The 72,089-nt window shown below is 37.2% G+C and overlaps 3 protein-coding genes across 3 annotated transcripts in view; 1 reads left to right on the forward strand and 2 right to left on the reverse strand.

Moving 5' to 3' along the window:
* Positions 1 to 316, forward strand: part of LOC140137130 (zinc finger MYM-type protein 1-like) — an 8,721-nt gene extending 8,405 nt beyond the window's left edge. The window contains exon 2 of the mRNA XM_072158786.1: positions 1 to 316. This exon is cut by the window's left edge and continues 1,791 nt beyond it. Within this exon, the coding sequence (XP_072014887.1) occupies positions 1 to 316 (316 nt within the window).
* Positions 317 to 26,443: 26,127 nt separating this feature from the next.
* LOC140137131 (uncharacterized) lies at positions 26,444 to 32,266 on the reverse strand. The gene is made up of 2 exons (XM_072158787.1): positions 32,053 to 32,266; positions 26,444 to 27,433 (listed from the first exon to the last, which is right to left on the reverse strand). The coding sequence occupies exons 1-2, from the start codon at positions 32,182 to 32,184 to the stop codon at positions 26,444 to 26,446; spliced, it is 1,122 nt and encodes a 373-aa protein (XP_072014888.1). The 5' UTR covers positions 32,185 to 32,266.
* Positions 32,267 to 32,277: 11 nt separating this feature from the next.
* LOC140137132 (kelch-like protein 26) lies at positions 32,278 to 45,734 on the reverse strand. The gene is made up of 3 exons (XM_072158788.1): positions 45,689 to 45,734; positions 32,629 to 33,258; positions 32,278 to 32,316 (listed from the first exon to the last, which is right to left on the reverse strand). The coding sequence occupies exons 2-3, from the start codon at positions 33,247 to 33,249 to the stop codon at positions 32,278 to 32,280; spliced, it is 660 nt and encodes a 219-aa protein (XP_072014889.1). The 5' UTR covers positions 33,250 to 33,258; positions 45,689 to 45,734.
* Between the last annotated feature and the right edge of the window lie 26,355 nt (positions 45,735 to 72,089).

Raw genomic sequence — 72,089 nt, forward strand, 5'->3', positions numbered from 1 at the left:
GGACCTGTACCAATTTATTTTGGAAAATGATTTGAACGTGCAAGTTTTCCCAGAGGTATCACGCTTGCTGGAAATCTCGCTGACTACTCCACTCGTCTCAGTGGAGTCGGAGCGATGTTTCTCCACCTTAAATCGGATACAAACATTCCTTCGGAACACTATGACCAACCAGAGGTTGAATGCCCTAGCTTTCCTGTCAATTCAGAAGGATATGATTCGGCAAGAAATCCCAACATTCAATCAAAAAGTGATTTATAAGTTTGCCACTTCCAAAACACGTCGTGCAGACTTTTGTACAAAACCTTTGCCAGATTAGAAGATCATGCATGAAGATACGGACCTCAACTGATGTTTTCCTTGTAGGCCTATATACTTGGTAAGTCATTAAAGATTTTAAAGTGTCTAATCACGATTATAATGATGTTAGTAACCTATATGTTCAATGTTTTACAAACACAATATTATATCAGAATCATGGTACTGGTCATAACGAAGAATAGGAAAAAAAAGAAATTAATAATGCATTAATTAAACCTAACCACTTTTGCCTCATCCGATTAAGCGTCCGGTGCCCTGTGAGAATAAAAATTAAAAAGCACGCCACCACTAAAACGCCACCACGAAATGGGAATAGCTATTAAAAAAAATGGGGAAAAGCTTACAGTCGCGATGTGCACACACGTGGATTACATGATCTCCAGAAGCTACCAGATTTTAACATTTCACTCAATTAAATGCCTTACATTGAAATTGCTTTAATTCCCGATGATGTATAAAACAAACGTTTTCAATATTTGACAGGTAGGGTAGTCATATGATATCATACTCATTCAGTAATAAAAACTTTCAATGGTGTAATTTGGATTATTTCGAATGCGGATTTTCATTGAAAATTTGCCTTAAAAGTATGCACCAAATTGCGCCATTTACACTTCGGTTTTCAAAATTTTTCAACTTCGGAGGGGGGCACATCCCCCCTCAGACACCCCCCTGCGTCGCACAAGTGCTCAGAGTTTTATGGAATGATAAGCGTAGAACAGCTACGAACAGAACTTAGCATATTGTACAAGAGGGATGACTTCCAAAATGCAAAGACCAGCTTGGACCTGTACCAATTTATTTTGGAAAATGATTTGAACGTGCAAGTTTTCCCAGAGGTATCACGCTTGCTGGAAATCTCGCTGACTACTCCACTCGTCTCAGTGGAGTCGGAGCGATGTTTCTCCACCTTAAATCGGATAAAAACATTCCTTCGGAACACTATGACCAACCAGAGGTTGAATGCCCTAGCTTTCCTGTCAATCCAGAAGGATATGATTCGGCAAGAAATCCCAACATTCAATCAAAAAGTGATTGATAAGTTTGCCACTTCCAAAACACGTCGTGCAGACTTTTTGTACAAAACCTTTGCCAGATTAGAAGATCATGCATGAAGATACGGACCTCAACTGATGTTTTCCTTGTAGGCCTATATACTTGGTAAGTCATTAAAGATTATTAAAGTGTCTAATCACGATTATAATGATGTTAGTAACCTATATGTTCAATGTTTTACAAACACAATATTATATCAGAATCATGGTACTGGTCATAACGAAGAATAGGAAAAAAAAGAAATTAATAATGCATTAATTAAACCTAACCACTTTTGCCTCATCCGATTAAGCGTCCGGTGCCCTGTGAGAATAAAAATTAAAAAGCACGCCACCACTAAAACGCCACCACGAAATGGGAATAGCTATTAAAAAAAATGGGGAAAAGCTTACAGTCGCGATGTGCACACACGTGGATTACATGATCTCCAGAAGCTACCAGATTTTAACATTTCACTCAATTAAATGCCTTACATTGAAATTGCTTTAATTCCCGATGATGTATAAAACAAACGTTTTCAATATTTGACAGGTAGGGTAGTCATATGATATCATACTCATTCAGTAATAAAAACTTTCAATGGTGTAATTTGGATATTTCGAATGCGGATTTTCATTGAAAATTTGCCTTAAAAGTATGCACCAAATTGCGCCATTTACACTTCGGTTTTCAAAATTTTTCAACTTCGGAGGGGGGCACATCCCCCCTCAGACACCCCCCTGCGTCGCACAAGTGCTCCGGGCGGCGCTTCGCGCCGATTAGCACCTAAGAAAAAAAAGGAACACGAGCCGCCACTGAGTTTATTAGAGAACAAGCATCACTTCCAAGTCTTTTTGTGGTACTCTAGGGGGTTGATCCCTCAGAATCTCACATTTGAAAAAAAAAAAAAAAAAAAAAAAGGGCCTCATCGTTTCCTCGAGCACTGTTGGAGAAGACCGAAAACTACTGACAATGCTAATTTTACATTGGAAAAAAAAAAAAAAAAAAAAACACCTCCCTCCCTCATCAATTCATGAAAATCCTCTGGACGAGAACCAAAACATTAATTTTATACGGCCTAATATAAACGTGGATTGCCTGGCGATCGGAGTGTTATCGTCAGAGCACCTCGGACTAGCCACTGAGCTGAGAGGGTCAATTTTTTTAAAGCTTACCTTACCACCCGGCCTTACCATTGACATTGTATAAATTTGCAATAATGCATGTGTCAGTGACACATGACAAATATAACTTGAATTTACGCGTTCATGTTCAGGTTGTGCGAGTGCACAGTAACGGAAAGACGAAGAAAAAGAATGCAAAACCTTACCTCTTTACGGCGGAAAATTGGAAATTGCGAACGTGACAAAAAATTGACAAATTTGAAGAGAGCCCGTGACCAGCGTTTCGGGGCACACCACCAATTCAGCTTCCCATTGAAATACACGTGAAACACGCCTTTTCTTTGCGCAATTTTGACCTTTTCGGCAACAAATTGCCTATAAAAATGCTACCAATCGATTGCAATGCGATAAAAATTTAATGTATGTTTCAATGTACCGGACGTCTTCTGATTAAATTTCGAGATATGGGTGTTAAACAGCACCTCACCATTTTCGACCCGTTCCCGAATCTAAAAATTCAATTATTGTTAGTAACTCGCATTGATTTGGTGGTGTGCGCCCTTACTGCCGCTAGTCACCCAAGTAGTCCAGTCGTATGAAATGAGTAGGGAAATGATGCATGTATTTTTTTAAAGAAGTGTGAAATTTGGCACAGATATGGGGCCACGCAGGGGACCACGTGAAATAATTTATTTAAATATGAGACGAAATATTTGCATTTAAAACGCCTTTTTGAGATTTGCCCTTTTCCCCAAAAACAATTATACCACGTCAAAGTTTTGGACTGAAAATGGGGGTTAAAATATATTTGTCCTCTGAAGAGGGGGATTTGAATCGTTCAATATATTAGTGAGCCCTCCCCAGTAAACACACGGAAATGTTTAAATGTCGGGTTAGGCCTATATAAAGGGTATTAAGGTTGGTCTGAACCCTGGAATTATGGAAACTTCCGGGCCTCATAACTTCTAAATTGTTGGTCTAAAGTAGGCCCTATATATTAAAAAGTATACATATTTAGAATGGCAAAGACTTGATAAGTTCATCTGTGAGGTCAAATTTTGGCCAAAATGGCACTTTTGGCCCAAAATCCCCAAAATAACGGTTTTGGCCCACTTTTTTTGTGCACCGTAACAAAAAAATTCTTGGGCCAAATTTTTTTTTATTAATTTTTAAAAACTAGATCAAAATATCTAGGAACCGTTTTTTCATTTTTTTTAATTTTGACCAATTTCACCAAAAATATTTGAAATTTGCATTTTTTGACCATTTTTGGCGCAAATTTCTCAAAGTTAGTCGAAATTCAAAAAAATGAAAAAACGGGTATAAGATCATGCTATCTTCAGAGGACAGCTTCTAAGACCTTGTTATATTCAGAAGACAGCTAAGACCTTGCTATCTTTAGAAGACAGCTTCTAAGACCTTGTTATCTTCAGAAGACAGCTTCTAAGACCTTGCTATCTTCAGAAGACAGCTTCTAAGACCTTGTTATCTTCAGAAGACAGCTACTAAAACCTTTCTATCTTTAGAAGACAGCTTCTAAGACCTTGTTATATTCTGAAGACAGCTTCCAAGACCTTGCTATCTTTAGAAGACATCTTCTTACTATCTCCAGAAAATAGCTTCTAAGACCTTGAACTATCTCAGAGGACAGCTTCAAAGACATTTCTATCTTCAGAAAACAGCTTCTAAGACCGTTCTATCTTCAGAAGACAGCTTCTAAGACCTTGTTATATTCAGAAGGCAGCTTCTAAGACATTGCTATCTTCAGAAGACAGCTTCTGAGACCTTGCTATCTTCAGAAGACAGCATCTAAGACCTTGCTATCTTCAGAAGACAGCTTCTAAGACCTTGCTATCTTCAGAAGACAGCTTCTAAGACCTTGTTATCTTCAGAAGACAGCTTCTAAGACCTTGCTATCTTCAAAAGACAGCTTCTAAGACCTTGCTATTTTCAGAAGAGATCTTCTAAGACCTTGTTATTCAGAAGACAGCTTGTAAGAAATTTCTATCTTTAGAAGACAGCTTCTAAGACCTTGTTATATTCAGAAGACAGCTTCTAAGACCTTGTTATCTTCAGAAGACAGCTTCTAAGACCATGCTATCTTCAGAAGATAGCTTCTAAAACCTTGTTATATTCAAAAGACAGCTTCTGAAAACCTTTCTATCTTCAGAAGACAGCTTCTAAGACAGATTCTAAGACCTTGCTTTTTCAGGAAACAGCTTCTAAGACCTTGTTATTTTCAGAAGACCATGCTATCTTTAGAAGATAGCTTCTAAGACCTTGTAATATTCATAAAACAGCTTCTAAAACCTTTCTATCTTCAGAAGACAGCTTCTTAGACCTCTTTATCTTCAGAAGACAGCTTCTAAGATATTGCTATCTTCAGAAGACAGCTACTAAAACCTTTCTATCTTTAGAAGACAGCTTCTAAGACCTTGTTTATTCTGAAGACAGCTTCCAAGACCTTGCTATCTTTAGAAGACATCTTCTTACTATCTCCAGAAAATAGCTTCTAAGACCTTGAACTATCTCAGAGGACAGCTTCAAAGACATTTCTATCTTCAGAAAACAGCTTCTAAGACCGTTCTATCTTCAGAAGACAGCTTCTAAGACCTTGTTATATTCAGAAGGCAGCTTCTAAGACATTGCTATCTTCAGAAGACAGCTTCTGAGACCTTGCTATCTTCAGAAGACAGCATCTAAGACCTTGCTATCTTCAGAAGACAGCTTCTAAGACCTTGCTATCTTCAGAAGACAGCTTCTAAGACCTTGTTATCTTCAGAAGACAGCTTCTAAGACCTTGCTATCTTCAAAAGACAGCTTCTAAGACCTTGCTATTTTCAGAAGAGATCTTCTAAGACCTTGTTATTCAGAAGACAGCTTGTAAGAAATTTCTATCTTTAGAAGACAGCTTCTAAGACCTTGTTATATTCAGAAGACAGCTTCTAAGACCTTGTTATCTTCAGAAGACAGCTTCTAAGACCATGCTATCTTCAGAAGATAGCTTCTAAAACCTTGTTATATTCAAAAGACAGCTTCTGAAAACCTTTCTATCTTCAGAAGACAGCTTCTAAGACAGATTCTAAGACCTTGCTTTTTTCAGGAAACAGCTTCTAAGACCTTGTTATTTTCAGAAGACCATGCTATCTTTAGAAGATAGCTTCTAAGACCTTGTAATATTCATAAAACAGCTTCTAAAACCTTTCTATCTTCAGAAGACAGCTTCTTAGACCTCTTTATCTTCAGAAGACAGCTTCTAAGATATTGCTATCTTCAGAAGACAGCTACTAAAACCTTTCTATCTTTAGAAGACAGCTTCTAAGACCTTGTTTATTCTGAAGACAGCTTCCAAGACCTTGCTATCTTTAGAAGACATCTTCTTACTATCTCCAGAAAATAGCTTCTAAGACCTTGATATCTTCAGGAGACAGCCTTTAAGACCTTGCTATCTTTAGAAAATAGCTGCTAAGACAATGCATATTATCTTCAGAAAACAGCTTTTAAGACCTTGTTATCTTCAGAAGACAGCTTCTAAAACCTTGATATCTTCAGCAGATAGATAGCTTCTAAGACCTTGATAGCTTCAGAAGAAAGAAAGCTTTTAACATCTTGCTATCTACCTTGATAGCTTCAGAAGACAGCTTTCAACATCTTGCTATCTTCAGAAGACAGCTTGCTATAGATTCTAAGACAATGAATATTATCTTCAGAAGACCATGAAGACGGATCTAAGAGCCTGTATTTTCTAATCTTCTAATAGCTATCTTCAAAATTAAAAGACAGCTGCTAAGACCATAGTATCTTCAGAAGATAGATTTTAAGATGATTTTGATATCTGCAATGATATTTTATGACTTCATCAGTAGATTGTTTTTAAGACTTTGCTAACGACGGGTAACCTTTACAATAGCTTTAAGACTTCTATGTTCTAGTTTAAGACTGCTATCTGAAGAAGGTTTTATAATTTGGCTAATAGAGTTTATGATGTCATGGTTATTTGTGCTCAATTGTCGTCAGCCTTCCTTGTGTTACCGGGACGTAACTGCAATTTCGGTGCCCGGAAAATTTGAATATCGTGTGGTGAGATGGCTGTTTTTATTTGTTGTCAGTGGTAATTAAATTGCAATACATTTTATATATAGCACAAGCTTGTTTTCATATTCAGAAGAACTGGCTTAGCAAAATACCTCCAAATTCTGATCAGTACATACTTTTCTGTTCCAGTATAGATAGTGGAGTTGCATGCCCGGGGTTGTGTGTTTAAGGTGGCACGCAGGATCACTAAAATTGGGACATTTTAGAGATTGTTTTGTACAAGAGATTGTTTTGTGTAATGATGATAAAAGTCCCGGGGATAAAAGTATACATTTTTCGAAAAGAAATGATGCAAGGAATCCAACTAGCATGGCAGATTTCTCCAAAATTCAGCAGTTTTGTAGAAAAGTGCCAACATTAATTAATTTTTTTTCTTCTTCATTTTAAGGGATCTAAAATGAGCGTTTATTGCGTTTCGACAGTATTTTTGTGGGACATGAGAGCACCTCAGACCTATCGAATTGCATTCTGAATACGAAGCATGTCTTTCTGATATCAAATAATTTTCATTTTTGAAAATCACAATATAATACAAATTTTATGACAAATTATAAAAATTTGATATTTTTCAAATTTTTGATATATAACAGTCCTCGAAGTAAATTATATAAATCTAATGACATATTCTTAAAGTGTATGTAGTAGGGAGGAAAAGCCGATGGTCAATTGAAAATTTTGACCTTTCATATGGATTTTTTTCCCAAAAAGACCTAATTTTTTTTGGTGTTTTGGGAAAAAAAATCCATATCGTCACTACGAAAGGTCAAAATTTTCAATTGATCGTCGGCTTTTCATCCCACCTACATACACTTTAAGTATAAATCATCAGATTTATAAAGTTTACTTCAAGTACTGTTAAATATCAAAAATATCAATTTTAATGATTTGCCATAAAATGTGTATAAAATTGCGAAAATCAAAATTATTTGATATCAGAATGACATTCTTTGTATTCAGAATGCAATTCGATATGTCTGATGTGCTCTAATGTCCCACAATAAAATGCAATTTTTTTTCCTTCTTGACCCATATTTTTAAAACGAAGAAAAAATTCACAAATTTCAGAAACTACTTTCTAGTTTTGTGTCTTTAGAACACATATACGCAATTTTCGTCAATTTTGATATTTAGGGCAAGTTCTAATGGTGGACCTAAAAATATTGGTATGGAAAATCAAATGCTTTGGTCAGATTCACTGCATCATGTCCTTTCTGAAAAGGTATACTTTTATGTATTCATTATCATTACTTATAGAGATACAATACAAACCAATGTCTAAACCAAATTTCAGTGATCCTGCCTGTCCCCTTAACTCTTTGTATTCTCTACAAATGTATTCCATTGCAAAATTGCTGTGCTTTCAAAATGGGCTGTTCCAGTTGAATTTGAAAATAGATTTCAAATAGAGTCACCCATTCAGGTAATCAAATTTAAAATTCACACTCCCTGTATGGAAGATTTTAAAGGTTCATATGGGGTTTATGGATATCGACTGGAATACCATAATTACTGTGATTTCAAAATAATGTTTCACAATTAATTCAATTAGACTACACCAGGCACCAGGAACCTTACTGTTCAACAACCTGATAATTTTGGATTCTGAAATATACATTGGACTTTGCTTTCTCATTTGACACCCTATTCGTGAAAATCAAGCAAGAATTTACCAAGATATGCGCCTCCACACACTGCTCAATCATTAAAGCACACAATGTAACAGGCACAGTTGAATCGTTAAAATTGCAACTTTTGATTTTGGGGTTTGAGGGTTTAGACCCGGGGGAGGTTCTCAACTTTGGTTTTGGTAGGGACGTGCCGCTGAGATTTTGGAAGTGGACCCATAAATATACCAATTTTTCAAGAAATTTGGACCCATTGATATACCAAAAGTCAAAATTTTCGGCCGAATTTAACCAAAATTGTCTTAGTTTTCATAAATTTTCCCAAAATTTTGGGAAAATTTTGGCTATATTAAGGAAAAATTGGGCTGTTTTCCGAAAAAATTGAGAACATTTTGAAAAAAGGACCCATTCATATACCAAAATAGGCTTTGAAAAAGGGGTCATTGATATACCAGAAGGCCGAAAATGCTACCCATGTTTGCGGCACGTCCCCGTATGGTCATTTGTACTGAGTACCCCCCCGGGGTTTAGAGGTGCATATCTTGGTCAATTCTTGCTTGATTTTAACGAACAGAATGAGAAAGCAAAGTCCAGTTAACAAAATGTATATTTCAGAATAATCCAAAATTATCAGGTTGTTGAACAGTAAGGATAACTATAGTATAACTGACAAATTTCGTTTTGTGCCTGGTATAGACTACATAATGTTTTCATAATAATTTGTGTTTGTTTTCTGCCACCAGTAATTTATTATGTATAATAAACAGCACGAGTCTTATGACGAATAAAGTGTATGATTTAACTTCTTTTAATCATTATATACCTGAAGTGTTTCAACCAAATAGAAGCAGCAAAGTTACTTCCTACATCAAGATGAAGAGTGTTATATCGAGGGCTTAGAGCCAGAACCACCTATGTCCATTTGTTTTCTCATTTACATGTTACTCATTTAGGCAACAATTGGACGAAGTTACTTATACCCTCCACAATAAATGCAAGTGACTTTGGGGTATATGCATGGTCACTTGAACAGTTAGTTAGACACAAGTGATCATGCATATACCCCAAAGTCACTTACATTTTCTTATGGAGGGCAGAATTGACCGTCCATTTGTTACCGGAATGAGTAATGAGTAACATGTAATTGAGAAAACAAATGGACATACGTGGTTCTGGCTCCACCTGTCATGCCTGTAATAGCTGCCAGGTGTCATGTCACCCTTTATATGTGTACAAATAGAATGCATGAAGAAATTGTCAGATGTCTATAGATGTCTATAGAGCAGCTATTGCAGGTAGGACATTCTTGCATTAACCCAGTGATATGTCAAAATGGTTCTGTTTCATGTGACACTCCAATTTAACTTTTTACAACATGTCTATAAAGCAGCTATTGCATATAGGCATTCTTACATTAACCCATTGATATGTCAAAATGGTTCAGTTTCATGTGACACTCCAAGATGGATTTATGTGTACAAACAGATACATGAACAAATTGTCAGATGTCTATAGACCACTTTACATCATTGTTTATCAACAAAGGCGAGGGATTGGTATGTCGATATGCCCGAACGAACCGCTTCACTGTTCAATGGCTTTCTTGTACTATATGAAATGTGGTGGGAGATTTAAAATACACATGCCCTGAGGCTGAGCAGACTACGATGCGCACACACACTGCAGGGCAAAGAACAATGGAAAGTACCATAATGCGTGCGCATACTGCCGGGCAATGACGTCACATGTAAAGTGGTCTATAGAGCAGCTATTGGACATTCTTGCATTAACCCAATGATATGTCAAAATGGTTCAGTTTCATGTGACACTCAACTATTTACAACATGCCGGATTAAATAGTGAACAAGGTCCTACATACAAATTCAACATATCGAGATATAAGCAAAGAATATAGATAGGACCTTGGTGCATAAAACACATAATACATGCAATTCTCGCTATTCGCAATAAGGGCGCCGCCAGCGGTTTGCGATGTAATCGTGATGTATCATGGGAAAAGGTCGACATCCAAGTCCGCGCAATACGAATATTACCATGCTATTACATAGGAACACGTGACAATATTTTTTAGTTTGTCAAAATAAAGGTGTTACACGCGAATCGATACTCAATAATACTTAATAATGTGATTTGAAATGTGCACAATTAATTTTTTCTCTATCGATTTGCGTGTAATACCGTTATATTGACAAACTAAAAAATATTGTCACGTGTTCCTATGTAATAGCATGGTAATAGTCGTATTGCGCGGACTTGGATGTCGACCTTTTCCCATGATACATCACGATTTTCCCATGATACATCACGATTACATCGCAAACCGCTGGCGGCGCCCTTATTGCGAAAAGCGAGAATTGAACGGAGCTTCATAATTACTGACACTGCCATTTTCTTCCTTTTTGTCAACTTATTGAAAAAAAAGTATAAAAAAACCTGGCAATTTTCTTGACTTAACAGGTGAGGACATAACATAAGATAAATATCACACACTAGTACTTAATATATGGATTTCTTTCTTACTCTTACCCATTACAAGTATTTTGGCATCATGATAAGTTTACAGCCTTTTTATATTCATTCCTTTCTGTTCCAAATAGAACAGGCCTTCTCAATTGGCAGCGTGTCACATTATTTGTAAAGGTGTGCTGACAAATGCATAGTAAACTAAATACCAACAAAATTAAAATACATGTAGTAGTGATTATTTATTGGTTTTCTTTGCATTTCTTCTATTTCAGTGTAATCCAAATGTATACAAATCATAACTATGTGGATACTAAATTTCAACTCTTTTCAGATTAAAAACAAGCAACCGCAGCTAATCCAAACCCCAAGAAACTTTAAAGTACCTCAATTTGGGCCGCTCCATCCACCTTAAGAACACAAGAACATGTTTTCTATTTCTACCCAACGATGTAAATTGTATCAGCGGCCCCAGAGGTGGACCTGGACCCCTCCCCATCACACTCTGTTCTCAGTCTCAAGATAGTGTTGCCTCAAAGGTTTGCTAATTTAAACAGTTGTTCCATGTGGAAGTTCTTGTGGGGATACACTTCAGCGCTGATCCTGATGAGACCAGGCTCAAGCAAAATGCTCAGACCAAGCTAAAAAGCCTATGCAGGCGTAAATGGAAAGAGAGAAAAGTAATAGCATTGAAAATAAAAACATGGAAAGAAAGCAAGTCCCACATATCATTTATTGGAAGGGTTTGTGGTGGTGGTTGAGAAGGCCTGAACTAGATTATGAAACATGAGAAACATGATTAGCCTTAATATCTTAAGGGGTACTACACCCCTGCCCAATTTTGTGCCTATTTTTGCATATTTCTCACAAATTATAGCGCATTGGCGACAAGTAACATATGTATATTATAGGGGCAAGGACTACTCCACTGGAAATTTTATTTCAGCAGACAACAGTTGTGGAGTTACAGTCAAAAATGAGGGAAAACCAGTATTTGATCAATAAATCAATAATTACTTGCCTTGAATTGCTGAATTTTCAGTAGAGTAGTTGTAGTCCTTGCCCATATAATAAACATAATCTTACTTGTCACCAATGCGCTATAAATTTTGAGAAAAATGCAAAAATATGCGCAAAATTGGCTAGTGGTGTAGTACCCCCTTAATAACTCAAGTACTTTATCAAATACATGACTAACCAATTTTTGTACACATGAACTATGATCCCTATCCATACCATGTCAGCTAGCTTAGGTGATTAAAAATAGTAAATTAAAAATAATCACACGTGACCCATGGGTGCTACCACATCAGAACCCCCTATTTCTTTTAATCAAATATTTTAATCACCTAAGCAAGGGGAAATTGTAAAGTTTTCTTTTCTTTTTTTTGATAATATGTACTCTAATGCCTCAATGTCATGTCATCACATGCTTATTATCAATTCACAAAGGCAAATTCACAATTCGTCGGGTGCATCACATACTGGTCTATCTTGAATTTTTGAATTTTTTGAGAAAATTGGTATATAGTTCTTTTTTACGGAGCTCTTCAAATACAACAAATTACAGACCTCAATTTTTCCTAGATAATTAGTTATAAAATGTTTAATTTAAACTATCTATGATTTTTACAAAATACGTATTTTCACATACTGAAATAACTAAAAAAAAACACGCATTTCTAGAAAATCGCAATTGAAAATCTTCGTATTAAGTTTACCTTTCTATAATTTAATTAGACTACGGATTTTCATGAAAGTGGTTTTAAATTAAAGCATACACTTAGCAGATTTATTTAAGTGGAATCTTTAATTATATTTACGTATGTAATATTGCTTAAAACTACACTTAAGTTGTAGTTCTGTATGTGAAATCGTTAATTTCCCGATATCGTATTGAAAGTGCATTACATACTGGTCTATCTCGAGATAGACCAGTATGTGATGCGTCTAAAGTCACATCATTGTTCGCGAAATCGAGATAGCCCCCAAGATAGACCAGTATGAAACGAATTTTAAATACGATATCGGGAAATTTACTATTTCACATACAGAACTACAACTTTAGTGTAGTTTTAAGCAATACTGCATACATAAATATAATTCAAAATTCCACTTAAATAAATTTGTTAAGTATATGCTTTAATTTAAAACCACTTTCATTAAAATCCATAGTATAATTAAATTATAGAAAGGTTAACTTAATACGAAGATTTTCAATTGCGATTTTCTCGAAATGCGTGTTTTTCGAGATAGACCAGTATGTGATGCGTCCGACGAATTGAGGTATACTTCAGCATTTAATACATGATTGGAAGGTATCAAAACTGAATGGAATGCACAATTTTTGTTAAATTGTTATTTAATATTCTGTAACTTGGAAAGGATCAAATCTTGTTGAATGTGAATGGAATGTACAATTTTTTTTTAAATTCCATTGTTATTCTATTCATTTTTTGGCATATTATTTTGAACTGATACACATGGAATCGGCAGCAAAACATTATGTGTTTGTTCAAACTATTATTATACGATAATCCCTACAGAGCTCCTTTTTACAATGCCGAGGGGTTCTCTGTCATTTGATCTCATTATTTCAGCTTAAAAATAAAATAAAAATCTTTCCTGAGAATGACAGGAATTATTATTTTATCATTTTTATGAAAGAATAAACAAATTAAATTTGACAGATATAATAATAGTTTGCCTTGTGCCATCACCCCAAACACACAAAATGTTCGCAACATTTTCAAATGGGGTGATGTAAAATGTTTCGATAACATTTTAAAACATTCAACTTGTGTAAAACATTGTAACACAGTGTTATTTAAGTATAGACAGAATACTTTCCAATAACATTTTGACAACATTTAAAAATGTTTTGTAAATACAATATGTTTTTTAAAACATTAAAATGATCTTTATAACCCGATCAGGTTTCAAACATTTCTGTCTGTTGGATCTTCATGATTGAAAACATTGGGACTATAATATGAAAATTGGTTATGTCTGCACACAAACAATTATATTTGAAGATGTTGGGAGGTTTGCAATCCCTCTTATATTTCAGCACCAAGATGGCGTTTATCAAATGTAAACTTTACCATTCCCTATTATGCTCACTAATACTCAACCATCTACTGAAATCCACACATGTATCTTCTTGCACCTCCAAATCTAATTGTGTAATAAACCCATGGATGTTAATAAACACTCCTTTACTAATGCAGAAACTTCTTAGACTATTCTCTACTGGTATACACCCTTGGTCTTGCGCCTCCCCTATCCCAACTGCGGGGATATCGCTTCGAAAATCGCACACTAACCGATTCACACGAGGGCGATTTGTGTGCCACATGCTACATTCGTAACAGACTCTGTAACATACCCCACCTTGCACTGTGAGTACTGTTGAGTATGCTTGCCAGTTTAAAGGATAGCAAATTTTGTATACCCTGTGCCATATATTCTTTGCTGGATCATAGAGTTGTATGATCATGTCTCCAAAATATCGGTAGCGATTGTCCATAGGTGTGAGCTGCATACTTTCTTGTGTACCGCAGACAAGAATTCTATCATCGTACACAACCGAGGAATGGCATCGGACAGCTTCTAGCATATGGGCAACAGTGACCCAAATTTTCTTGATTATGTCATAGCATTCAACGTCTAGTAGGATATTACCCTGTCTATCGCAACCACCGATAGCATATAAACATTGATTAAGCGCCACCATTGAAAATGCTTTACGCGCAACCAGCATAGGCCTGAGACTCTCCCATTTATTCAAAGGTAGATCATATTGAAAGAACGAATTAAGGCAGCTAGAGTATTCTTCAAAGCACGCAAGATCACCCTGATTATTTACCGACGTTTCCCTGCTCTCCCCACCAGCAAAGTAGAGCTGGCCGTGTGCTACCATGACGACATAGTCGTAGAGCTGGACGTGAGCAGGAAACGGCAACCTGGCGAAGCGGTTTAGTGCTATCCACGTGCCAGATGGACAACTTCTGTCGTCATAGTACATAGTGATTTTATTGAGGAGCATGTTTGGTCCACCAATGGTCAGAAGTGCCTGGAAATTAGCATAAGAATAGTTGAAATTTAGTATATTTCAAAGTGAATTAATTCATCATGAACCTGGATACAGTGATTTAATTGCCCGTAGTCAACAGCCATAATCCGTAAAATGTAGTGATACCATAATGAAACATCAATTTCCTGAAATGAGATTCCATTCCTAAAACAGAGAGAAACCTGAAAACATTAATTCCTGCAGAGTGTCATTTTACTATCATATAAAGCCATTGGTAACTATTTTCCAGGTTGACGTTAAAACTACCTAGTACCTGGTCCATATACAAAAAATAGGATATGGGGAATTTAAACACACAACTTCTAATAGCAACACAAGGACCAATAAAATTAATATTTACAGTAACAACAAAATTTACAAAATGTTTCATAAAGTACTCAGAAGTACACAAAGGTAATTGTTATTTTTCAGTTTCATGTAACTTATCAATGTGAATAACACATATGTGTAGGTAATACAGGCTGAGTCAAAAAGAAGTAAACTCATGTTTGAGAGGCTGTAACTCGAGATCGGCAAGGAATCTGCTAAAAATAAAAATACCACTGGAAATAGCAAATTCTACACGTCTAAATAAAAACAAGAATTTTTGCAATTGCTGACAGTAAACTAAAGTTATACTCATTTGAATACAACCACCCATTTTTGTAGCTGCACACGGCTGATTGATTTTCATACATTTTAATTTCGACGAATTGGCAAAGTGCTAACAGGATTTATTGTTGAAAAGACAACATTTGCTTTTAATTAATATTCAACAAAGTCCATGACGGTACTATAGTTTGTAGGGATACCAATTCAAGTCTTTACGAACGATCCGGCAGAAGCTTGATTGGGGAATGTTGGGTAAAGGATTGGGCTGATCTTTGGTCTCGCTGTAACGCATGTCTAACTCTAGCAATGTTCACTTGTGATCTAGCAGTTCTTGGTCTGCCTAAATCTTCCGGATGTCTGTTCCTTTTTGTCCCATGCACATTGAGCTTGTTCACATTCTTATATATACTGCTCCCTTACATGAAACCCGGTTAGCTGTAGGAAATTGGAGACGAAAAAGGCGCTGAATTTCAGTGGGACTCTTAGTTTCATGATACTTGTTCGACAGAAACGTGCGCTCCCGTGCGGTAAATTGTGGTGCCATGTTGTCATTTGGCCCGTTTTATTATAGTGTAGTGCAATGAGGTAAAACTGATATTGAAAAGAGCCCTTAAACATGTAGGAATTATTGATCGAAACCACACCTGCCACAGAACTTTATTTTCATTTGAATATCGCGCCTTATCAATACAATAGGTAGGCCCCTACTTGGGAAGTGAAACCGTGTGCAGCTACAAAAATGGGTGGTTGTATTCAAATGAGTATAACTTGAGTTTGCTGTGAGCAATTGCAACAATTGTTTTTTATATTTAGACGTGTAGAATTTACTCTTTCCAGTGGAATTGTCATTTTTAGCAGATACCTTACATATCCTGAGTTACAGCCCCTCAAACATGAGTTGACTTCTTTTGACTCAGCCTGTATACATGAGTGTAACCAACTGCTGATATCTGTTAGGAATGGCTTGAAAATCCACCTGCATTCTGGCAGAACCAGCAATTTAAAACAGTGTTCTATTGGGCTATTGCAGTTGAAATCCATACACCCCATATGGAAGACATGACCTTAATCTTCCACACAGGGAGTGTGAATTTCAAATGGGATTACCAGAATGGTCAACTCCATTTGAAATCTACACCCCTCCCCTGTGCGGGAGATTAAGGACATGTCTTCCATAGGGGGTGTATGTATTTCAACTGAATAGCCCATTGTTCTAAACAATAGACACCAGGTCAAATCCCTGGCTCTGTCAGGACATTGGTGGCTAATCGGCGGTGGGTTTGAAACCCATGCACTAACCTTTGGCAATGTTTTGTTACAAGAACATTATTCTCATCATGTTTTAATAGAACTTTGATATTGTTTTGATGCAACTGGTAAATGTCTCATTTTAAAACGAACCCTAACACTGATCCCTAACCCTAATTAGCATATCATGATATTCCGTCTTAAATGAGACATTTACCATGCAAATATACTCGACTCACATGATTCAATTACATATCAATTCTTTTTATCAGCCTCTGTTTGTCAAACGTAAATGGCACAACACTTCCTTGGCCAGAATATTCAATATTCTCCCACCTGCTAAGATCATACACACCATCATCTCCCTTCACGACATTCACATCCTGTACATACTTGTATTTACTCACAAACAGTTGGCCATTGATACAGAAAGCTTGTAAGCTTGCTGGTCTTATTGCACATTGGTCATCATCCAATGTGGATAATACAATCCCAGGTTGATTGAGGTCAAAGTTCAACTCAATCTTCTGTACCTTGGGTTTCCGTACATACTTCCCATCCGCCGACCAGAACTTGAAGCTTACGTAGAATAGCGTGTCACCTTGTACTGTTAACAATTGCGAGTATGGCTCTACTCCATCTTCAACTGACTCTTTCAAGACACAATACCACTTGTCTTTGCTTGGATCATACACCTGAACAACCAGTGGATCTGTGGCATCTATCAGAGAATAACTGACAACTATTATCCATCCTCTATAACTAACTGCTGATGCATAGCTTATTGGAAACAGCAGTGGTGCACATTCTTTCCAACAATTCTCTGCGATACTGTATCGTTCAACGGCCACAACTGGTTCTCTACCACACGTCCCACCGATGACAAAAATTTCTTTTTCATGACCTATCATTACAAATGACTTGCGCTTGGTTAGCAAATCTGGCAATTCAATCCATTTATTGACATCTACATCATACTTGCAAAAATTGTTCAAACACAGCTCTGTACATCTAAAGGCCAATGGCCAGCTCCCTCGAGATATTGCTGAAAGCTTTGACTCTCCACCAGCTGCATACAATGTCCTGTTTACCTCTGCTAAGCTGAAGTCACTTAAACTACCATGTTCTGGGTAAGGTATGGATGCCATTTTGTCCAGTTTTTCCAGGACCCACCTACAGAGCTGGTATTATCAAAGTATGATGACCCATGTGGTTTGCCTCCAACTTTTAGAAAGGCCTGAAATTAAATAATGCTGTTATTGTTAACAAAAGTGTCATATGATGGTTAAATTTTCAAAATATGATAATATTCTCAATGGTTGTATTTCCAAATATAGTATGTGTGCCAAGGTTCTAAATGCTATTATTGTTAACAAAAGTGTCATATGATGGTTAAATTTCAAAATATGGTATGCATTCTCAATAGGCAGTCGGTGGATGGTTGAAATTTGTATTTGGCCCTCAAATGCAGATCTTTGAAATGAGTTTGGCAAAATGAAAAATGCATTAAAATGAGTACAAACAAATGGTTCTTTAGATACCTCTTGATATTTTGTTTTTATTTTTTCACAATTTGGCTTGCTATGTTGATGCCTGTGGCTTGCATGCTAATTGCTAAGCATTAATCAAAGGTTTCCGTTATAATAAAATAAAGTGGAAAAGGTCTGAAGGAGGGGGATTGCAAAATTGTTCTGCTGACTAGCATCCAGAATGAGTTTACCAAGACAAATGAATGCATGCATAGCGTTTGCAATTTTAATGCTACAATGGGCCAAACGAGGATAATTTTAGTGAAAAACATAAAGTGTAAAGGGAGAGGCACATTGTACATTTTGGTCAATTTTATGCAAGTGTTTTGAGCCACGGGACATCCCCCACACACCATCACCAACACCCCACTTGGTAGGCCACTGGATACACCCATCTACATGAACATAATGTCATTATACAGTGGTGTGAAAAATGAGGAGGTATAATTAGTCATGTGCAATATGTGTACATACATTCATACAACACCCCCTATACATGGTATACATACACCCCTACCTACAAACATCTTTTGTTATAAGAATACAGTGTTTATAATACCCGGGACCATATATCATACGGTCCCTGATAATACATAACTCATAGCTAGTAGCTCAACTCTAAATTTCATAAGGGCTCATATTGAAATACCCTACCACGTTTTCACACAGAAAGAAGGCAGGATTCCACTCGCTAAGCTCGGTCATAAGACGGATGGATTATATGCATCAGTGATACACCCTGCCCAGGATTTTAACAAAAGAAGGCTAACACAGGAAAGCTGCAGGATGGCGCACACCTTCTTGTGTAAGGGAATTTCAATATGAGCCCTAAGAAATATGTAAAAATACCTACAAATCTACCCAGTACTAGTCCATACAGAACCAACGCAATATTTAGCACTAATAATCAACGCCGTCAGGCGTTGGTCCTTATAGATTGGTGCTCTACCCCAGCAGCGCAATCGAATTACCATAAGCAGTGACCTGAACCAACCCAGTTAATGACAACGTAATAACTCCAAATATGGTTGGTAACCCCGCCCATCATTTAACCGCATCTGTTATGTAACTGGGACGAGTACGCTAGTCTTCTCAATCGATTGATTTTGTGATTGCATGGATCAAAACACTTCACACTTTTAAAGTAGCTTGGTTTACCAGTGCAGTGTAGGCCTAAATCGTGATATCATATTGATTTATTTTGTAAAATCAGTGTCATTATATTAGTCTGGTTCTATTTTGGAAATGTGCTTATTTAATCATCAAGCGGCAAGTTGGAACTCTGTGACCCTCAAAAAAGACCCAAAAGACCCTCAAAGACCCTACATACCCATAGTCATATAGGAGGCAAAAATTAAACATGCTCCAAATTCACTAAAAACATGTCAAATTATTTGTCTGGGTCTAAGGATCACAGTGTAACATATTTGCACGTAGGACACAATGAGCGTGTTTATAGTGAGACAATCTTTCCGTTATTTAGTTAAACTACCGCGCAGTCTAGATTTGCAATGGTTAGTAAAACATAAATAAATATAGACTGCGTGGCAGTCCAGCTAAATACCGCATAATCTGGCTCACTATAAACACGCTCATAGTTACCAAGTTTTGAGGCTCGACAGGTCCAAGGTCAATTTGCATGCTAGGGATTCTTAGATTAATCACTCAATCGTTGGTTCATTCAACCAACCAATAAAGTATTCAACAAACAATCAAGGAAACAATCAGAATTATTTAATGAATTGATTGATTAATCAGTTAATTGATATGGTCATCCTATCAATCAATATAATATAATAATATAAATAGAATCACAATGACTTATTAGATTGATATGAATTAATAGTCAGTCAAGCATTAAACTACTCGACAAGCATCAATTGATAATCATTCGTTTGATCAATCGATCAATTATGATTATTAACAAATTACATTGTAGTCTCGTAATTAATGCACCGTATCTTGGTGTTAAAATATCAATCAATTAAGTCATCGAGTCAAGCAACCACTCAATTTATAATCAGTCTCTCAATTGGTAGGTCTTCATGTCTTACACTAGGATCCACAACATGCTCATCTAATGAGGGCACAATTCTTTAACCCCAATACATTTGTATATTCATTGAATGACCTTTGAAAATTTGGGTACAAAAACTCATACTCTGCAACTTGAGGTCAAATTTGCACTATTGAGTATTTAATTGAGGTTATTGAACTTTGTCATTGGGATGAAAATCATGGTATTATACCCCTTAAAGTAAATAAATGAGTGAAACCCAAAGTTTTTATGAAGCGTGTGTCCTCCAATTCTATATTTTTCTTAAACATGTTAAACGAATAGGCCAACTGTCACAATTAATAGAGGTTGTTCATATGACGTATCATACCATAAATATGGTGGACTCCTCAAATCCATTCAACAAAAGCATGATTGCAAATTACCGAGACAGTTCGTCTCACACACATAACAAATGCACTACGATCAAATAGGTTGATGACAACATTTGATTGAATGGACTGCACTGCCCAATGATTACGGTGAAGAACATCGGTTCAAATCCTTTGTTTGTAGCCAATCAATAATTTCAAGCACAACCTTTACAAATATAGTAACGAATCGTGGTTAACCAGGACAATATTAAATGTAGTGATGACAAAAGGAACTGATTGTGTGCTACCTACAGATCAGTGAACTGAGGGTAAAACCGAGTATTATAATAGCATTAACACATATGCAACTGAAGAGGATTAATAATCAATTTTGTTACGCAATACTGGTGTCAATCCCAAGCCAGAAGCTGTGTTCTGGTAGCAGGTAGCAAGCCACACCTACTGATTAGCTATTGATGATATTCAGTCGATCGGATTGGCTGAATATCATTAGTAGCTAATCAGTAGGCGTGGTTAATCAGTTTGACATTTCCCCCGACTTTCCGGGAAGGATTTGTCGAATGTAGAAGGACCCACGCCTGACGGCGTGGACTATCGTACTAAATGGAGCGTGGTCCTCCTTGAAGGACTACCCAGTACAGGAACTTTTAAATTTACAACTACGGGTAAAACTGCTTGAAATAGAGTATACACAGAAGGGTAATGGACTATTCCAGTTGAAATCCATACACCCCCTGAACAGAAGACATGACTTTAATCTTTCATACAGCGAGTATGTATTTCAAATGACCATTTGAAATCTACATTCCTTGTGTGGGAGATTAAAGTCGTGTCTTCATAGGGTGTATGGATTTCAACTGAAATGCCCAATGAACATACATATTTGTATTAGCTGATTTACAATACCCATTCTAACTTTCTTTCATACACAAGAATCGGACAAGAATACAATATTAATACATCAACATTTGGCTACTCTAGACAACATATCTACCTTAGAATATGTAAAAGGTCAATATTTTTCTGGTAAAAAAACACACCTCTAACATAATTACAGATTATATGCATGACAGGAACACATGAAAAGATCTTGAGTAACAATTGCCTAGTTAGGCATGCTACTTCTTGCTTATAAAACTCTTCCCAATTACACAAATTTCATCAAAATGACACATAAAGTTCCCGAGATATATTCAACTTGATGAATGCAATACAATAATGTCATATTTGGCCCAAACTGCCAAAATCAAGATTATTGGTTTGTTTACTAACATGAATAATATAACTTGTGTTTATCATGTATAGATATTTTGTACATGACACACTAACTCCTTACTTATAAGGAGTTGGTCCTTATCATACAAAATTTTGGGAAAATGTAATTTTCATTTTATCAGCCTCTGTTTGTCAAATGTAAATGGCACAACACTTCCATGGCCAAAATAAAGAATTTCCTCCCACCTGCTAAGATCATACACACCATCATCTCCCTTCACGGCATTCACCTGATGCACATAATTGTTTTCACTTACAAACAGTTGGTCATTGACACAGAAAGCTGTTAGGCTTGCTGGTGTTACTGCACATTGGTCATCATCCAATGTTGTGAATACAACCCAGGTGGATTGAGGTCAAAGTTCAACTTAATCTTCTGCACCTTGGATTTCCGTATAAACCTCCTATTGCCCAACCAGAACATTATGAAGCTTACATAGAATAGTGTGTCACCTTGTACTGTTAACAATTGCAAGTGTGGCTTTACTCCATCTTCAAGTGGCTCTGTCAAGATACAGTGCCATATGTCTTTGCTTGGATCATACAACTGGGCAACCAGTTGAACTGTGGCATCTCTCCGAATATAACTGACAACTATTATCCGTCCTTTATAACTAACTGCTGATTCATGGCTTATTTTAAACAGCAGTGGTGCACATTCTTTCCAACAATTCTCTGCGATACTGTATCGTTCAACTGCCACAACTGGTTCCCTACCACACATCCCACCAATAACAAAAATCTCATTTTCATGACCTATCATTACAAACGACTTGCGCTTGGTGAGCATATCTGGCAGTTCAATCCATGTATTCGTATCTGCATCATATTTGCAGAAATTGTTCAAACACAGCTCTGGCCTCCCTCGGGATATTACTGAATGCCCAGAATGTCCACCAGCTGCATACAATGTCCAGTTCACCACTGCTACGCTGAAGTCACTTAAACTGCCATGTTTTGGGTAAGGTATGGATGCCATATTGTCCAGTTTTTTCCAGGACCCACCTGCACAGCCGGTAATATCAAAGTATGATGACTCATCGGGTTTGCCTCCAACTTTTAAAAAGGCCTGAAATTAAATAATGCTGTCATTGGTAACGCAAGTGTCATACGATGGTTGTATTTCAAAATATGGTATGTATGATTTAACCAATGTTCTCAATAGGCGGTTGGCAGACCAATGGTGGTTGGCCCTTGTGATTTGAGCAGCTCTGAAATGTAGTATACATAGCAAAACAATAAGCTGTATTTGGCCCTCAAACACACCCGCCATCAATAATTAACACATTCTATTAAAATTATAATATCTGACCATCCACCACAAATGGGCTACAACGTTGGCAGAGCTTGTTTTTGCACTGAGAAACGGTCCGTTGAACCTCTCAAAATACAATACGAAAATAAAGGATTTCACAACCTTCAAACAAGCAACAGGGACATTATCAATGAAACTTTGAGGAAATGTTACCCGTCTAATATCTCAAAAAATGAAAATGCCGACATTACAGCCTATTTGTGGTGGATGGTCACATATATGATACAAACAAGGTCTCACAAATGAACGCATATATAATTAGTTCACAGAATTGGGTGATGCCTGCAACTGGATTTCTGCATCTTTTAACACGATTATTTGAATAATTGTAACCTTCTCCATGCAGGTGTTCTCTACAGACAACAAATTCCAAATATTCTTTATAAATTCAAACATTTCAGAATTGTATATCAGCAACTTTTTGTTGAAAACTATGGTCAGCATGCAAATTTATAGAGAACTGTGATTTTCTTCATCCTGGGCATGAATTTTTTTCTTGCTTTAAATTATTTCCCTGACCTGAATGTAATGTGGCCCTGACCCGACCCGCACATTTGTTCCCTGGACCCCAAAATATGTGAATGGAACCCCGACCTAGTTTTGGTTAGATCCAGCGGAATTAAGCATTTCGGGATGCTCCACAGGGCACTGCATGTAAAGTATTAAACATGTTCCCTATACCTTGTTCAAATGTTTCCCTTACAGTAAAATTAAAGACAAAACATCTAGAACCATTTTAGTTAAATCCATACAGAATACTATGAATTTTATGAATCCTGATAAACACAACCTTCCCAGCAAATATATTTTAAACATTAGCAAAAGGGGTGTAAAAAGGATACAAAACATTTTAATAACATTCAAAAACATTTCTGAAATCACGATACAATGTTATAAAAGTGTTGAAAAAACACATTTCACAGTAACACTTTGGCAACATTTTAACAAAAGATGTTGTTTTTACATCAAACGTTTTAAAGGGTTTTCATGACCTTTAATATTACCTGACATTGAGTTTTAATAAAAGATTTTGACCCAAACAAAAACCATTTAAAAATGCTTGTTTTGTGTGTTTACTGGGCTATTCCTGGTTTACCCACAAGATGATGTAAGCAAATTATGTACAATATGAAACATACACCCAGATGGTCATTATTAAAAGAAGAAATGGTCCAGGTTAGTGATGTGAAAAATAAGAACAGGAATGAGAAGGTACATGCAGATATATGAAATGATCTGGTCCATGGGGGCCAAAGGCGGCAAATTTGAATACAATAAAATGCATAACTAAATACCCATCAGAAAACCTCAGAACTTGAGAACCAATATGCTAGAACTTTGATATTTTCAGTAAATGGTAGCCTGTTGGTTGTATAAGGTAATAATTATTGTAGTTCAATTGTCAAAAATGCCTCCTTGAGCCTCTTAGAGCAAATCACATCACATATACTTATATACTTATAATTAGTAATGTGCAATCACTATTATACTAATAATTAGTAATGTGCAATACATGTACATACACAATTTTACACATGCATAGATCTTCATATCTACAATATTCATAGATATCTGCTCCTAGCTACTCTAAATATTATATGATAGCCTACTACAAATCTCAGTTGGACTTTCTTAAAATAGACATACATTCACAGGCAAAACTGCTTGAAAGGGGTGTAATGAACAAAATAAGTCATATTAGCTGATTTGCAATATCAATTCGGACATTCTTTCATACACAAGAATACAATATGAAATACATCAAAACTTGGCTACTCTAGACAAAATATCTACCTTACAATAACATGCAAATCAATACTTTCTGGTGAAAAGGCACACCTTTAACATAATCAGCTATTTATGAATGACAGGAACATGGGAAAAGATCCAGTGTTACAATTGTCTAGTTTGTTAGGCAACAAAATATCTACCTTTAACATAATTACAGATTATATGACAAATTATATGAATGACACAAATATGTGAAACAATCTAGAGAAACAATGGCCTATTCCAGTTGAATCCATACACCCTATGGAAGACATGACCTTAATCTTTTACACAGGGAGTGTGAATTTCAAATGATGACTCCATTTGAAAATCTACACCCTCTGTGTGGAGATTATTTAAGGTCATTTCTTCCAAAGAGGTTGCATGCATTTCAACTGATAGCCCAATTCTTTCGCTTGTTGAGTTATACTTCCCATGGGCCACTTCTTGCAATTTGAAAGGCTTCAATTATATGTAATCCTTTTCAAACTTACACTAACCTCATCACACTGGCACATACAATTCTTGATATATTCAACCTGCTCAAAGCAATCAAATACATCGGACCTGTAATGTGTGTTTTTTCCATCAGTTTTTTTTAAATTATCAATTACAGCCTGCCATGTCACAGATTTGCTATGTCAAATGTTCCTATGGAAATAAAGGTACGTTATTCAAAAAAGAAATAAGTTTTGCTTTGTCGAATCTAACCCAAATCCTAACCTAACCCTATTTCATATTCAACATTACAAACCTTCTTTCATATCCAATATGCCTAACCATATTTTCGTCTAGCATGCTGTTGGGCATAGCACCAATGCTGGATGTACTTTGTTTAATGCATGACTGGCACAAGCATATGTACTGTGTATCTACATGAGCATAAGATGAAACTTTATTAAAACAAATCATTTTTGCCAACTATATAAAAGCAGAACAAAGTATAATGTCACTGGTTGATTGAGATACAGGGTGTTATACCACACCTTATTGGATCCTCAGAACACTTATCTATTTGAAGCCTACTATCAATGTCAACACCGGGTGTTAACCAGCAGTCACAACAGCTGAATGAAGTAAACTTGCAGGAGTCACAACAATTTCTGAGTAAGTAGTCAGATATTGCTTATTTGAAAACAAAAACATTATTGGTCACTAATTCATGTACCCAGTACCCTATCACACTTGGGTACCCATAGGCTATTATGTGAACTCCTAACACAACTAAAGTTAGTCCTATAAATTGAAGTGCACATTATTAAAGGCTGCACCACAGCTATTTAACCAAATGTATCTAAAATACAACCTATTGTACAAGACCAAAAGGTGATTGTGCAAGAATAGTAGAGCTTTCAGAATTTAAAATTCATATTAAACCTTATGAGCCAAATTGGAGGTATGTGTAGCAGTTTTACTTAGCTTGTAGCTATGTACTAGCAATAAAAAATGGCTAAACATATACCCTCTGAATGGGATCTAAAATGAAAGCTAAAGTCTTAATGCAAGAGGTAGTATGTAATCTACTGGAACCCAGCCAAGTTTTAATGTCAATGTACTATTGTTGAAAGCTGCTGCTTCTTGAATGTAAAGAGAACCGTGCTTCCTCGCTGTCCAAGAGCAAGATTGAACCAGTCACCAACGCTGTAATAATTTTCACCTGACGAATCTTTCTTGGACTCCAATCTCTTGGCATGTTGGTACTTTGAAACATATATGTCTCCATCTTGTGTCATATACTGTGCACTGAAGGCCTTGACGAAAATGCCGGGATAAAAAGAAACAACATCTATATCAACACTTGCTTTCTCATCATCACAGTCAAAGTTTAAGCATTTGATTTCTTGCACGTGTGGTCTCCTGATGAGTTCTTCCATATCCTTCTCAAAGCTCACCACATACAATTTGTCCTCCAATACTATCAGCACTGGTGAGAAATCCTCAATGCCTTCCTCATAAGGTCTGATGCTCACGATGTCCCATTCTGGTGTCTTCACCTTCAATGCAAGCACTATCAATGTCTTCCGCTGCATTAAATTTGCCATGGTACCACATAGTACAATTCGGCCCTTGAAGCTAACTGCTGACATATGTGCTAAATCAAGTCCATAACCTCCAAATCGCTCCCACTTCTTGTCTCTCAGGCTATACCTCTCCACTCCATAATAAGCTCCATCTTTTTGGAATCCTCCCAGAGCATAAATATACCCTTGGTGGGCTACCATGGGAAAGAAAGCTCGCTTACTTTTCATGGGTGGAAGTCGTTTCCACTTGTTAGCACTGCTATCATACACACAGAAGTTACCCAATGGTGTGTTATCCTCAACCATTCCACCTGCCGCATATAGCTTACCATCCACTACCACTAGACTGCAGCCTTTAAACTCTTCAACTTCACGCCGCGGGTAAGGTAGAGGGGCCATTTTATCCAGCAACCTCCAAACACCTTGCTTGCACTTACATCCTGGCTTGTCACAGCATCCTGGATCAAAGTATGTTGCTCCTCGACCCTCGGGTTTCCATTCGATCTTAAGAAATGCCTGAAATTGAACAATATTTGCATCTAATAAAAGCGCCCTGTGGGGTTGGGTTATGTAACAAGTAGACTATCGAAGTAGTGGCAGTGCCATGGTACCATAATAATAATAATATGAAATTGGTTAATTTTTTTTCCAACCCTGATTTTTAGCTATAAATGTATTTGTAATGTTTTCACCAACTTAAATGGAATCAGCAAAATTTGTTGCTTTTACGGACAAAAATCCTTCCTGACAGTTATTACTAATATTATTTCAACATTTTGGGTTAAGAATAACAAAATTAAAGTTTGACAGAAACTGTATTATAGAGTTAGTATTTGTTAGGTTTAATAGTAATAGTAACAATTAATGAGGTTTAAAAAGATAAACAATAAACATAAAAGGGGTCATGTTTGAAAAAGGATGTAATTATTACTGCCAAGTGATTGTTCTCCTCTTTTAATTGCCTCCGACACACAAAATTGAATACAGTACTCATCAAAATAATAAATCAAATCATGTCTACATGGTAAGTAATAGTTTCCATTTTTTCTGTACATCAATTTTTAAAGCAATTCTACTGACCATAATCGATTCCAAACAATCTTTAGTTTTGGGGTCATTGCCCTGATTTATAGGGAACAGTCTCAAACAAACTAGTGATCTAAATCCTACTCGCACAATATATCCTGCATAGAAAGTAAGAAGCAGTGCCATAGTCAGGGGTGTGAGAAGTCTTTCCCCTTCCCCCTGATGCTGACCACCCCGATATCAAAGGTTTTTAAATCTTTTTCATACTTTTCAGCACATTTTTGTCAAATTTTGAACCCCTCCTTGAATGTGGTCTTGCCCTGGTGTGAAGTTTCTGAGCCCCTCAATCTACTGATAATTATACATACAAAACACAAGATATTTCAACTCCATTTAAAATTTGCAATTATCTATATGGTCCTGTGTCACAACCTGGAGTACCTTTGTGCTACATTGTAAAATAATGAAATGTTTCAAACATTTTACCTACACATCTCATTTGAAGTGGTTGATCCTCCTGAGCATTTTGACACCTTTTGTTATGGAAATCGGTTAAAAAATGAGAGAGTGTGGGCAAAAACAATCACAAAGTAGGTGGGATTTAACCCCACCTCTTTTTTCCACATTTACCATCATTCTGAGTAAGTATTAGTCTTTTAAATGACCTTCTGTATTTATTTACTTGGTTTAGATGTTGGGGAGTTCATTTGGACATTTTTGTACTAGATTCAAATTTTTAATGGGGTTTAGATCAAATTTACGATACGAATCCCTCTTCCTAATCCTCAACCACCCTTGGCACATTTCATGCCAAACATCATAAGAAAATAATTAAACATTATTTTAATACAGGATAAAAACATGAGTAATATAGAATAAATTAGCCTCAATTTAAGACCTAATTTAATCTTCTAAATGAAGGAATACTCAAGCGACACTGTATTGAAGTCCAAGCTTCACATCAAAATGTAACAACACTTCACCTTTTTGGGTACTCCAGTATGACACAGGATCATATACATATCAAGGTCATTCAAAAAGTCCTGCCTCCATCCCATCTTGTACATGTACTGTAATGGTAAAACCTTGTTAAGGTAACCCTCTTTGTGCAACTCTAAACCTTTACTTAGTCTTGTACATGGATAGCACATTCACTTTTGTAACTGGTAACCCAGACCTTTAAATATTGTATGTCACCTTGGAAAAATTTGTATTGCATAAAATGTGGGTAACACCAAATTATGTACAAATGTTCATCACATAATTCAATCACACAATCAGAGAGAGTCCCACTTCTGTGTTTATGGGTAATCTTTTTTCATCAAGTGTGGAAGATATCAAGTTTCAATCATCATGATCATGTACCGGTACTTTAATGATTAAACCATGGACGTACTATTATTTAGTACGTCCATGATTAAACTATATATGTTGTAATTTTAAGTCACAGACTAATCAATCAATTGAAGCCAACCTAGATAAAACATATTTCTAAACTATATCTTCTAGTTCACAACAGTTCAATATTATGTTTGAGACATCACAAACAATGGACCTTAAGGGTTGTGTGTTACATGTGCAAAAATGTGCAGAATATCTCTGATAATCAGCGTTTGGTGCCATTCTTCCTTTATAATGCATGCTGGCCCTATTGCACTCAAAGTGCTTACAATGGACTATTCCAGTTGACATCCATACAATGTACACCCTTATTGAAGACATGACCTTAATCTTTACAAAGTGAGTGCGAATCAATGGGCGATTCCATTGGAAATCAACAACCCATGTGGAAGATTAAGGTCATGTCTTACATAGGGGGTGTATAGATTTCAACTGGAAATTAGTCCAATCTGGTGGAGCAATGTCAATCACAAATCACAATAATTTTGAGATTCAATGTACTATAGTTGACAGACGCTGCTTATCGAAGGCAAAAAGAACTGTGCTTCCTTGGGCACCCATTCCCTTTCCAAGCTCGTAACAGTTTTCACCAGATTCCAATGGTTCCAATCTCTTAATGTATTGATATTTACTGTAAATAACATCATCATCCAAAATCACTTCTGGTGAAATGGCAGTGTAAATGTCATCTAGCTCTGCCAATTCTACAAATGGTTTCTCATCCTCACAATCAAAATTCAGGAATTTGATTTCCTTGATATTTGGTCTCCTAACAATTTTCTCCAGATCTTTCACATGGTTCATTACTAAATACAATTTGTCATTTAGTACCATAAGCAAGGGAGAGGTGTAATCAATTCCATTCTCGTATAAATTGTGGACATTGATCACATCCCATTTTCTTGTCTTCTCATTCAATACAAGCGTAAACAAAGGCGTGAACGGACCGTATTTTGACGATGAACCACACATTACAATTCGGCCCTTAAAGCTAACTGCCGATACACGTTCTAAACCATATCTAAAACCTGCCAACGATACATGTTCTAAACCAAATCTAAAACTACCAAATTCTTCCCACTTCTTTTCTATGAGACTGTACCTCTCCACTCCAGAAAAAACTCCATATTGATGAAATCCTCCAATAGCATAAATATACCCTTTATGGCCGACCATTGGCAACAAGCCTTGCTTATACATGTATTTCATAGTGAAAGTTGATTCCATTTGTTGGCATTGCTGTCGTACACACAGAAGTTACCTAGCGGTTTCGTATCTTCAACAATTCCAGCAGCTGCATAAAGCTGACCATCTACTACCGCTAAACTACAGCAGGAAACGTCATCAGCCTCATGTTGGGGATAGGGTAAAGGCGCCATCTTATCCAGCTCCTTCCAGCAGCCTGACTCACAACATCCCAGATCAAGGTATGATGCTCGTTGACCTTCAGGATTCCATTCAATCTTAAGGAATGCCTGAAATTACACATACTTACATCTATTATAAAAAAGGTATGGTGTTATCATTAAAAACATCAAATAATGATAATAAAAATCACACAAGGCAGCCTTTTGAGATATAACAACAGTATGTGATGCAGACGACGATTTGACATTTGAAAATGTAGCCCAGTATCATATTGACATTTGACAGACAACATTACAAATTAGGAACTAAACAACCAATTCTACATCAAATTACTGTCTACATTGTGATTAAAATAGAGTCACTGTTGGCAAGATTGGAGAAAAAATAGCGGGAAAACGTATCCAAAATCTACAAGCACATATGTACAGAATATACTAATACAATATCACCTTTCTTGGCTGAAATCATGGGGGTAAAATGGCTGAGATTCTGTTTGAACGTAACCAACAATTCCTTTTATTGAGGGGAGAATAGTTACAACTATGTTAGTATAAGTATTCAAGTTGATTAGTTAACAGCTTTTTAGTACAGCAGGAAAAAAATAAAACATGAAATATGCCAAAGCTTTGTTAGTACATGGTATGAAAAGTGAATGAAATTTTAGTTTCAACAATTAACAAATAAATAAAAAATAAACACCAACTGATTAGTATGTGAAGACAACAGCATAAAAATGACCAAAATAGACAGACAGGCATACCCTGTAGAACCAAGAGATATGACATGTAATTTTACACACACACTTTTGTTCAAATATTTTGATTATTAGTATATTTTTTGCATTTTATACATTAAGGTTCCACTAAAGAGTGATTCAATTACTTGTAGCCTTTTCGAGATGTGGTTATAAGGCTAATAGTGTCTCGAAAAGGCTAATAGTTTCAATCTTTCACAGTATTAATTAATGGTGCAACTGAATTTGAAACCTTCCACAGGAATATAGATTTACATGAAATAGCTCATTTCATTACCGAAACAGGTAAGATTAGAAACTTTGAACCCATGGGCATTACTGCCATACAGAGCACCTGATTGGTTCATTACATGATATAATCATCTGAGTAACCAATCAAAATAGAGCTTTTACATAAATCTTCTCAATTTTAAGTTTAATCCCCTTCAGCCCTACTGAGCATTCTTTAACATATCTCTGATTGGCTCAATACATGATATAACCCACTTTATAACCAAGCAAAACAGTTCTTAGACTAGAGGCTGATAATTTGGCTGGTAGTGCACATGGAATCAATTTAAAGAAGAAAACTATGAGTAAAACTTACACTTATTGTGTTTCTAGTGGCGAACCACTTTGGATATCTATGGCTAAGTGGCTCTGCTGCTGATGTCTCTCCAGTAGTCTTCAGCTCCATGACTTCCAACACTACCTCCTTGCACTCCTCAATCCTGCCCATCTCTGAGTCCACCAGTTCCTGGAGGTCATCTAGTGGGATGAGCCCAAGACGGACTTTCTGCAGGAGGTTTGCTGCATTCGTGTTGCGGATTTCCTAATTGAACTGCAGCCAAGCTATGACTGCTTGGAGTATCTGGAATGATAAACAAATGGACAAATATCAGTGGGATCTGTCAAATTTTCCTGAAGATTTTGTAAGCTGTAGAAATTGTGAAAAATAAAGCGCACACTGAGGAATATGCTACAGCAGGAGTTAAGGGGTAACACCTCCCCCCTTGAAATACTGTGCTTTTCAGAAGACTGGTGGGTTGGTGTTCAGGTGGGTATATTGGATGGGTGGAGAGATAGGTAGGTATAGGTCGGTAGGTAGATAGGTTGAATACAATGCTAATATTTCCCAGTAAATTGCCAATCATAGTTTTAATCAATTAGTTAGTCTACTCACCTGTTTCTCTGTTGTTGTATCTGTTTCTATCTCCTCATCCCCCAAACATTCCAGCAGAAAATCCACACTGGAATGTTCCAGAAAACTCTGTGACTCGGCGCATTTGTTGAAGCTACGCACTAGATGGCGTCGGAAAGACTCCGATAACTCTGCAAGACTTCCGTGATTGCTCGCAACTGACCAGATCTCAAAGCAGTCATCGATGGTGATACTGTCTTTAACTTCACTCAGATAATTAGCACAGACTTCTACAGCCTGTGAGAAATGCATATAGCAAGCCATGTTTAGGACACCTGCTACTGTGGTGGGAGACAGAGTGAAGTAGCCGGTGTATGCAAACTCTAACAGTTGAGAGAAACTTCCTCCAGTTCCTGGAACAGTCACTTCATTGCTGGTGCTTTCTTGAAACCCTGATGTGAACATGCTCTGGAAATATTCACTTGCGCAACTCAAAATGGCTTTGTGTGCAGGAAATCGCTGGTTGTCAACGATGACTGTGACATCACAAAGACAGGCCTGTTGTCTGAGCTGGTTTAGTGATGATGACAAATGGGAAAGATATGAGGGGTCTCCTAAATGTCCTGGGGTTGTGGTTTCTGTAGCCATATTAGCTGTGGCCATCTTGAAGGCCTGAAAAGAGAACAAAAAAAACAATCCACATAAGTTCAATCAACTTTACACCAAGGGTCAAAATAAATGCAATCGAGCCAATGAATCCTAAAATGGCTCCTGGTTTCTGCCAACCAACCTGAACCAGGAAATATTTTTTTGGCCAAAATACTGGCTACTGGCTGTTGAACTCCATGATATGCACCATTTTGATATTATGATAAAAAAAATCAGGGTTCTGTTTTGGGTTAGGATTAGGGAGCATTATGAGCTTCATTCGAATCTGGCACTTTTGGACCAAGCCATATGCAGTCATTACATATACGTTTACCAAATGCTTTCAGTTTAAAACACTTAGACAGTCAAAACAAATCAATTGGATTTTTAGAGCAGCAGCTGGTACCCTTTTGAAATTAGCAGCTCAACTGGGTGTTGTACCTTCTCCATGCTGTGGACCAATGTGGACTGGCCACACCTGGAACAGACCAAGTGGGTTATGCCAAACATCTTTTGTACATGTAAAATAAAAATCACATTATTGGTTCTTTACCACCAAGGGTGGAAAAAAACAGATTACATAATCTTGTTTCAGTCCATACTAACTGCCTCCTATATCATAATCTCAATACCAGGCTACACTCATTGTCCTGAAGCATATATAGCCCATCACCATACAGTCTATACCGGTACCCAGGAAATAGGAAATAGGAAATGGTACAAACCAAAATGGGGGTTTCTCTGTAATTTGAGGTCAGAATTTGAGCTATTGGTGTTGAATGGAGGCTATATAGCTATGCCATTGGATATTAGACCCTCTTCTTTTAAAAATAATGATTGCTACTTTAAAAGTGAGTCCTGTTATTAGCTTAAAATGAGTGCTGGTCCTGATTAAATTCAGTTTAATGCCTGTTTTAATGTGAGTAACGTTTTAATATTTCAAAAGCAATTAGATAACTATGGATCATTTTCTGCAAGAAAAGTTTTAAAACATTATAGGACCTAGGGTAAAACCCATGGGAATGCTACAAAATATTACTAATGTGTTGGTACGAATTCATCAACTGTCGCAATATTGTCAGAATATAATGACAAGCATGATGTTAATTATAATTGAAGACCATATTAAAAAGTTTGCGTCTGACGTCAGGGCAAAGGTGCAACGTGATTGGTTGCTGACCTGCCCAGTACAGCATTTTGGTCTGGTTGACAGGACGTCATCCCGGGGACGTCATATGCAAACTAGTCGTTTTAAATCGGTCTTAAATTATAGGCCGACAATGTAAATATCTCTCAACCAAATATTCAAGAGAAAACAAAATGAAAACAATGAGTTTGGCAAACTTAAAAAATTGATATCGTCACACACATACATGTTAACAGCAAAGTAATAAAAATTACTTCAATATATGCCAGAAATACAAGTTTATTTCAGAATGAGCAAAATTCAAATAATAATTATGTACAATGTAAATAAAAAGATAGCAGCTAGGGACCATGGAAAAGAAATCAGCCAAAATTTCCCCGGGAAAATTTCATAATCTTAATTTGGCTGTGTGTATATAGTCTTTATACTTATCTGTGGTGCCAAAGCTTTCAACGTCACTTTGTGTTCTTTCAATATGGTCTTGCATGTGTAGCCTTTTATTAGCCACTGATTGATAGGTTAAATATTGATGCGCTCCTGTGTTTAAACTTGATGCTGTGCTCTAAACATGCTTTAAACAGATTAATTGAGTAGAGCAAAGTACACTGATCAATATACCTTTTGTTTGGAGTCAATCGGACACACGGTTTTCAAAATATATCAATTTATATTTTCTTTGTATCTTATTGTTTTTATCAATAATCAATCAAGTTAATGAGCTAAAATGACTGGAGAAGCTCATTTACATATAATTTTTACCAATATTTTGCTAAAAATCCATGCATAAATGTTCAGGGTACTTTTATTTTGCATAATTTTGCCCTGAAACTTGGTCAAAGTGTTTCTAATATGTTCTAATGTATTGTATAGTGAAGCCGCATATTTGCATAATTAATTAGCATTTATGCAAATTAGCTCATTAGTTATGCAAATATGCAAATTAGAGGGCAGCTTCACTATATAATACATTAGAACATATTAGAAACACTTTGACCAAGTTTCAGGGCTAAAGTATGCAAAATAAATAAAAGTACCCTGAACATTTATGCATTGATTTTTAGCAAAATATTGGCAAAATTACATATTAATGAGCCTTTCCAGTCCTTTTAGCTCATGAACTATATTGATTATTGACAAAAACAATAGGATACAAAGAAAATATAAATTGATGTATTTTGGAAACCGTATGTCCGATTTACTCCAAACAAAAAGCATATTGATCAGTGTACTTTACCCTACTCAATTAATCTGTTTAAAACAAGCTCAAAGCATTTTCTAATTTCTAGAAAATGCATCAAATACCACCTTAAAAGGTCTTATTGCATATTGTTGACATTTAAACGGCTTCTCATTTGTGTGGGTGTATCCATGTCTTTTAAGATGACTATTCCGTGCAAGGCTTTTCTAATGTGTGAGTCCTCAAATGTCCTTTTTTGAAGCCTTTATTACTGAATTGACATAGGAAATTAAGGCCTAGCTCCTCTTTTCACTGTGAATTTGTTGATGTCTATTTAAATGACAAACGGTTTTAAAGCCTTTATTGCATATTCTGCATGGCATACATGCTCAGTTAAGATTGTGTTTTCATACTCTCTTTGCATAATTTACATTTGTATGTTTTCTCTTTGGTGTGTTACTTGATGCCGTTTCAGGTCAACTTTCCTGTTGCACATTTGACAATTAAATGGCCTTTCATCATTTATGTTGCTGTATTTATGTCCTTTAAGGGTACTACTCTGTGCAAAGCTTTTATTGCATATTAGACATCTGTAAGGCTTCTCCAATGTGTGAGTCCTCATATGTAAATTCAAATGACGGTTAAGTTTGAAGCCTCCACCACAGAAGTGGCATACGAAAGGCCTCTCTTCACAGTGAACTACCTCATGAATTTTTAAATTATATGCAGTGGCAAATCCCTTTTTGCATGTACTGCATTAATGGCATACGTGTTCCGTTTAGTTTGTGTGTTTTTATGCTATCTGAATCAGCACAGATTTTATTGCAACTATATATGTTCTTTGAGGGTTCTATTCTTTTGAGGTACTATTATTTTTAAAGCTTTTATTGCATATAAGGCATCTGTAAGGCTTCTCCTATGTGTGAATTTTCATATGTCCTTTCAAGTGACTTTTACGTTTGAAGCCTTTATTCATGTATGTACGTCATCCACCAGTGGAGCTCCTGCGCCCCTCCACAGAACTTCCGGTAGTGGATGTTCTGCGCTCGGGGGCGCAGAACATCCACTGTCGAAGTTGATGCGCCCGGGCACCGCGCAGTCCCCCATGCATGTATGTCAATTCTGTAATAAAGCCTTTATTACAGAATTGACATACATGCATGAGGCCTCTTTTCTCTGTGAAGTTTTTGATGCCTACTAAATTCATAAATGGTGTTAAAGCCTTTTTCGCATACATTGCAATGATATGGCAAATATTCTTGACAACTGTAAGGCTTCTTCAATGTGTAAGGTTTCTCTAATTTCTGATTTGTTGCCTTGTGCATTGGGTTCTCCTGTGTTTGCAGTTGCAATGACTGTGTTACATCACTTGAACAGATTGATTCCTTGATATAAATATGTTCACATATTGTTTGATGCTTTTTCATGTCACATTTCAAGCCCTTGTTACATATTTGGCATCTAAATGGTTTCTTGTGTGTGTGGCAGGTATATTCATGTCTTTTAAGAGTGCTATTCCTTGCAAAGCTTTTATTGCATATAAGGCATCTGTAAGGCTTCTCCGATGTGTGAGTCCTCAAATGTTCTTTCAACTTACTGTTAAATTTGAAGCCTTTATTACAGAATTGACATACATGCACGAAATGCCTTTTTTCACTATGAATTACTTGATGTCTATTAACATTATGAATGGGTTTATGCCGTTTCATGTTATTTTCCAATTTAAAGCTCTTGTTGCATATTTGACATTTAAACGGCTTCCCGTGTGTGTGGGTATATTCATGTGCTTTAAGAGTGCTACTCTGTGCAAAGCTTTTATTGCATATTTGACATCTGTAAGGCTTCTCCAATGTGTGAGTCCTCAAATGTTCTTTTAAGTTACTGTTATGTTTGAAGCCTTTATTACAGAATTGGCATACGTAAGGCCTCTTTTCACTGTGAACTTTTTGATGCCTATTAAATTCAGAAATGAATTTAAAGCCTTTTTTGCATATACTGCAATGATATGGTGAACATTCTCGGCTAAGTTTGTGTGTTTCCATGCTCTGTAACTCTGTAAAAAGTTGATTGCATAATTCACATTGGTAATGTTTCTCTTTGTTGTGAATCTTTAAATGTTGCTTCAAATTGACTGCTCGCGTGCAGCCTTTATTACAATACTGACACATGTAAGGCTTCTCTGTGGTTCTGGTGCTTTCAACATCACATAGGTGTTCTTTCAATGTGGCCTTGTGCGTGTAGCCTTTACCACTGGTTTGAAAACTGTAAGACTTCTCCTGAATCTCCTCCTCAATATCGCTCCATTGATGCAAATTCTTGTAAAGCTTCTCTTCAGAAGTAGAGTTCCATTGGTGTGATTTCTTGCCATACCAATATGGTATAATCCTCATCTGGTGGCGACGGAGATGAATCATGTATCTTTGAGTATCATAGAATTGTCTTCTGCAATATTTACAGATGTGTGGCTTCAGGTAGTAGTGCAAGTTTTGTGGAATTCTGCAAGTCATGTTCTGAAAATGGGGAAAATTTGATATTCAAAGTGGTAACTTTTGCTAGTGTAATTTTTAGTACTGTTCTGATTTTTTGAACTACTTCACATGCATGCTTTAAAGGTCCGTAACCCGATTGACAGCATCATCCCCCCGATTTTTTTCATTGTTGATGAGGTTTTGGTATCACATAATAGATACTATTTTTCTCATTACTATCCTGCAATTTGACGCTCCAAGTCAATGTATTTCCGGAGAAATCATGGAACGCAGTGGTTTTTATAGGCTACCATTTTGTAAATAATAAAATTACTTGGATTTCTGGGCAGGTAATTAATTGCGAATCATCAGTCTCCTCAACAGCTACTTTGGTTTCGCGTCATATACATTCTGTGAAAAAAGCAAACGACACTAAGTGCTGAGGAGATGGTGCGCCGTATATAATTACAAAAATTCCTCAACGCTCTCAGTGGGCCAAATAGATCAATTGGTTAGCGCATCATTCTTTTACCCGAGAGGTACCCGGTTCAAAACCTGGTATCGGAAGGTTTTTTTTTTCCTCTCCATTTTTAACCCAAACTTTTTTATATTCATTTGAAATGTACATATTGCAAGGGGAAATATATTTTGTTTCCTTTTTTTCTGAAACAGTACGAAAAAAAACCCAAATATTTTCCGTTCAATACGGGCGGGCATTGTACAGCATGTCAGCATTAAATCATACTGAACGGGAATTGTTATTGTTGCTTGCCTGCCCAGAATGCAATTCACGTATACCAAGGTATTGGATTGCAAATTTGGCTATTTATTCACATTTACGCTGAAAATGCTCTCGCTTTTTCACAAAGCAGCATAAAGGGGAGATATTTGATATTATTATGTAATTTTAAAGACAATCCATACCCTGTCTGGGACAACCTCCTGACCCCCGGAATCAAGGGGGCGGCACAACATCTTCAAGACACATGACCAATGCGTATTAATGTGAGTGTAACCTCAAGCCTGATCCCTGACCCACGGCGGTGACCTCGTTATTCAAGTCTTAGTAATTTGGAATAGTATTCTTGGCCGCAATTTTGATTGAAATTTGTGCATTGCAAATTTATTGAATATTATGTAATCTTAATTTTTTCACAATATCATCAAAACGTAATTTCAAAAATATCTACCTACAAAAAAAATATTTATCTATGGAAACTCTTACCATAATATTATTAACTTGCAACAAGTAACTTATTTTGCATCAAAGGATTAATTCTTCCTATTCAAATACATTGGAAGACCACCCGCTGTGCTCGGGGTCACATTCCATATTGCTAATATGTCTGCGCCCATGGGTGTCACGTGTCTAGAAAATTTTCCCGTGAAAATTTACCTATTAATTTTGACTGACAAGACAAACAGACATACAGAAAGGGGAAGGGAAGCAGCCAAAAGCTATTTTTGGAGCACTTTGACTGATGCCTTTAAGGCAGGCAAGATTGAACAAGAGACAACATGTTCAGGTAAGTCAGGAGTCAAACTGGACCTCAAGAGAGGGGATGTTAGTTTGGCAAAGGAGACTGTCATGATCCAAGTCCGAGGATTGCAATATAACCCAGCAGGCAAACCTCTGAACGAACTCCAGGTGACTTGATAGGGTTTTGGTTGAGTGGGTGCCAGGCAGAGCTGCTATATTCAATAAATTGATGTACCAGGAAAATGTACAGAGTACAAAAAAGGTTTTGTGGAGCAAGGCATTAGCCAGTGGGGTGTCTTAAGGGTGTCCAAAATGGTCAAAAATACCTAATTCTACAAATTCAGGGTGTCCACTTCCTATTCACTCCATTATAAAAATAGAAAAGGGAGTTACTAAAAAACCATCATCTTGAACATGTTGAAAATCATATATCCTGATTGTTGCTTATTGGTTTGTACAGAGTAGTGTCATCAGTATAAAACTAATTTGCTACCTGCAGAGAAAGGGATTAGAGATATGTTGTTGATAAAAAGCAAGAGGAACACCCATGGAAGGTAACAAGCTGCATCTGTCTGTAAGGTAGGAAATAATAACCGTGACAGCAGTTGACCAGATATACCAAAAGCACTTAAGTTTTTGCAGCAAGAGTCTGTGTGGCACTTTATGGCAGACTTTCTTTGCCAGATCAAAAGAGGCAACCATCTTTGCAGGCTTTGATGGCATTGTGCTAGTCTAAGGTGGCTGTAAGGATGGCTTCTGTTGTAGATGAATTCGAATTGAATCTTGCATGTGGGAGAGATGCTTATGAATAACCTTTTCTGAAATCTTAGCAATGATGGGTTGGAGAGAGATGGGACAGTATTTTGTAAAGGATGCTTTGTCCCCAGATTTGAGAATAGGAATGACACAACATAATTTCCAAGCTGATGGGACCTTTCCAGAAGACGAGGAAAGTACCTTAAGCATGCCACCAGATATACCAGCAGCAGATGAAGAGTTCCAGAGAAAAATGACTTCCTCAACAGAACAAAATACCGGAAAGATTACACGGAGGATGGTAAATACTGAATGGAGTTTCAGAAAGTAAGCAACAAAGAATGCTAAGCACCCTGGTGCTGGTATATGTCTTTAAATATGATAAGAACCACTCAAGTTCTAGGCCATGCATTCCTACACTCAATTTGCATTGTAAAAAAGTATAAAAAATATTCCTCATTTTGAAAATTCAGGAACATCATTTGGTATTTTTTTTACTTGGCCTTTATGATGCTAGATAATTTAAACAGTCTTAATTACAATCAACCCCAATTCATTCATTCATTTCATTTCATTCGGCTGCCAAGCAGGCGACTACAAAGTTTCTCTATGAACTACGATCTGAAGCCAAAGTGGCAATGGCATCTGGCAGTAGAAAGTTGTCCAACAGTTTTTGCACATAAGACAAGTAGGATGTTCTTTGCCTTCCAGGTCTTCTTTTACCATGTAATGGGGTGTCGAGAGCATATCTTCTGCATGGTTCATCTTCCTGCATTCTCAGGATACGTCCCAGGAATCGTAGTTGTCGTGATCTGATCGAGTTGATAAAAGGCACAGTGTTGGTGATGGTATAGACCCTTTCATTACTAACATGGTCAACCCCAATACCGAGCCCCAATAGAAGGTATGATCATAAAAATATCCCAGCAGAGAGTCTCAGACAATAAATGACAAAATAATCCATGAAAATGTTTTGGACGGCATCCTTCACATAGTAGAGACCATTCCATTTAGATTTAAAGATTTAGCTAGTTAAAATATCTTAAATATGACATTTTTGGGTTAAAAATGACAAAAGTCCTACATGTATAATAGCGTAACCGTTGCCATGGACATTTAAGCGCCAATCTGGCTTGAAATGTGTGTGTGGGGAATTCGGCCTGAATTGTCAAAACTGGCTAAAAAGAACAAAAGTGTGGTCATTTTGCCGAAAGGTGGGGGACACATCCCCTCCCCCTCCTGGGCTTCACGCCCATGGCCATGGGAATGGAATAGAACCCCAACTTCACAGAAATGATTCTCCAGACTTTCCTGAACATAATTTCGTTTGTCCAGTTGAATCATCTATCCAACGAAACCGTTAAATAGCACTTTTGGCTGCACAGCTTCTTGCTGTACAGGGTTGTAACTTTGTAAACAGGTAACTTTGCTGTCAGGCACCTGCCCGCCTGGCGTGGAAATTGAGGATAATAAACTTGTAATATCACAACCCTGAGTTGAGCTGCTCCAGAGCTCCCAGCTAGCTCTGGAATTTGTCAGATTTTAAGTTATATTTTTGTGTAAATTGTGCTTTTTAAATAATAGTACTACATGTATGACTCAGGCAAATGTCGGGCTGGCAACATTTCTGTCAGGCTGGCAACTGTTAGAGTACACCCCCTGTATGTAGTGGCATAGTGAGGGGGCGAAAGGCGGGCAAGTGCCTTGGGCGCCACCTTGATGGTGGGAAAAAAAATAAAAGGTGGCGACCAAAAATGAAACTCAACATAAAAATCAAATACATAATTGTTGGCATGAATGTTGTGTTTTTGTTGTTGATGTTGTTGTATGTTACATTGGTGCCGGTCGGGTGTTGGCAAAGGGGGGAGGTGGACTCTGACACAAAGGGGACACTTTACTGTTGCACTCAATGGGAGAAATTGCAAAATATGTCATAAAATAAATACCTCTTGGTGAAACAATTCAAAGAGTTTGAGACTGTTGCATTCAAAATCTAGTCAGATTCGCTAAAGCATGACACTGTGTAAAGCTATGGAAGTTCAGAAGTATACACAGCTGATCACGACGGGCAGTCACATCAAAATGCACTTCAACAACATTTTGGACTGTCCAAAATTCGTCGGGTGCATTACATAGTGACGTATGTTGATTTTTGTCATTTTTATGAAAATTGGCCAATGTATTTTAAATAGTGAGTAGTATAATATTACCAAGATTTGAAGCTCAAGTTTGCATAATTAATTAGTTAATTAATTATGCAAATGACGGATGTTGATATATTACATTACCCGACGTTTTACATAGTGGCGTATCTAAACATCCGTCACTATGTAAAACGCCATTTACTCGGAAAAACAACTAAATTGTATGGCGTATCTGTCACATCTGTCACTATGTAAAAACATTATTTTTCAATTTGAACGTACGTAATTCAATATTGTTCATTGAAACCTACATGATTTCTTGACGGATGTTGATAACTGGGTATAAAACTTTTACGTAGAGCAGATATTCAATGGATCATTATTTTAGTAAAAAATCACTTTTAATAAATTTTTAATGGTTCAAGTTGATTCGACAATTATTTAGAGACATTATTTCAAAACTTTACAATATAAAAGCGATGATTAAGTAATAAAAAATGAAAATATGATCCTTTTTAATGAGTAGGTTATTGAAAGATGATCAAAATATGTTCAGAGGCGTTTAGAGGCGGCTCCAAATTTACAGATAATACAGTGTAAATTGGTAAAAACTGAATACAATCATTGGCATTTTGTAAAAAGAAGCTACAGCTTGTGTGATTAGCTATATCATGAGAGTGAGTACTAGTACGGATGTCCATAGATCAACACGAGAGACCAGATTAGCGTGCGCGATATTGGCGCAAGACATAGTGACGGATGGATGTGTGACGGATGTTAGGGTGCAACGTTTTCACGTTTTTACATACTGACGTATAACTTTGTAATCATTTTACTGATTTAATAGCGAATAATTCTTCATGTGATGGATGTTTCAAGATACTTTAGATACTAGTTTTTTAAAATACAGCAACTTTTGGAGGGTTTTACTTGACAGTGTTCTGCTATGGTTGATCACAAATCGGCGTACCCTTTGATCGCGTCTAACTCAAAAACTTTTTTTCTGGCAAAGTTTAACATCCGTCACTATGTAATACACCCGACGAATTGGGTCATTTATGGAGTAACGATTTCTCCGTACCGAAGGCTAAGTATGTATGTGAATGCACATTAAACACAGTATACAAACGCATACACAGCACTTGTTGGAACTCCCGGTCGGAGCCGGGGGTTTCAATTTTGGAACTGGACCTGCGCATACCGTTAAGTCAATAAGTGTGTATTTCCCATATATACAAACAAAATGGCGTGAGCCAGTCCGTAGGTAGACATGATCACATTTTGAACATGTGAGGGCGGGCTTCATTAAGCTTACTTGTGCACCAAGATCCTGTCTTAACTGTGTAATCCAATAGGAAAATGAAGAAAATTTGGATTTTGACCCTCAAAGCTCCAACCTAGCATGATTTTTAGAAAATATGCATTTGAATAATATTTGATACTATCAAGTAATGAAAGCCACATCTATACTAATAAAATCGTAAGCTCTGTCTGTCCGTCTGTCCGGCTATGCGTTTCGCCGCGCTTCGACGCATCGTTCCGATATTTTGGATATAGATAGGTATCGGGCATTCCACGTTTATGGGGTTGTTTTAAAGGTCATCGGAGGTCAAGGTCAAAGGTCAAAATTTCAACTTTGTCCGATCGGGCCCAAACTTGGTAGGTGGAATCCTTGATACAAAGGCGAGTATATGCCCCGAAATAAAATTGAGGTCAACCGAGGTCAAAGGTCCATACGGAGGGGTCAAATTTCAAACTTTGTCCGATCGGGCTCAAACTTGGTGGGTGGAATCCTTGATACAAGGGGAATATATGCCCGAAATAAAATTGAGGTCAACCGAGGTCAAAGGTCATTACGGAGGGGTCAAATTTCAAACTTTGTCCGATCGGGCTCAAACTTGGTGGGTGGAATCCTTCATACGAGGGGAATATATGCCCAAAATGAAATTGAGGTCAACCGAGGTCAAAGGTCATTATGGAGGGGTTAAATTTCAAACTTTTTCCGATCGGGCTCAAAGTTGGTGGGTGGAATCCTTGCTACGAGGGGAATATATGCGCAAAATACCATTGAGGTCAACCGAGGTCAAAGGTCATTGCGGAGGGGGTCACATTTCAAACTTTGTGCGATCGGGCACAGACTTGGTGGGTGGAGTCCTTGCTACGAGGGCTTAAACATGGTATAACAAATTCTCAATATGACAGGAACAGGAAGATTTCACCACTCCCTGTGAGGACTGCAATGTCTTCTCAGCATTCATAGCTTCTAAATTTCAAACGGATGTATCAAATAAAACTGAGGTCATCAAAGGTCAAAGGGGATCAAGCCAAGGTCATCTAGGGTCAGAGGTCATATGGGGTCATTGGGGGGTCAAACAGCATCATTATCTGATGCTGGTGGTGCTCTCACGTACAGCTACAGTGCCCTCACAGCCGCAGGTACTCTAGTTTCATGAAACATTTGCGAAAGTTTTGTAAAATGGCCCTTTGTGCTTAAAAATTTAGCCATAAAATGCATACACACATGTTATGTCATAGGAAGCCATTGATAATGCTGGGACACACAATTTGGCCCATTTTGGGACATTCAGGCGAGCAAACTTTTCCTCATAACATTGCCAATTATAGGCCTACATACATGATTGACCCCTCATTTTTTAAGTTAAATGATTCTCTTTTTAATGAAAGCAATTAGGTGAATTTATTAAATTTCAAAATTTTATGAACATGCCTACCGTATAATGTAGGTACGGCGTATTGTATCGTAGGACTGATGAGTGAGTCTCATGAGACTATACGCGCGCATGCACCTTTAGGGTTAGTCCGAGGTGCTCTGACGATAACACTCCAATCGCCATGTAATCTACGTTTTTAACAGTAGGCCAGTGGGACAACGAAACCGCTACGTGAACGAGCTACTTTCAGGACTTTTTTAGGGTACGGTACCTATTTTAGCAAAAGGGTTTTAAAGTCCTTGTTTAATATGGTGCTTTTCAATAATTGATTATCGCGGATGGTGTACAGGCCACAATGGGAGTGAACACCCCCCGGGGTATCAATGATATCATTGGATGCGCATGAGAGGATCACTTTTTTTAAGCTTACCTTACCATTGACATTGTATAATTTTTTTTTTGCAATCATGGCATCGTGTCAGTGACACATGACAAGTATAACTTGAATTTACACGTTCATGTTCAGGTTGTGCGAGTGTACATTAGGAAGTTAATGCACAGAAACGGAAAGACGAAGAAAAAGAATGCAAAACCCGGGGCAAAACCTTACCTCTTTACGGCAGAAAATTAGAAATTGCGAATGTGACAAAATATTGACAAATTTGAAGAGAGCCCGTGACCCGCGTTCCGGGCGCACACCACCAATTCAGCGTCCATTTGAAATACACGTAAAACACGCCTTTTCTTTGCGAGATTTTAGTTTTTGGCAACAAATTGACTATAAAACTGCTACTATCTTATACATGTTTCAATGTACCGAGAACACTGGTATTCCACCAGTTAAGTCTGAAGGAAAGATATGCACCACAGATTCTGAAAAAGCAGACGCACTCAACACCCAATTCCAGTCTGTTTTCAATACAGAGGACCTCAACAACATTCCTTGCAAAAATGCATCTCCATACCCAGTTATTGGCAACCTGACCATTGGTACGGAGGGAGTAGCCAAGCAGCTCACCAATCTAAATCCAAATATTAAAGGCCTGCGGACCAGATGAGGTTCCGGCAAGATTGCTTAAGACAGTTGCTTTCGAGATTGCCCCCCGGGGGGGGGGGTTCTTCCTGGTTGAAGGTATACGGGGATGTGCCACGGTTTTGGGGTACCTTTTCAGCGATTTTGGTATATCGATGGGTGGGTTTTCAGTGGATACCAATGCGCCCAATTGGGCGCATTTGGGCAAAAATGCCATTAAAGCACCCAATTATGGCAAATTTGGGTGCTTTTTGGGTGCTTTTTCTTGAAAATTGGTATACTGATGGGTAGCAAAAACAGCAAAAAGTAGGTATAGAGAAAGTCAGCATCCGAAAGTCTGCGTGGCACACCCCCGTACAAAATTTTTCGAAGAACCCCCCCCGGGGATTGCCCCTGCTATGCAGTTCCTGTTTCAACAATCCTACAACTTGGGCACCATGCCTGAAGATTGGAGTAGTGCACTTGTCACAGCGCTGTACAAAAAAGGACCAAAGAGTGACCCCGGGAATTATAGACCCATCTCTCTTAGGCCTACATGTCTTTCGTGCAAGATCATGGAACACGTAGTCCTTAGTCACATTGCCAAACACTTATCCATTAACAAGATCCTATTGGACAATCAACACGGTTTGGGGAAAATTGTCAACTGTCACCCAACTTATTTGTTCCACTCATGATTGGGCATCCACTTTAAACCATCGTGGACAGACTGATTTAATATTGCTTGACTTTAGTAAAGCATTTGACAAAGTGCCCCACCGTAGATTGGCAGTGAAGTTAGAGCACTACGGCATTTCTGGTCCAACATTGAGATATGGGTTCAAGCATTCCTCAACGACAGAAAACAAGCTGTATCTGTGAACGGGAGCCACTCTACCTGGAAGGAGGTTACATCAGGAGTGCCGCAGGGGTCGGGTCCTTGGACCGGCGCTCTTTCTGCTTTACATCAACGATATTAGTCTTGTCTTGTCTTGTCTTTAGTACTGCCCAACACCCACTTCAACAGCGGGTCAACCAGCTCAAATCGCAAATTCGTCTTTTCGCTGATGATAGCATTATCTACAGGGAGATATCCAGCTCATCTGACCATGAAATCCTTCAAGAAGATCTCAACATCCTCGCTACCTGGGCTGAAACTTGGCTTATGTGCTTCAACGTAGGTAAATGTGCTGCTATGTCCATCACCTTGAAGAAGAAACCCAGTCTTTATGAATACAACATCCAGGGTGAAGTTCTTCACAGAGCCAAAGAGCACGACTACTTGGGAGTCACTATTTCAGACGATCTTTCATGGACTACCCACTGCAAGAAGACTGCAGCCAAGGCTAGCCGTACACTGGGTATGCTTAGGAGAACTCTGTCACCTTGTAGTACACGGCCGTTCGCCGCCTATGCGTGATGTCTACTTTTATCTAGAGCGCCCTCAGTTTTGACTTAAGGAGTCTTATTTGGTTTAAGTGGTGTTGGGCGATACAAAGAATTATAATTTAAAACTACCGATACCAATTAGCACACAAAAGTATAGCGGTACTGTTGATTCAAAATTCCCATACCGCCCAACCCTACATAGTTACCGAATGTAATCGGTCGCCGATAATGGCGACGAAATGTCCTTTCGAAGTTGAAAATAGCCCATTTTGATCACTAGAATAGACCCACAAAAACACTCCCAATTATATTTTATTAATTTTTTCAAGTAAACCAGAAGCTTTAGATAAAAATGCTATCCAAGAGTTACCGTTCACACTCCTTAGATGCTTGATATTAGACAACTTCTGTCCGTACACCATCGCTAAATTCACTGCACAAAATGCGAATCATACCGTACGGTATAGCGTATTTTAGTCAGAATATTGGAACATAAAAACAGTTAATAATCATACTCGCTTTATTTACAAGTAAAACAGATGCTAATGATAATAATTTGTGCGAGCATAACAGTGTCACAGTCCATATACTTTGCAGAAATGATATGACATGTACTGATAATACACGCACTATACTACTGTACTACAGTATAGGTATCCTAGGTGAATTCAAATTTGCCATCAAATTGCATCGTTTTATATATCAAATTAAAGCCCTTGAGTAAACTAAGCCAAAACTGAAAACCTTTTTTTTCATAGCACTTTCCGTAGCAAAGTTACATCTTGTCAAAGATTGACTTTCATCAAAAAGATTCAGCTAGCAAAATTCCCCAAAACGGCATTTCGGGGGTGTTTCTAGATCTTAGTCTCATGGCGATGGCAGCTTTTTTTAATGGAACTGCTATCAAAATCCCTCTAAAATTCCATGTGCGACTTGATTATCACCATAAAAAATCATATATTTGGGTCAAGTGAAGTATAGAAAACATATTTATGTAGGTTTCCTTCACCCACCTATTCTCGAAAAAAATTCAAATTTCTATGTAAATATGCATTGTGTTGGGGCCCCGGTCTCGGCGAATTCGCTGACTAGTAAATGTGTTAACTAAGGTTTGCCTAGGTTACTCACACGAACCAAATTAATGCTTCGTAAGGGTTTGACAACAAAATTGCAACTCACAATGATTTCAGTCGGCGCGCACACACTACATGTTATACTTTTGGGTTTCTATGTAGAGTTTACATGTACATGTACTGTAGTACAGTAGTATAGTGCGTGTATTATCAGTACATGTACATGTAAACTCTACATAGAAACCCAAAAGTATAACATGTAGTGTGTGTGCGCCGACTGAAATCATTGTGAGTTGCAATTTTGTTGTCAAACCTCATTAAGCATTAATTTAAAATGTGAGATACGTAACGATACGCTATGACTTTTCGCTTGTTTTTACCAATCTCGATAAATTCTCCATTTTTTATATTTTGTCCTTCCGTAGTTCTTTACGATGCCGAAATAGTGTATCGGTATGTTCTGATATCATCGTCGCACTCTTCCGAAGAACCAATTTGGTCCGATTTACAAATGTAACGCTACGCGATGAGTTTTAGCTTGTTTCAACCAGCTACGTAACTAAATGCTCTACGGGCCAAAATTTCCGATAAAATTCTACATTACATAATTATTATAATTTTATGTACCGGGTTCCGTAGCAATTTACGGGTTCCGTAGCAATTCACGGGTTCCGTAGCAATTTACGGGTTCCGTAGCAATTTACGCGTTCGTAGCAATTTCACGCGTTCGTAGCAATTTACGGGTTCCGTAGCAATTTACGGGTTCCGTAGCAATTTACGGGTTCCGTAGCAATTTCACGGGTTCCGTAGCAATTCACGCGTTCCGTAGCAATTTACGCGTTCCGTAGCAATTTACGCGTTCCGTAGCAATTTCCGCGTTCCGTAGCAATTTACGGGTTCCGTAGCAATTTACGGGTTCCGTAGCAATTTACGGGTTCCGTAGCAATTTACGGGTTCCGTAGCAATTTACGCGTTCCGTAGCAATTTACGCGTTCCGTAGCAATTTACGCGTTCCGTAGCAATTTACGGGTTCCGTAGCAATTTACGCGTTCCGTAGCAAATTACGCGCCCGTAGCAATTTACGCGTTCCGTAGCAATTTCACGGGTTCCGTAGCAATTTACGGGTTCCGTAGCAATTTACGGGTTCCGTAGCAATTTACGGGTTCCGTAGCAATTTACGGGTTCCGTAGCAATTTACGGCGTTCCGTAGCAATTTACGGGTTCCGTAGCAATTTACGGGTTCCGTAGCAATTTCACGGGTTCCGTAGCAATTTACGCGTTCGTAGCAATTTACGGGTTCCGTAGCAATTTACGGGTTCCGTAGCAATTTACGGGTTCCGTAGCAATTTACGGGTTCCGTAGCAATTTACGGGTTCCGTAGCAATTTACGGGTTCCGTAGCAATTTACGGGTTCCGTAGCAATTTACGGGTTCGTAGCAATTTACAGGTTCCGTAGCAATTGACGCGTTCCGTAGCAATTTAATGGTTCCGTAGCAATTTACGGGTTCCGTAGTAATTTACGGGTTCCGTAGTAATATACGGGTTCTGTACAGTCACAGTTTATGTTTTGGTGAAAAAAAGACAGAATTTTTCCACCCGTCTACATTCGGGCCACTGACCGGGTCTTCAAGAATCGGACTTTCACTTTGGAATAGATTCAATTAAACTTACATTAATTGCTTTAGCTTAGAGACAAAATCATTGTTAAATTGAAGGTATTGGACACTTTTAACTATTATATAACCATGATCTAATGGGATTTTAAGGAAGCTAAAAACTTAACTTTCAGTAAGCTTAAAAACTTAACTTTCAGTAAGCTTAAAAACTTAACTTTCAGTAAGCTTAAAGCGTAATAATTATGTATTACGTGTCCATATCTTCAACGTACTCATCAGTAACGGTGGGCATTCGCTGTGTAGGCGTCTGACACGCCACAAACGTATATACGAGACTAATAGTTTACCCCCTCAGTTTTCGTTGTTTTCGATAAAAGTAGACGTTAAAAACGGCCGTGAGTAAGGAGGTGAAAACAAGAGCATATCTCTCCTTGGTTCGTCCTCAACTAGAGTATGGTAGCGAGGCATGGAATCCCTACACAAAAACAGACATAAATCGTATTGAACAAGTCCAGCGTCAAGCTGCCCGTTTTGTGCACTGTGACTATCGCAGAACTACCAAAGTCACACCGCTTGTTCAAGCCCTGGAATGGGACATTCTTCACCATAGACGCATGTTAAACCAGGCCACAATGTTCTTCAAAATTCAGTTTAACCTAGTCTACATTCAACTACATGCAGCATATCTTCCATTATCAACCACTGCAAGTCGCACCCAACATGGTTTCAATTACCAGCAACCATCCTCCAACGTTGATGTGTACGGGTACTCATACTATCCGAGAGCTGTTCGCATCTGGAACAAGCTACCCATCTCAGCAGTGAGTGTTCCATCAGTTGAGATGTTCAAGTCGGCAGCTCTTCCAGCCATCAGGGAGATGCGAACGCCACCAACCCTAAACAGCCTCTAAGCAACTTGCAGGTATCTAAGTTACTCAAAACCCCGTAACGGACGTTGTAATGGACGCGTCCGTTAGTGCAAAAAGGCCAAACGGCCGTAGGGAAATGGCCTAACGGACGCGGTAATGACCGTGGCGCTATAACGTGTTAGTCTTTTTTTGCAGTCGTTTACAGTTTAGTTATTATTTCATACTAACATTTTTATATTGACTTGGGCCGAAACGAAATTTGACAAGATTGTGTCTGTTTAGTTGAGATACGTCATTTTCTACTTTGCTAGTAACAGAAAAACGATTAGTGGTGCCAACTGCACAGAAAAGACAGGCGTATAAAAAATTATATATCATGATGCACGGTGTTACCCATTTGATGAATTTGCCTATAGTTTAGCTATAATTATTATTATCCCGGCCGTTGCACGTTGATGGGTAACGGGGAATATTTCACCCATTCAATCAGTCTTTAGTATTGCTTGTTTTTTTTTCTTATAGTCGTGCACATTCTTGTTTAGTTTTCTTTCATTCACGTAGGACTACATGTATGCAAAGTTAACGATTACCGTATGATAGGCCTTACCATAATTTTGCCTATTTAATTATTTCATTCATCCATTCTATCAGTCTTACTATTCATTCTTTGCTTTGTTTTTTTTTTTCTCAATTCGTGCACATTTTTGTTTTTCTTTCATCCATATAAACCAGTGAGCTACATGCATAGATAATAATTATTATAATCATGATAATAATTATGTATAGGCCTAGTAGACATAGCTTTCCAAATCTATTTCATACACCTTGATTTAAGATCGGGTTTTAATTTTCTACATTTTCTCTGTTCTTGGACCTTAAACGGGTCAATATAATAGTCATCTTAACCCTATACTACTTGTTTCATATAGGCATTTTTCATTCGTGCTTATTGTTTCTCTCATTATTATCTTCCAGTTTCTGGTGATATCACATTTGTGCCTCATATAAACATGATAAATTAAATTATTAAAAACACTTCTAGTTTTTTCTGAGCTCGTTATTTTGCATATACACGAGCACACATCCATATCTAGGTATATTAACCCAGATTTGGAAGCATATAAAGTAGGTCGGCTTTATGTCGTTTGCATGTTCAGATATAGGCTAGGCCTATACATAATTGGCACTTGTCAAAAATATTTATTACGTGTTTTTTTCATTCGTGCTTTTTGTGTCTCTCATTATTTCCTTCTATAGTTTCTGCTGGTATCACATTTGTGCCTCCCCAAACATGATAAATTAAATTATTGAAAACACTTTTCTGTTAAAGGGCATTTCGTGATCCACAGCCTCATCCCCCACTTTTCCCAAAAAAGAGTTGAGATTTTTACACCACTGGATACCTCTGGCTACATAATGTTTATGTACCAAATATTTCTTGCAGATTAATTCGTTCAGCAAAAATATTTCGTTCTGGTGCACCAGAACGAAATTGCAACACATTGTCTATAGGGTAAATTTGGGTAAATGGAACCCTTAAGCAATAAATCACTTTCTGTGGTCAGGAGGGTATCCATATATGATTTTTGTTTGTTTCAATAAGTAGATAATATGTTTTACAACTTGTTTTAACAGATAAACTCCAATTTTATGGCTTTGTTTCTTGTATCGGTCCAAATACATGCATGGTCATGGTGTTCCAGTTACCCCAACAAATTGGGGTAAATGGAACAGTGGGATGGGTAATTGGAACAAGGGGCATTACTTGCAAGGAGCCTACATTCATAGCTATATTTACATTGAAAAGACATCAGAATATTTTATTTAACATATATTTTGTGACTAAACAAAAGATTAACAAAAATAATTTTATTTTCATGTTTTTTTATAAACATGGTAAAATACCACATAAAAATACACTTTCTCTCGGTACATAACAGAAAAAATGTTTTTCAGATTTTTAAAAAATCAATAGGAGGCCTAATCTACCATGAATTAGTTATTTGTAGTAGGCCTATATAATTTCATAATAATTAAACCAATTAGTAAAACAAATATTAACATGTTATATATATTTGAAGTCAGTCAGCCGTGTTCCATTTACCCCAAGTGGATCTGTTGTGGGGTAAATGGTACACCAAACTAATTAATTAGCTAATTAGCATATTAATTTGCATAATTTCATCATTAAAATCTGCTATTTTATTGTTTAAAACATTTATGTTATTGTAGATAACAAACATATTGCCAATATTGTAAGACAACTCTCAGCACAACATTCAAATATTTAGGAAGCAATACCCTTAAATTAGTAATGTTCACTGAACGTATAGCACCACTTCATGATCAGTGACAACATTTGAGATTTTCTTCCACTCAAATACCGAGTAAACCCACGCTTGGGGTATGAAACGAAATATGAGAAGTATGTAGAATTCAGTAAGAGTACCAACAGAAATGCTAGCAATAGTGGTCGTCCCAGAACAGCTAGAAGCCCAGCTGAATTTCATTTCAAAACATTTTTACCCGTTTGTTTTGGACTTATGGATGCAAAAACTGTTCTTAGTTTTACCCATGATGATATCTCAGGAATGTGAGAAATTACGTTATTTATAAGATATTTTGAAAGAAATATCATGTTTTTATTTAGTTAATGTTAATATTATAAGAAGAAAAAACTACTTATGATTCTTTTGTGTCAGCTCTTGATGTTTAATACACAATTAGCATTTTTACGCGGTGCAAACTTGATATGGCAAAAGTGGCCCAACACGTTTTCTGGACGGTTTAGTTTATCGGACATAGCTTTTGAACCAATGCCGGTAGAGAGACCAACTAAACGTCTTCTTTTAGCTGAGATATTACTAATTATATTGCATATAACATTTGTGGCATAACTCTTTTAGTTTTTTCCTGAAAAGTCGAAATTCAATTGTATAAATTTTATTGTTATACCCTGTATTCGAAGAATTGAGCGCAGAAATGGAAAATGTTACTTTTGCGCGCGTGTTTTGTTTTCTTTCTCCTGTAGTTCTATAATCGTTCTCATTGACCTTGGGTTGTTTATTTGTTCTCTCTACATCCACTCCCGCACACACACCCCAAACGCACCCCCTCGTCACCCCCATACACAACACACACCTTCACGAACACACCCCCTCGAATAATCGAGCGCGGAAATGGAAAATGTTACTTTTGCGCGCATAAATCCGAATTTGAGTTTTCTTTCTCGGTATTTGACGGTGGTGTACGTTTGTTAGAAATCAGAAAGAAATATGATGTGCACTGTGCAGGAAGGTATAGTCATACACATGATAGATGAAAGAAAGAAACATAACAATAATAATAATAACAATTGAATTATTAATTTAGACAAGTGTTAATTATGTGTATGGCCAGCCTGATCATACATGCAAACGACATCCTCCAAATTAATTTTCTGAAAAATAAGAGAAACTCAGTTTCATCCAAAGTTGTTAAAATAACAACGGACATGATGACACGGACACAGCAATGGTATTTTTAATTTCGCCAATTCAAACAACACTTACCTATTTTTGGTAACAGTAAAGGACCACTTCGTAAAACTTCCAAATCTGGGTGTTTGATATACCTAGATTGGGAAGACATGCATATAATTATGCATGTCACATTTTAAGCCCCCTAATCATTTTACTGGTAATGATAATAGTCATTACATTCTAAAGTTATTATGTATAGGCTAGTGCTCTGTTTCATTCATGAAAATGCTATTAATCACCCCAAAAAAGTAAGCTCTTTGACTGTCTCCGATCTAGGATTTCCCTTTCAACAAAGGAGCACCAGCGCAGTACAATGCACAGCAGCATGTATAGCATATACTCATCGGCATGATCAAATAAATGTCAATCATTTACAAACAGAATAGTCATATTACACCCTTTTTTCATTACGTATGATTAATACATTAATAAGCTAATATTGGTGTGGTGTGTGCTAGAAATCAGTAAAGAAATATGATGTGCAATGTGCATGCCGGGATGTATAATGGGCAGAAAAGCATGGCATAGCATGATAAATGAAAGAAACATAATACATGTAATAGAAACAACTGAGGATGGAATTATTTTTGACAAGTGACAATGACTTGTATGACATCCGCATGACTTCATTAGAACGTGAATATCACTTTCCAACTCCCCAGGGGGCGTGGTAAAGCATTCAAGAAATAAATAAAGGGAAAATGTTATGGATGTACATGTACATGATTATGTTCATAATGAGTCTTTTGGTGAAAATTCGATCGATAATGATTGGTTCAAAAACTACATCATCATATTTTGTATTAACTGATAAATACTTTGTTACATTCGTGCAAATGATATTTTTCAGAAGTTCCCCAATCAGGGATTTCCTTTTAGCAAAGGAGCACCTGCGCAGTACAACGCACTGTTGTAGATAATACATTCAACACCATCGAATTCATTCGTCTTCCTTTCCTGCCGGCATGATGTAGACTATATCATATCTTTATTTCATTCAAATCTGAAAGTTGTAAAGTTTCTACAGGTGCAACCAAAAGACCCAAGTTATAGATTCAAAAGAATGTTTCAATCATTGAAAGTCGGCTTGTTCAACCTTTGTGGTCTTATCAATCTTTTTCAAATCCGAAATTCGGCTTTTTCAACTTTTCAAATTTGCCAAATATTAAAGGTAGGCTTTTTCAACTTTTTTCAATATTCTATATTAAGTTGATATAGGGCCGCCGCGCCGCAAAACGCTATCTTCAGTAGATAACGAAAAAACAAAACAAAACAAACACGAAATATCACAATAATACCAAGTTTTTCCTATCACACATTCTGCCAAATGTGTGCATTAATATCTGTTGTTATTGGACCCTAAATAATATTTTCAGTAGATAGCGAAAATACATGCATGAAACATCATCTATTCCCGTTCATATGTCAAACGTATTGAAGTGATATCAAATAAAACACAAATCCCGTACTCTGCTACCCCCGAACGCGCACATGCTATGCGTGGGTTCCGTTGCCCACCAGCGTGCCTTATAGACTACATGTATGCATGCATGGGTTCCGTTGCCCACCAATGTGCATTATGTTGATGTTTTTACAATTTCTAAATGTGTCTTTAAAATGTTATTTGATGTTTTTTATACTATTTAAATCAAATAGTAAAATTCATGTAATTCAGCCACTTGGCTGCAATGTGTTTTTAATAAATATAGGCCTACTATAAATATATATATTTAACCTACTGCGACATTCTGCTTTTATATAAAGTGACAATGTGCTATTCACCTTATCAAGTGGACAGTAGGCCTAACAAAATATTGCTATAGTGCTCTATAATAATAAAACTTGGCCTAATAATGATAATAATAATTATTATTATCAATTATTATTATTATTATATTTTTATACTCCATTTATTATTATGCACATGCATGAAAGCCAGAGTGGATCACATCTGTAGATGGGTGATGCCAAATCAGATTTTCACAACAACAAACAAAACATGAAAATATATTCCACAAATTATTATACTTTTTAAAATTATGCTTTAAATTACATTAAACATGTGACTATATTGTTTCTTTAATTATGGCATATCCCCCTTTTTATATTATCCTCTTTCATTTCGCCCTTTAATAAAACATAACATCTTCTCATTGAAACCCTATGAGGTTTTATACAGGGGCCGAATTGGCGTGTGGCCGAATTGACTGGATTTTGAATTTTGCCCGGCCGTTTGACCATTTTTGCACGGCTGTTTGGCCATTTTCGAATTAACGGACGCGTCCATTGCGATGGCCGCCGTTGCCTGGCCGTTGTCACAATAGGGTTATAGCGCCACGGTCATTACCGCGTCCGTTAGGCCATTTCCCTACGGCCGTTTGGCCTTTTTTGCCCTAACGGACGCGTCCATTAGCCCGGCCGTTTGGCCTTAAATTTAATGCCACATAGCTCCAACTTGTTTCACCAGCACCAGCACAACTTTGTATATACACCTTTTTTGGCACATCTTTTGAGTTCATCATTTGAGTTGATCGTCCTGCACCTGAGTTTCCACCGCACCGGATGAAAAGGTCATCGATCACCGCTCCTAGTTTAGCCAGAATGGCTGCTATATTAAGGAGGAAATCACTGAAGATTGAAGACTGTACGGGACGTCTCTTGATTAATTTTTTTAAACAGCACCTCACCATTCTCTTGGTCGGGCTGACGCGACGTCACAAAGGGGAAATAGCCTTGTATAAGCCCCAGGGGGGCCACTGGTCATTGACCAAGGGGTATCATGCGTGGCCAAAGATTCTGCTTCTTCTGCTTCTGCTCTATACTGTGCAAACACCGCCGGTACTTGGTGGTTATCACGCACAGGTCGCGTGATACGACGGCCTATATCTTGAAATGAGCAAGTAAAAAGGGTCTTTTTTCATGACCAGGCACTGTACTTAAGTAACGTGAATAGGGTATCTAAAACAAGGAAATTTGAGAAAAAGGGTATACCGGGCACAATAAATCAGTGTTTAGGAGCTTTTAGGGTCCTTTGAGACAAATGTAGTATGTAATAAAGGTTAAAAATTATGACCTTTTGAATTTTGTGCTTTCCCAGTTATCATGAAGGGTTTTAGAGTCAAAATATGACTGATATACTTGCTTCTAATGGGGGCAAAAATAATGTCAATACTTATTTAGGGTATGAATTTGCACTTGTCATACAGTGTTTAGGGGTGCATTTTCAGACCTCGTAAATACTTGTTTAGGGTGCTATTTGAAACTTCTTGGCCACGCATGATACCCCCTTGTCAATGACCAGTGCCCCCCCGGGTAAAAGCGGGTGGTGTTCGCATGTGCAGTTCCCCTTTCTCGAGCTGGTTGCTATGCACGCGCTTGTGCAAAGGGGACGAAGGCGACAATGTTCCCGGATGTCCGACCGAGTGAATTTTCAACCCGTTCCCGAATCTGAAACCCGTTCTATGCAAGGGCCTACTTTTTTTCTTTCTGTTTTTTCTTCAAAAATTGTGTTATGTCACCTTTTTGGTGATCCAAGTTCATGTATAGGTCTGAAACTTTTATATAGGCTGTATTAAACATACTTCTCTTTTTGGAAACAAATCCACAGATTGGCCCAAAATACCTCAAAAAATGATTTTGTTTTTACCGAAACTCGCATTGATTTGGTGGTGTCCGCCCTTACTGACCCTCGTCACCCAAGTAGTCCAGCCGTATGAAATGAGTAGGGAAATGATGCATGCATTTTTTCAAAGAAGTGTGAAATTTGGCACAGATATGGGGCCACGCAGCTCAGGGGCCCACGTGAAATAATTTATTTAAATTTGAGACGTAATATTTGCATTTAAAACGCCTTTTTGAGATTTGGCCTTTTCCCCCAAAACAATTACACCACGTCAAAGTTTTGGACCGAAAAGTGGGGGGTTAAAAGTATAGGCCTATTTGTCCTCAAGAGTGGGATTTGAATCGTTCAATATATTAGTGAGCCCTCCCCAGTAAATACACGTTTTACGGAAAAGGTTTAAATGTCGGGTTAGACCTATATAAAGGGTATTAAAACGTTTTAGTACCGTAATGTTAATTTTGAAAATGTGACTATGCAAAAAAATTATCACAGAATGTTATTTGACTGTTGACAAAATATTTTGCAAAAATGTTGGGCCAAAATATTTTACAATAACGTTTTAAAACATAATTCATGATCATTATAATAAGGCTAGGCCTAACCTGCCCTTGCTATCTTCAGAAGACAGCTTCTAAGACCTTGCTATCTTCAGAAGAGATCTTCTAAGACCTTGTTATTCAGAAGACAGCTGGTAAGACCTTGTTATTCAGAAGACAGCTTGTAAGAGAAGACAGCTTCTAAGACCTTGTTATATTCAGAAGACAGCTTCTAAGACCTTGTTATCTTCAGAAGACAGCTTCTAAGATCATGCTATCTTCAGAAGATAGCTTCTAAAACCTTGTTATATTCAAAAGACAGCTTCCGAAAATCTTTCTATCTTTAGAAGACAGCTTCTAAGACAGATTATAAGACCTTGCTATTTTCAGAAAACAGCTTCTAAGACCTTGTTATCTTCAGAAGACAGCTTCTAAGACCATGCTATCTTTAGAAGATAGCGTCTAAGACATTGTAATATTCATAAAACAGCTTCTAAAACCTTTCTATCTTCAGAAGACAGCTTCTAAGACCTCTTTATCTTCAGAAGACAGCTTCTAAGACATTGCTTTCTTCAGAAGACAGCTTCTAATACCTTTCTATCTTCAGAAGACGGCTTCTAAGACATTGCTATCTTCAGAAGACATCAGCTACTAAGACCTTGTTATCTTTAGAAGACAGCTTCTAAGACCTTGTTATATTCTGAAGACAGCTTCCAAGACCTTGCTATCTTTAGAAGACAGCCTCTAAGACCTTACTATCTTCAGAAGACATCTTCTAAAACCTTGATATCTTCAGAAGACAGCCTTTAAGACCTTGCTATCTTTAGAAGATAGCTGCTAAGACAATGCATATTATCTTCAGAGAAGACAGCTTCTAAAACCTTGCTATCTTCGGCAGATAGATAGCTTCTAAGACCTTGATAGCTTCAGAAGACAGCTTTTAACATCTTGCTATCTACCTTGATAGCTTCAGAAGACAGCTTTTAACATCTTGCTATCTTCAGAAGATAGCTTGCTATAGATTCTAAGACAATTAATATTATCTTCAGAAGACAGATCTAAGAGCCTGTATTTTCTAATCTTCTAATAGCTATCTTCAAAATTAAAAGACAGCTGCAAAGACCATACTATCTTCAGAAGATAGATTTTAAGATGATTTTGATATCTGCAATGATATTTTATGACTTCATCAGTAGATTGTTTTTAAGACTTTGCCAACGACGGGTAACCTTTACAATAGCTTTAAGACTTCTATCTTCTGAAGACAGTTTAAGACTGCTATCTGAAGAACACAAAAGGTTTTATAATTTGGCTAATAGAGTTTATGATGTCATGATTATTTGTGCTCAATTGTCGTCAGCCTTCCTTGTGTTACCGGAACGTCACTGCCACAGGCAATTTCGGTGCCGGGGAAATTTGAATATCGTGTGGTGAGATGGCTGTTTTTATTTGTTGTCATGGTCAATGTGAGTTTTGTTTTAAATAAAATCACGTGATTCGTGCTTGATAATTTTTTTTTTTACATGTAAGGCATAATGATGTGATTGCCGGAGTGCTCCTTTGAGATTTTGTTATATATGGAAGTTGGATTGAAACACTGCTCTCTTTGTATTCCTTGTATTTTCAATAGATATCATCTATGATTTTGCACTCTTCAGCATGCTCAGAGGATAGTTTTTCAGTCTTTTCTACATGTTCTATCTCCACAAGTTTAGCTTTATGACCGGCCGTCTGTCTTCAGTAGACACATTTTAACATTTGGCTCTCTGCGAAAGATAGCTTTAAAGATTGCTATCTTCAGAAGATAGCAATCTCAAAAACTATGCATATACTCTAAAAATATCAGCCTTTTAATGAAATCATCAAATACAAAGCAGCAGTTTTAAAAGTTTTCTTAGCTCTAAAGATTTTGCTATCTGTAGACAATTGCTCTTTAAATGGGCATGCTCAGAAGATAGCTTTTGCTATCTACAGAAGGTAGCTTATAAGACTGGCTTCTTCAATTAATCCTTTTTTTTTTAGGAATTTGCTTTTAAGATTTTGTTATATTTAGGAGATAGCATTTAAGATCGATACCTTCAGCATGTTAAGTAGATAACTTCTGTGAATTTACTCTCTCGAGCACGAGAAAATAGCTTTTCTTAAGATTTCCAATCCTCATGCTCAGTGCGCAACATTGCCATATTCAGTAGACATTTTAAAATCTCACACTCACTAAAACTAGCCTTACAGCTTTATGGTTCACAACTCTTGATAATTATTATATTCCTGGGTTTGATGGACAGAGTCATGTAATACAATATTTTACTAGCTCCCACACAATATCTCATCACTATGTAATAACTATATGGCAATGCTTGAATGTCATGTAATTTGCAATCTGTCAGTGGCAATTAAATTGCAATGCATTATATTGTTTTCATACTCTCCTATTCAGAAGAACTGGCTTATAACAATAGCTCCAAATTCTGATCAGTACATACAACTTCATTTTTCTGTTTCAGTATATAGATTGTGGAGTTACTGTGTATAAATCTTTAGCTGCATGTAAGCCTATTCAAATAAGATGGAATAAAATGTATTCCATTGCAAAATTAGGGTCTGTGCAATAATTATGAGCCCCCTCCCCCCTTCCAAATGACATGCCAAAAAGTGCCCCCCCCCTCTCTGCCTGGCAAATATTACTTGTCCCCTCTCGGCTTGCCAACAAAGCTTGCCCCCCCCCCTCAATTTTACCCTCTCCCAGGGTTCATAATTATTGCACAGCTCCTGAATGTGCTTTCAAAATGTGCATTTCCAGTTGATATCCGATATACCCCTATGGAAGATATGACCTTATCTTCCACATAGTGGGTGTAGATTTCAAATAGCCACCCATTAGCCTCGCATTCAGGTAATCCAATTTAAAATTCACACCCCCGTGTGGAAGATTAAGGTCCATAGAGGGGGTGCATGGATAACAACTGGAATAGCCCGATTCCTGTACTTTCAAAATAATGTTTTACAATTAATTCAATTACAGACCAGTCTTTGTATTATAAGGTTTTCAAAATTTATGCATTTGTTTTCTACCACACAGTAATTAATTATGTATAAGAAACAGCACTCAAAAATATGAGTCTTATGACGAATAAAGTGTGTGATTAAACTTCTTTTAATCAATATATACCTGAAGTGATTAATTGTATTACATGTACAACCAAAGAGATACCATAGTTCATTCTCTTTTGCAAAAGAGAATGAACTCCGCGCCATGTTTGTGTTTGTAAATTGTGACCATCCACGACAAAGCCAGTGTTAAGTTGCACAATTAAGAATCTTTGATTTAGAATTCTCCTTCAAAAAGCTTTAAATTGATCAGTGGCGGCGCCAGGGGGGGGGCATGAGGGGTAAATGCCCCAGTCAAAACCCAAAATTACAAAAAAATCCACTTTTTGCTTCAATTTTGCACAAATTTGGTTGATTTTGCCCCCCCTCTGAAATTCAATACATATGCAACAAATTGGGCTGAATTTTGACACTGGTAGGCCTACTACAGAGTATTGTTACCAACATCCAAGACCCTGGTACCCTTTCACATGTTCCACACAAATTCATTCAAACTTTTTGATAAGCTTGAGCACATATATGATATGACAAAGCAAAATGGGTGAAGGTATGTGATCTGCGCCAACAGACTTAATTTTCCTTCATTGCATACATATGATCCCGGGCATATGATACATTGCATGGTTTTGGGACTTCAGTTCAATGATAGCACTCAACATGCTCAATGCATGCTCAATATCCTCATTACAGACCTGGCCATTTACCAACACTCAACCCTGATCATGTAAAAAAGGCAAGCATTTCACAAAGCTTTGGACACCTTATATCATAAGTAAACTATGATATTTGCTGTAGAAGTAGTGATGTAACAGGTTTAATTACCATAGCGATAGATGAAAACAGTTTTGGAACGTATTGCCCTGCACTACATAGACGTGCGCTGTAACTCTGCATCGCACCATTGATTATCAAATTCAAAGAATAGATAAAGATCTGAATCATAATTCTATGGAAATTTTACATTATCATGAATATGATGAGTCATTATGTACTTTTACGGTAATGTATTCAATCTGTGATAACACACATACACAGACATGACAAGTGATGAGTGCAGCCTACTTCAAATGCAGGGCAAAACATTCAATAATTCATGGCAATTTATCTTGTTACATCACTACTTCTACAGCGAATTAATTAATAAAACTAAATCCAACTTACAAAATGCATACTGATCATTTGTGACGTGTCATGTCAAAAGGAGACACTTTTGGGCAGGATCAGTAAATGGAGAAATAGCCAAAAATCTGTTCATGGTGATTTTTTCACAATTTGGGTTTGTTGCCAATTTGTGATGTTATTAATGTTAAGAATATTGGCTGATAGTTTCAGACCGGAATATAACTGGCATCTTGTATTTTCTGAGACAGTTTTCAAGGTAATTCCTACTCTCAACATTGTCAATAATACCTTTAAAGACCGATATCTCAATTTCCAATTTTATAATACCATAACTTACGAACTCAATATCTTCGCTTAGGAATGTCCGATTTGATAGGGGGAAACGGTGTTGTGGAGCACAATATCTCTATATTTAAGATATGTAAAAACCTCAAAATTGATAACCTGCCCAAAAGTGTCTCCTTTTGACATGACACGTCACATTTACTTTATGATATGATGCATTAAAAATTGCTGAGGAACTTTGAACTTATAAAGCATCATAACCAAGATGAACCCTTTTTACATCTATAATGTTGGAATAAAGCAAAAGAATGGTTCATAAAGCAGATTCATGCAACTCATTCCTGTAAAAAATAAAATTAAGTATGATCTTGCTAGAAGTCAGTATCAGAGAGCTAAGCTTTACAGTACTCTAATCATGCTAATGACTAATGAGTGTTATTTTCAGAGCAACTGAAATAATATTTTGTCAAAGATGATACTTGCATGGTTATCAAAAGCTCAATCCTCTGATATGATATCTCCATAGGGAGAGATCCAACAATATTTGTTTCAACTGACCACATAGCACATTGTAGATACAACCATTACATTATCAGGAAATGCTCCTTTAAAAAACAGATTGACTTTTAACCATCCATGGCTTCCTCAAAAGAGAAGCATCTGTGTGTGATATCAAAGGTGGTGTATCCTTAGGGCTCATTTCAGTCACTTCAGGCTACATCACACTCTACAAAATGCAGCACCTTTAATCACATGTGTATCGCACAAAGACGCTGTCTCAAAGAAGCCAAATGGATAGTTGCTGCGTAAGTTTGAAGGCAAGAAAACGATGTGCATTTCATGGGCTACCTTGAAAGCACTGTATTGGATTCTTCACTTTGAAAAATAAATGGAATATTGCTGTAAAACATGCTTGTAAGGAAACCCACAGCCTTCACGTCAAGGTATACAATCACAATGTGAATTCTGAAGGGAACTGGAATGAGCGTTTCGACAGCATTTTTGTGGGACATGAGAGCACATCAGACCTATCGAATTGCATTCTGAATACGAAGAATGTCTTTCTAATATCAAATAATTTTCCTTTTATGAAATTCACGATATAATACAAATTTTAAGACAAATTATTAAAATTTGATATTTTTAACATTTTGAGATATAACAGTCCTCAAGTAAATTTTATAAATTTAATGATATAGTTTTAAAGTGTATATAGCTGGGAGGAAAAGCCGACGATCAATTGAAAATTTTGACCTTTCATATTGAAGATATGGATTTTTTTCCCAAAAAGACCTAATATTTTTTGGTTTTGGGAAAAAATCTGTATCTTCAATACGAAAGGTCAACATTTTCAATTAATCGTCGACTTTTCATCCCACCTACATACACTTTAGGTAGAAATCATCAGATTTATAAAGTTTACTTGAGTACTGTTAAATATCAAAAATATCAATTTTAATGATTTGCCATAAAATGTGTATTACATTGCTAATTTCAAAATTATTTGATATCATAAGGCCATTCTTCGTATTCAGAATGCAATTCGATATGTCTGATGTGCTCTAATGCCCCACAATAAATACTGTCCAAACGTTCATACCCCTTCCCTTAAGACAGGCACCAATGCATAATGGGTCAGTCCAAATCAAAACAGATTGAGTGTACACCCACCCTCTAGGATTTTGCTCTCCTTTGGCTCAGGGGTACCTTTCATGGATCCCTAGGTGAGGTCACAAGAAAAAAATTCAAATTCCATTTCGTTTGCGAATGGCGGGCAATCAAAGTTTGGCGACCTCGACCAAAATTGGGAATTTAAGGGGTCCAAATGACAAAGTGCTCTCTTTGAGGGCACTTTCTTCTTAATTGAATCAGTTGTGATCCTCTTTTGAATGTGGTCACTCACTGGCTGTGTCTGAAATACCTAATGCCAAAAAGATAGATTTGAATTTCGTTGGGATTTCAGAGGGGGTCAAAATCAGCACTTCGTACTGTTCAATCAAATTATCTTGATTTTGAAGGACCCATGATAATGTCACAGTGCACTTATAGGTCCTAATTATGTTCAAAATGGATTAACCATATGCCAATGTCTATGAGCAATTCAAAAAAAGAGAAATTTCTAGACCCCTACAGAATTTTAGGCCACCCCTAAAGTGGTTCAGCCACAAATGGCACTTAAAATCGGCAAATTTTGACCCCTAATAACTTTAGGTGTACACCAGATATGAATTTCTAGTCTTTTGCATCTGAAAGAATGTAGTTTAATGTTACTAGGAACATAAGATTTGTTTTTGTATTTTTTGTGTTTTAGTATTAAGTTGACGCTTTCAAAAATAGTCATTTTTGCCTAACATACCATGCATACAGGATACGGTACAAAATGCCAATTTTAGTATGATATTTTTTTATATTTTTGATCACTTTATAGCCATTTGTATTATTTATCCTGATATTTCAAGTTGCTCTTGAGTCAAGTAATAAGAAAAAACTACTTTCTAATCCTCTGTATGGATTTTTAAGGGGGTCAAAAATGCACTTCCTGGCAACGATGCACATGCAAAGTACAGGTTATGGGGTCAAATTTTCAGAATGCTCCCAATTATGTCAAGTAATATATCAAATTGCTCGTATGGTCATGAGGATTCCAAAAATGTATAGTTTGTTATGTGTCAGACCTTTCAGGAGGGCGCTATGACGAAAAATGTTCATAGGTCAACGACCTTTTTGAATTCTGACCATAGTTAACAACGTCTGATTTTGGTAATTTTGGTGTCTAATTATATATGTTTTCTTGCATGAGAAATACAACTTAGCAAATTAAAAAACTATACAAGGAACCGATGACCCTCTTTTGCAATATGTCTGCCAAAAGCGTCCATATTGTAATAAGGAGGTCATTGGTTCCTTGTACAGTTTTTTAAGTTGCGTAGTTGTATTTCTCATGCAAGAAAACATAATTAGACACCAAAATCGGACGTTGTTAACTATGTAATAAAAGGATAAATAAGACAATGATCAAAAATAGAAAAAAGGGTATGTTGAAATTGACATTTTGTACCCATAACCTGTTACATTATTAGTCAAAAATTGGGATTTTTGGGACCATCAACTTAGTATCAAAACACAAAAAATACAAAACAAATCTTATGTTCCTAGTAACATTAGACTACATTCTTTCAGATGCAAAAGTCTAGAAATTCATATCTGGTGTACACCTAAAGTTATTAGGTGTCAAAATTTGCCGATTTTAAGCGCCATTTGTGGCTGAACCACTTTAGGGGGCCTAAAATTCTGTAGGGGTCTAGAAATTTCTCTTTTTTGAATTGCTCATAGACATTGGCACATGGTTAATCCATTCTGAACATAATTAGGACCTATAAGTGCACTGTGACATTATCATGGGTCCTTCAAAATCAAAGATAATTTGATTGAACAGTACGAAGTGCTGATTTTGCCCCCCCCTGAAATCCCAATGAAATTCCGAAATCAATCTTTTTTGGCATTAGGCATTTCAGACACCACCAGTGAGTGACCACATTCAAAAAGAGGGTCACAAATGATTTAAATAAGAAGAAAATGCCTCTCAAAGAGAGCGCTTTGTCATTTGGACACCTTAAATTCCCAATTTTGGTCAAGGTCGCCAAACTTAGATAGATGGCCCGCCATTCGGAAGCGAAATTGAATTTGAATTTTTTTCTTGTGACCTCACCTAGGGGTCCATGAAAGGTATCCCTGAGCCAAAGGAGAGCAAAACCCAAGAGGGTGGGTGTACACTCAATCTGTTTTGACATGGACTGACCCTAATGTGTAATGAACTGCTTCTAAGCAGCAAAGTTACTTCCTACATCAAGATGAAGAGTGTTATATAGGGGTTTGATGTGAGAAGGCTCCACCTGCAATAGCTGCCAGGTGTCAAACCTTTATGTGTACAAACAGTATGCATGAAGAAATTGTCAGATGTCTATTGAGCAGCTATTACAGATAGGACATATAGGGGTTTGATGTGAGAAGGCTCCATCTGTAATAGCTGCCAGGTGTCACCCTTTATATGTGTACAAACAGAATGCATGACCAAATTGTCAGATGTCTATAGAGCAGCTATTGCAGATAGGACGTTCTTGCATTAACCCATTGGTATGTCAAAATGGTTCAGTTTCATGTGACACTCCAATTTAACTTTTTACAACATGTCTATAAAGCAGCTATTGCATATAGGCATTCTTACATTAACCCATTGATATGTCAAAATGGTTCAGTTTCATGTGACACTCCAAGATGGATTTAATAATGAACAAGGTCCTATCTACAAATTTGGCATATCTAGATATAAGCAAATAATATAGATATGACCTGCATAAAACACCTGAGAAGTGAATGAAGACCACTTGCATCATGTGCAAAGCATACAAAACTCTAAGGCGAAATTTGCACAATAACAAATTGCTACTTTTGATCATTTTGTTAACATGACTCTGATTTTGAACTTCCTGTAAGTGAAATACAAATTACATGCATATAGGATCTTGTGTTCTGAATATTCCCAGTGTTTTCAGGATTATTTTAGTACCAAAATCTCAATTTTGCCAAAAATACATAACATAAATATCACACACTAGTACTTAATATATGAAATACTTTCTTACTCTTACCCGCATTACAAGTATTTTGGCATCATGATAAGTTTACAGACTTTTTATATTCATTCCTTTCTGTTCCGAATAGAACAGGGCTTCTCAACTGGGGACCGGGAGTGTGCCGCATTGTTCCTAAAGGTGCACTGACAAATGCATAGCAAAAAATACCAACAAAATTGAAATGTTTTCTTTGCATTTCTACTATTTTAGTGTAAGGCAAGTGAATACACATCATAAGTTTGCCTTTGTAGATTTTAAATTTCAACTCTTTTCAGATTAAAAAAATCAACCACAGCTAATCCAAACAGCGAAAACCTGAATTTGGAAATTGGGCCACTCTGAAGCAAAACCACAAGTACCGTATTCGTTCCAATAAGCGCCCATGCCCAATAAGCGCCCACCCAGCGACTTTGCAACAAACACAATATGAAATTATTAACCGCCCATCCAATGTTGTCAAAATACTTCCAGTAAGCTTACCTGTACCCCCTGTCGAGTGATTTTACATGCATGCATGAGGGAAATTGAGCATCAAAAGTATCCAAAATGTTCACCAAAATTAAATTATGACGCTATTTCATAGTGTGCAGATGTATAGATATTAAAAATACTTCACAATAACCACCTTGGCTTTAAAAGGCCAAGTTTGAGCTAATTCTGTCTCAAATTGTATTTTTTGCCGGCGCGACAGCGGTTATCTTTATAGTGCGCCCTCAATTTTTTTGTCAATATAATATTAAATTAAGACACATATGAGGGCGCACTAACTGAGAGTAACTAAATACTTCCAGACGGTGATTGATGACTAAAAACCAGGCAAAAAATAAGCGCCCACCCAAAACGACTTTGTTAAGCGCCCTGGGTGCTTATTGCAATGAATACGGTATATGTTTTCTATATACAGATGTGCCAACCAGGCTAAAAAGCATGCTGGCCTAAATTGGAAAGAAGGAAATAGCATTGAAGATACAAGAAAAAGAAAAGAAAGCCACTCCTGCAGATCATTAATTGGTAAGAGGTTGTGGTTGAGAAGGCCTGAACTAGACTATGCAACATGAGAAACATGATCATCATTTAATATTAGATTTAATCTTTACAAAATGAGGCATTTGTACATACATGACAGTAAGACAGCTCAAGTACTTTATCAAATGCAAGACATCCCAAGTTTGTACACTTAACATATGTGACCATCCACCACAACTGAGCCCGAATGTCGCCAGTGCCACTATTGAGATATGCTCCATTGAACTTAACAATAAACAATAGGAAACAAAGGATTTATTGACTGTTTTCTTGATTTTTCACTACTTAAATGTCAAGTACTATAGACATAATATACATCATTTAAAGCTAATTTCAAGCAGAATGTTTAGGTTGAATATCTCAAAAATGATGATTGGCGACTTCAGGGCTCAGTTGTGCTGGATGGTCACATATGATCCCTATCCATACCACAAACCTACCACACAATGTCAGCTAGCTTAGTCGAATAAAAATAGTCAATTAAAAATAATGGCATGTGACCCATGGGTGCCACTACATCATATGCATCAGAATCCCCTATTTAGTAATTTAACTATATAAATTCCTATCTGTTTGTGTGTAGTGATCCGTCACCAAAGTAATTATGTGGTTTTGTTATAATTATGGCAACCATGGAGCACATGCAACTACTTTGAGGCTTGCACAAACTGGCATATGAAACTTTTCAGAGAGAAAAAATCAGGACTCAGCGGGGATTGAACTCCGGTCGCTGGATTACTGGTCCAGAGTCTTAACCACTGTGCTGACTGAGTTCATAGTTGGTATTCAGGCAATCTCATCTAAAGTCCCCATTCTCTTTCAAAATTTTCATATGCCAGTTTGCTCATTTTTTTAGCCCCAAAATCATCATTGAAATCATAATTTCTCAGACTTGAATGTGAAAGGAATGTACAATTTTTTTATCAATTCCATTATTATTCCATTTACTTGTTGGCATATTTTTTATAACTGTTTACACATGGAATCAGCAAAATTTGTTATGTTTGTTCTAACTCATTATCATATGATAATTCCTCCAGAGCCCCTGTTACAATCAGAAGTGAAAAATTATAGACCAATTTCATTGTGTTCAGTGGTAGGCAAAATGCTGGAGAGAGTGGTTACACGTAATGTTGTCAATTATATGAGGACAAATGGTCTTATTTCTCCTCAGCAACATGGTTTTATTGCTGGGCGTTCCTGTACCACTCTCCTCAGTAAGGTTTGCCACCACTGGCTACAAATTCTAGATCAAAGATCTCCACCAGATGTTGATGTCATCTTCCTGGACTGGAGCAAGGCTTTTGATAAAGTCAGCCACTCTTTGCTCTTAGCCAAGCTTCATCGTTATGGTATTTGTGGTCCTCTCTGGCACTGGATTTCCTCATTTCTTTTGGGTCGCTCACAGTGTGTTAAATTCCGAGGGGCATCGTCAAATTGGGTTTCTGTTGAGTCCGGGGTCCCTCAGGGTTCTGTCCTAGGGCCTTTGTTGTTTAATCTCTTTGTTTTGGACTTGCCAAATTTTGTTAGCTCATCGCTCCCCCAATATGCTGATGACACGCTCCTGTACAGACCCATCCAGACGGAAGATGACATCAACACTGTCCAAAATGATCTTGACAGTATAGTTAACTGGTGCAATATTAACCAAATGTCTTTAAATCCAGACAAGTGCAAAGTTATGAGATTGTCCAGGAGAGTTGGTGTTAATAGATCCACTCCACAGTACACCTTACTTAACAAACCCTTAGGTGTAGTTCATAGTTATAAATATCTCGGCATTATGATTTCTTCAAATCTGAAATGGGGGGACCATGTTAAATCAGTCACTTCAAGAACCTCGCGTCTTTTGGGATTTATTAGGCGACTGGTCCGCTGCAATGATCCAGATATTTTGGTCAAATTATATACCTCCCTCTGCCGTCCAATTCTTGAATATGGTATCCCAGCCTGGCTTCCACATCAAAGTGGACACTTAAAATCATTGGAAAAAATACAGGGATGTCTGGCACATGCCTGTATTCCAGCACCCAGGGGAGAGCTTGAGTATGGTGTACGCCTTGAAAAACTAGGTCTGATGTCTGTGTGCAATAGATACAATTATCTTGCTATTTCTTTTATTGCCAAGTGTTTTTACTGCAAGCATGATATTGATCCTTTGGAGTATATTTCCATCAATACTCGTCATAGTAATTCTCTTAAGTTCTCCCATTCTTATGCTAGAACCGATAGTTTTAAATACACTGTCTTCAATCGTTTTCCAGTTTATTTTGATCAACTTCCTCCATCTCTCAAAGACCAATTCTTGTTTAGTATATTTAATTTCCTGGACAATCTCAAAAAACATTTCAAAACAATTAGCTGGAATTCAAAATAGTTTTTAGTTGGGCTTAGGCTTATTTTTTATCTAAAGGTTGTGCTTATATTGTATTATCACGCCTCATCTTATGTTGGAGAATGTAGGTAGATTCATCCTTTGCCCTGTTCCCCTGTGCAGATTGTCTGTGTTCTTGTGGGAATCAATTAGGTTTAGCCACTTTGAAAGTGACTTTGTCACTATCTGGCTATCCCTGCCAGGGGTTCTCTTGTCCTTTGTTTAAATTGTTCCTGGTTAAGGCATGCCATCTCTCTATTTTCTCCAACATGGGTCAATTCAATTTCAATGTCTTGCTTTATGACCTTCCATGGCTTACATTTTTATATCTTTGCATGTGTAATTTATATATGTGTGCATCCATGTCGGGGCGATGCGCTTGTCGGCTGCTGCATGTGTCTCGTTTCGCATGGTAGCTGGGGGTAGGTGCCGGACTCATGTCGAGTGTGGGTCGCTGCAAGTCATCCCCAAGTCAAATTGTATAAGAAAATGTTCTCTGTATTCCAAAACCATGTGACTTGGGGCGATTTGAGGTGGCCTCCACTTTGAGGGTGGGTCTGGTGTTTACTCCTAGCTATTGGGTGGGGTGAGACGCGTGTAGCGGCCGACGGGTGCATCGTTTTGATGTGGATGTGCACATATTTATGTGTAATTTTGATATTGTGCAATATTTTATATGTATATGTGTCTTTTTGCTGGCAAATAAAATGATATGATAGAAGTGGCTTTCTTTCATCTCATTATTTCAGCTTAAAAATCAAATAGATAGAAAACCTTCCTGACAGTGACAGGAATTAAAAGTATTAATTTATCATTTTCAGGAA

The sequence above is a fragment of the Amphiura filiformis genome, chromosome 17 (genome assembly GCF_039555335.1).
Source record: "Amphiura filiformis chromosome 17, Afil_fr2py, whole genome shotgun sequence".
Classification (NCBI taxonomy): domain Eukaryota; kingdom Metazoa; phylum Echinodermata; class Ophiuroidea; order Amphilepidida; family Amphiuridae; genus Amphiura; species Amphiura filiformis.

Coding starts and splice junctions, on each gene's coding strand:
- LOC140137131 (XM_072158787.1), bottom strand. CDS start 32,184: ATGGGCAGGATTGAGGAGTGCAAGGAGGTAGTGTTGGAAGTCATGGAG. Junction 27,434..32,052: donor CCACTAGAAACACAATAAGT/GTAAGTTTTACT, acceptor GTTCAATTTCAG/GCATTTCTTAAGATCGAATG.
- LOC140137132 (XM_072158788.1), bottom strand. CDS start 33,249: ATGGCCACAGCTAATATGGCTACAGAAACCACAACCCCAGGACATTTA. Junction 32,317..32,628: donor ATACAACAACAGAGAAACAG/GTGAGTAGACTA, acceptor TTATCATTCCAG/ATACTCCAAGCAGTCATAGC.